The sequence below is a fragment of the Dryobates pubescens genome, chromosome 8, assembly GCF_014839835.1.
Source record: "Dryobates pubescens isolate bDryPub1 chromosome 8, bDryPub1.pri, whole genome shotgun sequence".
NCBI lineage: Eukaryota > Metazoa > Chordata > Aves > Piciformes > Picidae > Dryobates > Dryobates pubescens.
In genome coordinates, this window is record NC_071619.1 from 15586957 (window position 1) to 15659045 (window position 72089).

Below are 72089 nucleotides of genomic sequence, written 5' to 3' on the forward strand. Positions count from 1 at the left end.
TGTTACAAGAAAAGCCACTTACTGATGTCCTGGGTTACCCTTTCTGCATCTTCTTCTATGAAAGCACAGTGGAAAAAAAGCAAAACAGTCCTCCTGCCTGAATAGTAAGCATTTTTGCTGCACAGGGAATAAAATGAGAGCAAATAATTCAATCTGGTTTTGACTCTGTACTAAAATGATATTGTTTTTTTAGGTTGGCTTGTAAGGACCTTCCTTTGTTTAGATTTAACTCCGTACCACAGAATTCTTTAGAAATAATAGATGCATTTTGGAAAAAAAGATAGCAGCTCAGAAGAAAGGCATCCATCCAAACAGCCATGCCTCTGCCTCTTGGTTAGTAGAGGTGGCAAGCTGTCTGCTGAGGTAGGAGCTGCTGCTCAACTACTTTGAAGAAAAGTCTTTATTTCTTGATATATTTATGACATTCATATCCACTACTTCACTACATTTCAGGGGCAGCCACATCTCCCTAATGACGTCAAGAGCAGCAGCTGAAATTTGGCAAATAATTTTTGGATTTTAAAGCAGGATCTGTGGCTGTGTAGGAAGGAGAAAATTTCTTGTTACAAGCACAAATAAGAAAAAACCCCAATCTTTTACAAAGAAGAAAGTACATAAATCATGTCAAAACTATCCATGGTTTGCTGTAGTTATTATATTTTGTTGCCAGAAAATAATCCTTGCAGCAAGATTTCTGTCTGAATTATTAGGAGATTTTCTTGATTAAGGACTGCAAGAGGAGGGTTTTGAGCCAAAACTTCATTTTGGTCTATGGGCATTGTGGGCTTTTCTCATTCACTAAGAAATACCCAATATATTAAAATGCAAATGAATACTCAGCTACATTTACTACATCTTACTGTGGTTTTTTTCTCAATAATATAAACATCTATCCAAAGCACAATGACATAATGTATTTTTGCCTGCAATAACCAAGTACAACTCTACTGGCCTCCTAATTGCCCACCATGTCCTCCATCCAGATTTTTGGAACTGGGTATTAATGGCTTGAAAGAGAACAAGGAATTACGGTGAGGGTAGAACATGCTGTGGTGCTCTCAGGTGAATAAAAAGTGCAGTTGAAAAGAGTTTGTTTAAATGGAGATGTTTATCTCTGAGCAGAAGAAAGCATGAGCTTATTCAAGTCACTTTTTTTTTCCTTTTTTTTTTTTTTTTTTTTTTAAATCAGGTGGTTTGGTTTTGTTTGCTTCCTGAAGTTTGGTTACAATTATTTTTCAGTTTGAAGGGATGCTCATCAACTTTTGAGGAAATGAAGGCAGTCCTGACACTCGCATGCAGAAAGGAGTCTCCACCACAAAGCTGCCGGCTACTGCAAGCAGCTCCTCTAACAAAATACTTCTGTGTTGCTTGAGTTCTTTAAGCATGCTCTGAGTCCTGACTGGCTGGAAGGAAGCTCACTCATCTTTAACATCAATTGTAATGCAGGTTTACTAGGCTGAACTTCACTCTGATTGAGAAATAGTTCTGTCCTATCACTGTGTTCTTTACTCCCTTCTCTCTGCTCTTTCCATGGCACTATGATGAAAGGACGGTGTGGCCAGTCCCAAGCAATCATTCTGAATATGTATTTCAACATTGTTATGGTTAATTAACTTGTCAGATAGCAATCCAGGAGTAGCTGGATGTATAGGTCCCTGAGGCATACTGCATATTTTATCTTTGCCATATTACTAATTATAACAATAGCTGTGACGAGAATGCTGATTCCTTGCCAATCCTAACTTTCATTTCAGCCTCCTCTCTTTGGCTCTGGTGGCAAATAAAATAGACACCGGTGAGGGCGGATGCCTGCCAATGCACCAGGAGCAAGCCAATGCTGATCCCTCTTCCAGTAACACGTTCTGGCTGAGCATGTCCAGACTAAAAAGTCATTACAGCCAAATGTACACATCCTCAAAAGCAGCCAGTATCACTAAGTACTGAAATGAACAACACTGTCATCAGAAGGTTCTTCAACAGACAACCTTTAGATTAATGGAGAAACTGGAAGCAGGTTTAAAACCAACTTTTTCTTATACTTGGGTCATCCCTTGTGCTTAACTGCGCTAATAATACTTACATAGAATTACATAGAATAAACCAGGTTGGAAGAGACCTTCAAGATCATCGCGTCCAACCCATCAACCAATCCAACACCACCCAAACAACTAACCCACGGCACCAAGCACCCCATCAAGTCTTCTCCTGAAAACCTCCAGTGATGGCGACTCCACCACCTCCCCAGGCAGCCCATTCCAATGGGCAATCACTCTTTCTGTATAGAACTTTTTCCTAACATCCAGCCTAAACCTCCCCTGGCACAGCCTGAGACTGTGTCCTCTTGTTCTGGTACTGGCTGCCTGGGAGAAGAGACCAACATCCGTCTGTCTACAACCTCCCTTCAGGTAGTTGTAGAGAGTAATAAGGTCACCCCTGAGTCTCCTCTTCTCCAGGCTAAGCCCCTTGAAATGCTCATTTCAGAGACCTGTTAGGGTCTTTGCAATGAGGGAATTCAGATCAACAGACCTGGGGGAAAAAAAACCTAACTAACCAACCAACCAAGAGATGAAAAAGCATACAAGGCAACACCAAAAAGGACTTAGGCAGGATGCAAATACCTGATCCCAACCACTTCTGTGTAGTTACCTCCTAGCACTGGAGAAAACTCTATTTGGGGGATATCTACTTCATCTACTTTGCAATGCCTTGGTGTTCACTTCATACATCCAGAACTGTCAGCTCAGGCTAACCAGAGGAGCTCAGCACTCAGCTCTGCTTCAGCCTGCTCTGCTCCCAGAGGCAGGGCTTTATCTCAGCCAGATGGCAGGAATCACTCAGTCATGGTGCAGTTGGTTTCCAAGTTTTGGAGATGCAGATAGATACCGTAGTACCTCTTGTCTTCTTGTGGAACAGAGGATGAGGTGAGGTCCGCTAAATTCATCATCAGCCTGAAGCTTAGTTGCTTCTGCCTGTGGCAAGAAAGCTGTTTCTGAGCAGGATGTCTTTAGCACAACATAACAGCCTCATCCCACCAGCTCAAGCTGTGACACTGTTCAGGGAAGCACTCACCATGCTCAGGGCACTCCAATGGAAGCAGGGAGTTCTAGTGACTCTCTTTGCTGCCAGAAATACTTGCATGTATTACTGTTCAAGTGCCAAACACAACTCATCGTGGGGAAAGAATCACAGCTCACAACTGCCCTCTTCCTCATGCACACCCAAAGCATTAGCTTACAGTCCTGCAGCTTTTTTGTTTCTTTGTATTCATGCTTTGCCTCCTTTTAATTATGTTTCATTTGGTGGCACACATTCAAAAGGAGAGGGGAACGGTGTTCTTATTCCAGTAAATGGCTGCCTTGAAAAACAGGACAAGAGGATTTGAATTCTCTCAGGCTGAGAAGGCAACCCCATGTAAACTCCCCACTTCCTCTGCAAGGGCTGTAACCACCTATAGCTATAGGAAAGGTGCACAACTGACACACATGACGTATCTTCATCTTGGAAGGAATGGACCTTGGTACCATCCCCAAGGCAAAGCCAGGACCAGGATGCTGCAGGAAGTCTTCTCCCTGAAGGGTAAATCCTGTCGTAGGACATTTCACTCAGATGACCACTCCAGGAAACTTCTTGCTGAGCATGTAGACTTTGCATGACCCTTTCTTCAGGCTTTCTGGATGCTAATTTAAAACATTAGGGAAGAAAAATCAGTGATTTTGTCTAAAAATTGGTAAGATGCTTTCCAGATTGAGCCAATACATCCAAGCACTACACTGACTTTACAGTTTGGGTGAAATGGTCCTATATCTGAGTTAGGTACATTTTCTTTGGCTAAAAAGTGCCTTCCCCCCATAACTTCTCTTCAGGCAATGTTAGTATTAGGTCTGGACTACTTGGAGCTAGTCAAATTGCAAAAAAGTTGTCTCAGACATGATCTTTCTGAGAAAATTTCAACAGATATTCACAAGCTGGGTTTAGATCGCATGCTGAGTTTTGCAGGCTACTGTGAAAGTGTCAAATGATGACCACTTCAGGCAGCCATAGCAAAGGTCTAGAGCCTGGAGAGTCTGTGACCCTGATTTAGGCCCTTCAGGCTTTAGGCTTTTTAGACCTTTAGGTCCTATTGTCTTGTATCCAAAAGATCAAAGGCAACTGAAATAACAGTTATTACGTTATGTCATGTTGATTCAATACACAAATATACATATTTTCACTTCAGCTTTTCCTGTGCTTTGAGAAAAGTGCCATTTAAAAAAAAAAGAAATCATGAAATTAAACTGCATGTGTCCAAAAGCCAAGCCTGTTATGTTTTTTTTGGTGGTGGTGGTTTTTTCTCCCCCCCCCCACTTTTCAGTTAATTTACACTAGCAGGGTTTTTAGAAGTTCAGCATACCCTGGCTGCCTTGTAATAATACTTTACAATATGCTAAGATACTGTCTTACTTTTCTTCTTGGTCCAGAGTGAATAATTCAGCATTGCATGTTTTATAGTCCGAGTCATAAATGTTGAAACTGATTACACAGAGGCAGAGGAGTAGTCTCTCATTTGACTTGCTCAAAGATTCACTGATATTTGTTGAGACATTTACAATTCCCTTGAAACACAGGCTTCTGACTTGAAGCTTTTAATTTTTTCCCCCACCCACTGTCAGTACAGTGACTCCAAGAACACAATATATGTGAAGAAATCACAAAAATACTGAAAGCCCCAGATACAGTTTAAGCAGGAAATGTGTAATGAATGTTACTTAAGCTGGCTTTCTTCCAGTAGTGAACAGGTATTGCTAGTAAGAAGCATATGCCAATTCCAAGTACTTTCAAACCTCAATGGCTGTCCCTGTTCTTCTGCTTACAAAGAATTTTAGTATTTGGTGAATTTTCTGTTTATAGAAATCACTTCTTTTAAATCTCTAAAATGATTTCTGGTAGCAGTTGGATCCTCCCAACCCTTTCTGCTCCAGGATAAACAAACCCACCTCTACTCTATCTCTCTTCTCCTCAGTTCCACATTTTTACGGCTCACCACTGAATCAATCTATTTGTCAATAACTGCACTTGTTTAAAAAATAATCAGCAAACACTGCTAGTCCTTCTACTGGAAGTAAGGCCAAATACACCAGAGTAAAATATGAAAGATATTAAAGGGATGTTTGTTTGTTTTTAAAAAGGTGGGATTTTGCTTCTTGCCTATAAAAAGCAGTTGTGGTCAACTCAACAAGAGTAACTTGTACCCCGACTGAAGTCCATACAGGAGTCCATGCAGTGAGTCTAGCACTGTCTGGTGGTGCTCTTCATACAGGTGTAACCAACACGATCTTCTACACCAAATCCAACGCCAAAGCGAATTAAGGTTTGCCATTTTGGAACAGAGAACACAACTGACTTCCCCTAAGACACCCCTACTGCAGGAGCTAGCCGATTTAGATAATTGTGTTACATACAAATAATGATGCAGATCTTCATCCATCTGTAAGTACTGTGTGAACTTTTTATGCAATGCTTATTTTTTGTCTCTTCTGCAAGCTGTTAGGTACTGAAATGGAGGGTCTGGGGCAGATCAAAGAAACTGATGGAGCAACCTCAGCAGCTCACTCATTAGACTTCCTGCATGACAAGGAAGGATTTTCTGCACAGCACATTCCTCTTCCCCAACCTTACAAGGTGAATTAGAGTACCTCAAATTAAGACACAGAGGAAGCCTCAGCTAGAAGGAAATAACCTAATTTGTATTTCACTGGGACATGAGTGTGATACATTCATCTTTATTAAAGCAAATAGAACAAGGATAACAATGCTCTGCAGTCCAGGGCCAGAACACAACCTTTACTGTAAACAGAGGGTTTAAATATTGTTCTTAGAAAGATCATCTTTTAAAAAGTTGTCAAAACCCTCAGTGGTCAGAACTACTGCCCTTGCAATTCTCCCTTTGTTGGCTGCATTTGTAGCATTGTACTTCAGTACTGCCTCAGATACATGGTGGGCTTGCTTTGCTTGCTGCATGTTTTTTCAAACGATGAGTAGTATGTGTCAGAGAGGTCTTTAGTGCACATTAAGATGGGGAGGGATTTGCAGTGAAAACAAGTAACACTGCTGTAAACCTTTTACACCTTCCAGCCCAAGGTCTCAAAGCATTTCCCAGCTGTTAGGTGTAACCTCAGGGGCTCTTTGGGACATGGAAGTCCTGAGCACAGTGGTCCCCACAGCACTTCCAGAGTGGCTGCTTGACCCCACAGCATCTTATTGCAAATCTCTCTCTAGTGATGAGCTGTTTTGGTTTTAGCTCTGGCAGGGAACATTTCAGTTGCATCACTGCAGAGCTGCTGTTCTGTTAGAGCATCTCTCTCTAAGGCATGAATTTGAAAAGCTTACTTGGTAAATATCAGGTTTCATATTGTTACATTTACCATTTCCCATCCCAGTCCCAGGACTAAGGACAAAAGCAATGACTCAATCTTATCTCATTCCTGATAAGACTGCTGCTGGTCTCCTCTCCTCTTACATCTCTCCCTTCTCTCAAGGATTTTAAATAACAAGCATTACCACTTCCCTAGCCATCACTCCAAGCCCCTATCAACACAAAGCCAGGCAAGGCTGTGCCATCTCTTCAGGAACACAAGAGAATGTGAGAAGATGGCAGAAACCATGCAGATTTCACTCTGCTTCTAGGTTTAAAGAACCACTGCCAGGACAAAAGACTACAGAAAATGTCCTCTACAAAGACTCACAGTAAATGACAAAGGTCAGTGGTGACATAGCTGCTAATTAGATGGGCTGCTGCCTAGCTGAAACCCAAGGATTTGTCTGGGAGATATTTTATTTTTATTTTTGGGGCCTTGCCAGCCTTATGTATTATGCTGATGTAGTTCATAAAACACAAAGACATTTCTTTTCTGTTTCTTTCATTAGTCACACCATAAATGCATCATTGTGTTCCCCATTAGGTGGTTGTTTTTTTCCTAGAAAAAGTAGGTTAAAGTAGGTAAAGGATAAACCAAGCAAAATCTTATATACTGTGAATAAGTGGACGCTTCTGAACTTAAAAATATTTTGCAGGCAGACAATTATTTCAGTGCAAGTTTTTTTCATTAGGAAAAAGTTATGACATGGCCAGTTCAAACATTTTCTCAATTGATTTTTCAGCTCGCAAGTTAACAAAATTCCTGTTAGGGTCATTTTTGCTTGGCATCTCTGAGTTTGCCTCTCTCCCCCTTTCTCACCATGTCTCTGTTCTTTCCCTGCTGGAGATAAGCTGGGGGATTTGCATGCTATTTTCTGACTGACTCATTTTCCAAATATGGCCATCTAACAAATATTATTTCTGCAGGCAGCCATCCCCTTCGGAGCCTTCATAAAGGAAATTACTCAATCAATAAAGTTAATTTTCACTCCCCCCCGAAGCAGCCACCCACCCCAGCAGATGTTCAGAAACAGACTAAAACAAAGCCAGAAACCTACTCAGATCCAAATATCACTTGCCAGTGTCCTCCTGCAGCTAAGGTTCAAATTAATACTTTAACTACACTAGGAAGCAATGCAGAGAGCAAGACCATGATCTGCTGCTTTAATTACCTAACTGAAAGATTGATAAACAACAGTGATAAGCTCTGGGACATTCTCACTATGTTTACAGTCAATCCACTTCTATCGTAGTATATTGTTTTCATGTTGAAACAAATTCAAAGGTAGATGCCCCTGTGTACAGCACAAATTACCACACTTCTGAAACTGGCCCAGTAAGACAGAAGAACTAGTCTTGCTGCCTTGTTTCATCACAGGAGGAGGTGCCCACTGGAAAAGGATAAGAGACTTACTTGGGGATCCTGAGGAAATCTTGCAGCTTCATTACTTCAGCTTATATATGGATGCCACTGAAGAGACCCTCAAAACTTCTTGAGTCTGCTTTTGCAAACTGCAGCCTGTGGCAAGTAATGTACAAGAGCATTAATCACAAGAGGAAAGCACACAACACTCTTTTTATATCTCTTTTGCTTACAATAAGAAAAATGAGGCTCAATACCACACACTGAAAAAAACATTTTGGGATCTACTCTAATCTGCTTTACATGAACATGGTATTCATGGAGCAAGCCAGACTTAAACCGAGAAAGCTTAAAATTAGGTTCTCCTCCAGAAGGGTCTTACTTTGTCCAAGTTCTTGCCACATGCAATCTCCCTGATCCTAACATGTTGGCAAAGGCAGCACAGCAGTTTACCCCAGTTTGAATGTCCTTGGGAGATACGCTTGGGTATAAGGAGCACTGACACCCTTCAGAAGGGCTGAGTGTGGTAGCTGGCCTTAGATAAAGTTTTGAAAGACACAGAAAAATGAAGGTTTAAATGCAATGTTTAATAAGGAAAATTGCAGTTGTCATCAGGCATAATATCGAGAAAGATTCTTAACAAGTGAAGCAGGTCTCCACAGAGGCAAGAAGCACAGGGGAAAAGTCCATTTTGGAGGAGGGGATTTTACAGACAAAACAAGTATCATGAAATGACTCTGAAGTACAGTACCAATGCAGAATATCCATCCTTGCAGTACATAGAGCATAAGGTGTGAAGGAACTGGGACCATCAATTGTAAGCCTATGACAGGAAACTAAAATCAGGGGAAAACCACTGTGAATGATGACAGCAGGGAAAAGAACGAAAGGAGAAACTGATCTACCTACTGACTGTCTATTCACTGGGATAAAAAGGAAGTAATAGATTCTTAATGGAGTGGCTAACCAGGGCACTTGTAGAATATATCTGTTTACATGCCTAAAATAACTCTCCTGTCTGCAGCATCAGAGGTGTCAGTACCCTAGGGACTACAGGGCACTATTTATGTTATAGGTGTTGCCATTTCAGAGGCAAAATTATCCCTGTCTCTGAGGAGTTTATCTCCTGGGGGTCTTCTGAGATGAAAGGCAGAGGGGGGCAAATCAGCTAACTGGTTCCGTGAGTCAGAGCAGAGGTTGGGTGGGGGATGCTGTAGCTGTTCCAGGAACCCCCATGGGTTTGTGCCACCTCACATGGATGGGATGGGAATTTTCCAGAGTAGGGGCTACCAGGGGAAGAATACCCCATGCTTTGGTGTTGTGCTAATAAGGAAGGAGCAGTTGAAGAAATCTAAGAGAACATTGCATTCAGACCATAGCAACAGCACATACCTGTGACTGCAGCAATTTCCATCCTGCTGACACAGCTGGCATCAGGAGAGCTGGTTGCAAAGAAATTAACCACTGTAATTTCAAGCAAAGCTGTTGCTGTAAAAGGACAAACACTTTTTAATGATGAACAGAGCAAAATCATCTATAAGAGCTGGTAAGTCAGCATCTGATTTGCTAGGTGATGGAAACTAGTAACAACACAACTGTCTTCTCATACGGAACCTCCGGTGACAAGAGTGAACGGAATTACCAGTATTGCTGGTAAAATTAACGGCAAAAGCTCATGACTCCACAAGCCCATTGGCTGCTTGAACTGAGATGAAATAAAACATGGTGAGCAATATCCTTCTGCAATGTAAATAAACAGCTATGGTCTACCATATGCCATAAATCTAAAGCATGGAGGTCCAGCACACTCTGACCAACAGCTCCTGGATACGATCACTGCTTTGCTCTCCTTGTTCTGCTTACTGCAGGGTAGAAGTATCAGATCAATTTATGTTATTTTTTTCTACATAACTGCCTAGCATAAAGAGTTTAGCTCCAGCTGCACAACTTGCTGAAGACAATAGATCCTGGAAATGAAGCACTAAAAAAAACCCAGAGAAATCTTGACCACAGCAGAGCTAGTGCTGCCAAGGGGTACTTGGCGTCTCATGCTACCTGGGCATGGAGTCCTTCTAACCAACACCAAGCTCCTAGAAGTTAGGGCTGATGACAGACTGCACACAGATGAGAGCTTCCCAACAACATAACTCTACACCACCTCCCCAGCTACCACAGCTGATCTACAGCAGGTGTCTCCTGCATTTAAGCTCAGTTTTTTGCCTCACCACTCTAAAAATACTGTTTACAGTTCAAAATCTGGACTTGTAAACAACTAAACCCAGGGAGTGGCTGCTTTGGACTGATCACTAGGAACAGTCAATTCTATGCTAAGAGTCTAGGGCTCAGGTATTGTCTTTAAACAGGAAAAAGGCCAAATATTAATGAATACAAAGATCATCTACAAAGCCATTAACAAGCTCTTTTCTTTTTTTTTAATATATCTTCTGTAATTTTTTTTATATTTAGTAAGATATTTTCCAATCTGCAGAGTTCTCTTGCTGATGTCGTATTTTCAATCTCTTCATAATGCTGAAGGTTTCTTAATGCTAAGGTATGAGCTTTGCCTTCTGGCCTTCCAGCACCAGGTCTTACCATTAAACTTAGGGGAAAAAAATGCCTGGGGCTTGTGGGAAATTGTCAAAAAGTATTGTTTCTTTGAATGCAAAGCACAACCTCTCCATATACGTTTCACCATTGACAAAAGCATTGGGTGTGGGTGAAAGCTAAACAAGCCTCAGTTCATCTGCTTCTGAAGAGCCACAGAGGAACTTCTCCCATTCCTTGGGAGGGATGCCTCTGCTTCAGTTCCCACTTCCAAACCTGAGCCTTGCATATATCCATTCTGCTCTGCTGATAGAGAAAAATCTTGCCACCAATTTGTGAATTTTGTAGAAGCACAACTGGAACATCTGAAGTGCTGCTTGGAAGGGATCTATGACACTTCAAGCATTATTAATGCAACCTTCATGGGTCATCACTACACCAAAGCTTGACTTCTCCTCCTTTTCAAAATATTACTGATAAATGAAGAGGTACAACACCAGTTTAGCTTCAGCTCCTGGAATCAGAAATATCTATGTGCCTTGTGGTCTGTTTCATTAGAGGTGCTTGTACCTGTAGGCTTTTAGAGATGTGTATAATTGATCCTGTAGTGAAGTGGAAGTAAACATGCTTGACTCACAGACTAAATGGAAACAATTGTCAGCCTCTGTGGGGACTACATTTAGCTAAGTTCTCTTAGCAGCAGGCTACAACCCACTATGCTTTACTCTTGGGACCTGGTATCTTTTCTTAGAAGCTATTAATAGTATGAAGCACTATCTAGTGCTTACTTTCTCACAGAAATGTTTTATTTATATTTGCAACTGTGCACTCATTACCACATTATTTTCCACCACTACCACTCCCAAATAAATATTCTTATTCCACTGGTTGCTTGTGGCCAAATAAAAGCAGACCAGACAATACAGCTGCTTCAGCACAGGCAGCTTTCCTTTCCCATGACCTACGCTCCCAAAGTATTTATCACAACAAACTTGTGAATCCACAGACTAAGTCTTGCCCTGGGTTTCAGAGCCTGTTTTAGGCCAATGACCATACCTATCTTCTGTCATAGATGAGACACTTTTACTATCTGTCATTCTATATTAAGATGGCCTAGGATGGCCTTCAACTGTTTGCCAAGGTCAGGTTCTGCAGTAACTCTTAGCATTAGACTGCAAACAGTAGCTAGAACTAAGCTTCCTAGTAAGAAAATATGAGGACATTTAGGAAACATTAATATTTGCTGGTCACTTAATTGAACTTGAGGCATGGCTTGGCAGCAGTTAAGAAATAGACAGTATTAAAGATGTGTTGATTGGTAAAAGGTAATATACTTCAAACCACAATTTTTTCTATGTACCCCATAGGCAAAGATCTTGTATACACTGCCACATGCTGTAAAGGTAGCCTGGTTAGCAACGACTTGAGCTTGTACCTGGGCTGAAAACCGACTGCCATTCTGCTGCCAGTTTCCACACTCATTGCACAGAGCTGCCAATAGCTTGAGTGGTGCTGTACCAATGCACCCACGGGAATTGATTGCCTCATTGCTGCTCTCGTGGGGTGGCTACCTGGTTATTCCCTTGTGCTGGCATGCTGAGGAATTTCCCCTGGATGATGCTATCTGTGATGCTACATCTTTGGAAATTCGTGGCCCCATCTGCTGTTGTGCACCTGAGAAAACTGAGAACTGCAAGAGCTGAAGAATGCATTTTTACAGGCTATTCAACTTTGGTTTTAGCCAGTCTCGTCCTGTGACTAGGAGTAGATGACATCAGAATAAAGAATACTCAGCTCTCTCATTGCAAAAGACAAGCAACTTCTCCTATAACATCCATCTTCTTCTCAAAATCCAGCAGATATTATGAGGAACTAAAAAAAAAAAGTTGCTTCTCTTCAGCTTCTTTAAGCAGTGATTATTGTAGTTTCTCCATGTTGGGAAATGAACCTATAGTAATAGTGTAATAATATACTACTATAATAGTATAATAGAAAATTCTTTCACAGTATATATAGTATAGCAATATAGTAACTCATAGCAATAAATGTTTTAATTCTGTGTTTCCTGATGAAATATTCTTTTTATGCATGAGAACTTGTTTGTCACACCTACAGCAGGTATTGGTCAGGAGTTGCAGGCTAAGAAATAGTGTTTTGAGGCTGAAGGCAGATGGTAAGCAGGTCACCACACGCCATCAATGAAAGGGATTTTCTGTGATCTTTTCTCCAAAGTCAGGAAACAGACATGAATAGATTGAATTGTGAATTCTGATTTCACATTACTGTTACCTTGAAAACTTATTTTGCACTTGTAGCACAAGAATGTAATTTAGCTAAGTTGCTGCATTCTACTTTCACCTATTGCCAACATGCCATTGCAAAGCAGCTCCCGATTTGTGTTTAAAACACATAACCTACAAAGCACTTTGGATTCATTTGACATGTATGCATCTATTTTCCAGGTGATTTTCTTGTTTTGGATTCAATCTGTAAAACACATGGAGAACATGCTACCAGTAGGCCACCTCCTATTTCCATAACAGCATCTATCTGTCTATGTACACATGTTGCATGTTACACTGGTAAATACTATTTAAAGGATCATCCACATAACATGGTTGTTTTCATGAGGCAACATAATGCCTTGTGGTTTTCATAGCAAGTATAAAAAGTAAATTAAAGCAGCATTTGTCTGAAAGCAAGAATAGTGCAGATTTTATCCTTCACTGTACAACTTCTCTAAGTAAGATACAGCATTATTTAGTTATTTAATATGGTATTAATACACATTTCCACTAGCCTGCCCCAATGACCAAACATTTCTAATGTGCCTGTGGATAAATGGGCAAATTAGATGGGCAACACTCTGAACGTGCACATTCACCCTCTCAAAGTATTAGCCAGAGAGCTCTTCAAAGTATCAATTACTGCAAAACAGAAACAGCAGTTACATTTTGCTTACCTGAAGCAGAAGTATTCTTTTACAAGGTACTCTGGAAGCACCTCTTCACACTGCGAAGGATTCTGGCAGTCAGCAGGACATAAAAAGGGTAGGCTGACTGCTTCAAGTCACAGAACTATTAATCAGAACAAATCTATGACTTTTTTTTTTCCCTTGTTCCAGTGATTTTCATTACTAGAGAACAACCACCTGAGCTGAACACTTAAAGAAAAAAAAGGTCTAGAACAAGTCTGTGAAATTGCTGTTTAATACTGGAGATAAATAACATATTTAGAAGTACAGGTGCTATTCTAGAAGCCATTAGCTTCAAAGGGGTGGCCATAGTGAGTACATCTCCTTCCTTTCTAGTGGATTCAATAATGGATTCAATTGTATTCCACAACTTGGAGAAAATGAACATTATCCAGCCGGCCAATTCTGAATGCTGTAGTGTACAAAATCTCTGGAATTAATATGTGCAGTAAAACTTAAGACATAATCAATAAACAATGATACATAGTAGTTGGTTGGGTTTTGTGTTGGTTCCCCTCCTCCACCTCCTATTATTTTCAGCTAATCTAGCTCCTCCTAGATGTACACTTGAACAAGCACCATATTCTGCAATGGTAAAGTTCTTTCACATCAAGGCTGGTGACTGTCAAACTGTTAACATGAACCAGCTTCAAGTTCACTGTGCTGAATTTTGTGTCCTGTGGAATTAGTCAAGTAGCTTCTTGTATCCCAAGTAACGTATTTCTTGACTGTATTAAATAATTGTGCATTATCTTATTATGAGAGAACATTAGATCTACTGTGCAAAGCTATTTTTCTGCTGGGAGCTCTTCATGAGCAATAAGGTGGTTTACAAATTCAATATCATGAACTAGCAGAACACACAGGCAGCAGCAAACTCCTGAGCCTGCTTTTCCAGATCTTCAGAAATCTTCATGTTGGGTACTGCACAGGGACAAAATGAGCACACAAAAAGTCTCTTGATGTCTGCATTACTTCTAGTAGTTTAGAGGGAGAAGCATGGCAATAAAACACCTATTGCAAAGTAGTCAAGACAAAAATGATACCACCTTGAGAAAGACATGGACAGAAAAATTAAAAGAATAACACTGGCAAGTAACAAGTTCTGCCAGTTCTGTGGATGTACTAGGACATTAAAATCTGGAAGAGGCTACTGGCAACAGAACTGGAAGTCTGCAGGGGCACTGACACATAGAAGTTGTATGTCTTCAGTCATCAAAGGATGAAATGAAATCCAAGGAATTTAAAGTGTCTCCAAAGCTGGAATTAAGTACAGCTTTTCTAAAGAATAGGGTAATTGCTGTAATTATTTTCTGTATCTATAAATGCACTTACTGTAATTATTTGCATACTGCAGGAAAGGACAGAACTTCATCTATAAATAGCTTAGAAAAGATGGAGAGAATGTCTTTGCAAGAATGTTTTCTCTTCCTGTGTTAGTTTAATGGGATAGGTGCCAATGCTTTTATGAATTATGAATGCAGCAGTCTTCTTTCCAAATGAAGATGTTGGAAGTCTGCCACTGGAGTGAGGTGTTCATATTACACACTGCCAGCAAATTTCTGTTTCTTTAATGGAAACTAGATTACTAAATCACTTTTCTTCTGAAAAACATTACTCTTGCCTGTAATGGTGTTGCATAGCACAATCTCCTCTAGAATAAAAGAGAAAAGGTAATCAGGATAGAAAGCAATTTGAATGACAGTTCTAACGAGGAAATTCATATGCTGTGCCCTTGATGTAAATAACTGAATACTACCTACCTTTCTCCTTCAATAGCAAATAATCTGGGTTTATGACTGATCAGGCATTTGTTGCTAGTCCCATGCATGGGTTTTTTTTCCAGCATGATTCTGGTTTTAGCTACGTGACACAGTAATTCTTTAAAATAATCACCAACATTTTTAACAGAAATCTTGCTGGAGGAAACCTTGCAGGAGCAGAATTTTGCACTTTGATTCTATTTCTATTTCGTAAAGAATGTAGTAGCATAATGTACAGGCATTATGTAAAGCTTTTTTTTTCCTTCCACTGAGTGACCCTACGTCTCAGGACCACTATTAGAAGAAGGGAAAGCATTAATCTTTGACAAACCTGGATGTTTGGAAAAGGTTCAAAGAAGGCCGGTGAAGCTGCACTGATGCTGCTGCACAGTTTACAAAGCAGCCAGGGGTGCCATAACTGCTCTTTGCCTGTGTATCAGCAAAGTACATTAGTAGTAAATCCCTTAGAGAAAATCTGTTTCATTTACTCTTATGTACAAATTGCAACCCACTATATATACCTTCACAAGCAGCTGCTACCTTTTGCTAGTATCCAGAAGGATTTTACAAGAGAATGAAAACTTTGGTTTGTCTTGGGTAAATTTAATTTAACCGACAACCCTTTCTATCATTTCCAAATCTGAGCCGTATCTCAGAACTCCTGCAGTAGTACTGCAGGGTTTCACAGTAGCATCTCAGAGAAAAGGCATGGGTTATCCTGAATAAGAGCTCTCCCTCTACTGTTTTTCTTTGCAGTAACTCAGTATATAGTAAGAAAATTCTTTAGTTCACACCAAAGGCTGATTTGTACAGATATCCTCTAGCTTCCAATTTGCATGCACATTTTACCTTAACTTAGATTTAAAATACCCCAATGATATAGTAAAGGGTGACCAGAAGGTAAGTGCACAGAACAGTAAATACTACTTGAAACCACACCAACAATAAATACTACCTGAAACCATACCAACTCAGAAAAAGGGACAGGAAAAAAAAATAAATAAAAAATAAAGCTGACAAGGTATCAAGCAAAGAAATGAGGCTTAAAAAACCCAGTGGCAGAAGCTGTATGGGATTGTCAAGCACTGAATTGTACTTTTTAATAAAAGCCTCACAGTCATAATGTGTAACTCACCTGGTTGTGTTTGACAAGCAGGGTGCCAAATCCAGTCAGCTTTAGTGTTAGGCAGGCTTTGAACCCATGAAAACAACTGATAGCACTCATTTTATGACGTTACCAAGAACAAAACTAGGCCATATCCATACCTTGTGATTTTTCTATAAGGCAAAATATTACTGCATTCCACATCTACTTTGCATTCTTGCAAGCTGATAGTATGCTTGCCTGATTAAGAAATAACGCTAGTAAATGTTTTCATTCAGATACTGTTACAAACTGGAGAGAAGTCAGGTAAACCCAGAGTTTTTTTTTTATTGCACAAAATAAATTATATAGAAACAATGCAACAAAACAACTTGTATTGTAGGCTGCACAACAGATGTTACAACATGAATATATTTATTGCTTTGAGAAAGGAGCAATTCAGTGCTAGTAAGCAGATTAGTTATACTTCTTGCTCATCTAGATTCTTTATAAAATTAATCCAACTGGGCTAGAGGCATCTTGCAGCATACAGGTCAAACCAAATTGTCATTTGCTATCAGCTGTTACAAAGGTGCTGTGAACATTCTTGACATTAGCGTGAAGCACTTCAACATCACAGGTACTGAGCCATACAGGTAGTTACATATTGAGAAATATCACTACGTTAGCAGATCGATCAATACACAAGATGCTAAAAAGATCTGTTTACAGAGTTTGCACGAGCTGTTCCAAAAGAATCTTCCTTACAAATGTAGATTCAGCTTTGAACACGCACAATTCACTCTATATCATGAAGCAGGTTTTGCCAAAACCCCCCTAGTACCGTAATTGCTCACGAGTGCTAACTCAGAGGCATCTCATTTTTACCAGGGCCACACTTGGCTTCTAAGGACTTTAGCACATATTTTAAAAAAACAAAACCCAACACAACATTCCTTTGGTAGAACTGGGTAAAATTTACAGTGCTTTTTTGAGTACTTCAAAACACAATGTATTTGGTTCTTTAAAAGATACAAGACTGCAATACTGGTATTGCACTCACAGCACAAATGGATTTAAGTTTTTAAACTGCTACTCTGTGGACCCTGAGATGTTAACCCCCAATGAATTCATACGGAAATTAGCTCAAAAATAAAAAGGACAGCATTCAAATCACAAAACAGATTAAAACCTGATCACTTGCAGATCTTTGTGAAGCATGCATATTAATGAGATAGTGCCATTACAAGGGTGATATGCAAGTATTTACTCAGCTGAGTTTTTAACATAGGATTCTACTGCCAGAGTACACACTTGATGTTGCACAACTTACTTACTTATGGGAATGTAATAAAACAAGATGAAATTTAAACAACATTAGCCAACCATGAAAGGAAATTCATTGAGCAAGTGGGAACTCTGGGTCACTTCAAGTTGTTAGATACATGGATAAATAAGGGTAAGTAGTTCCACTGAGGTCAAGCTGAAGAGCTTAACTCAGCATCAGGTCCATGGAGCAGACCCTTGTAGAATCCCACCAACATAAGTAAAGAGATTTTGGAATGCACACCAATAACTACAAACAAATGTGGTTGCCACTTTTCACTGTGCTTCAATAAAATTTGCTTTACTGTTTTTTTCCCACTGAAACTGTTAATCCACTATGTTAAAATCAATATACAGTCAAGGTTTCAATTAGTTGCAAAATCTTACAGGAGTTATTCCGAATAGAAAAAAAATCACTATTTGTGCAAATGCTCAGAAGCTTCACTGATGCAATCATATTCCATGCATGTACCCAGCAGTAGTTTCCTTTGGAGGTAAGTTAAGTATTAAACTTCTCTAACCTGGAACACTTTTTTTGGTCTGGGAAGATGATTTTTAAATAGCCTATGTATAATTTTGTCACCAATTTGTAAAATACATTTCAAGGTATAATGCAAAAAACCAAGCATACCCTAAAACACCCAGTAAAACACAAACATAATAATAATTAAAAATGCTAAGCATTTTTTTATGAAGTAGAAATGTTACAAGGCAGGATGCAGCTAATATCAAAGATGAAAAACAGCACCACCACTCTATGTTTTGCAATCAGCTTTCTGATCAGACAGAAAATGTATTATCATAGTCAGATACAATTGATTAAGGTAAGAAATGCATTTAGCCCAGCTGTACTAACTATACAGCTTCACACAGAACAAACATTCCATAAATCAATGCAAAATGCATTTGAGAGAAGAAAAAAAGAAAAGGAAAAAAAAAAAAAAAAAGTGATTCTCTAAGCAGCATTTTGTTTTCTTTTTTTTTTTTTTTCCCAAAACATTAACATAGATAGATATTGGACTGATTAAATATCTACAAGTGCTTTTCCTTTACAAAAATACATATATTCTTAATAGTAGGATAGACTGTCATTAACAATGACCTGTGTTTTTTTTCACTTCAATTTGAATGATTTATAAGCTAAATTTTACAACCACAAAAAGGTTTATTTGTAATACGATGTTATCACTTTTGACAAAAAGCTTAAAACATTTCATATTTTAAAACAAATTAGCAACATAATATCACACTATGTTCTATGAGCTCCTAAGTACTGTGAGGGCTGTTACATTAAAAACCGGTAACTACTGATCAAATGCAAGGAAGCATTAGAACATTATTACTGCTCACCGTAGGCTCCTTTCTTATCGTTAACTTGGATCACAGCTTATATAAGGACACTTAGGCCCCCATCCCAAAAAAAATTCCATTGAGAGTAACTATATCTTCTATTCAGTAGCCTGGAACATCCAACAATTCAGGCTTTGCATTGATTAAAAAAAAAACAACCAAAATAAAGCAAAATATTTTCCTTTCAACAGTTAAGTCTGCAATAAGGGGAAAGATGATGCATTGCTTCAGGTTTATTCTAAGAATCCTGTATTTGAGAAAGGAAAATATGATCGGTTTTTAGAATGAAATAAACTTCAGTCAGCTATATAATCAAACTGCCCTATGACTTTCCAGTTTAGTTAACCACTATCCTAGAAAGGTAATTAAGATATTTGGATTTCTTTATTCTTTCTATCTTATACGGCACAAGTAAAATAATTGAATCCTTGCTAATCAATGGTTTCACGTTAAGGATAGCAATGCCATTAGCTAAAAAAATATCTATAAAAATCTGTAAAACATATTTAGTATTTTCTCATTATCCTCGAAGTCTATCCTTTCCACCTTCCAAAATATCACAGGCTACGACTAGAAAACCCAAAAGTAGCTTGGTGAATATTTTGTGCTTTGGAAGGTTTGCAGGATTGACAGCACACTAAGTTTGTTATGAGTTCACAGGCCAGGTATAGCAGACACATCAGTAATGCAAGCCTTTGTGCTTTTCTTCAGGAACATGAGCTGTCACTTGAAGAGCTACTCTAGGTCTGTTAACTCCACCTTCACGCTTCTCCTGTTTGTCTTTTCCTTTTCTATCCTGTCTTGGAAACTCCTAGGTGTGCCTAACCCTTCAGCCTGGTGATACCAGCTACCACCAGTTAGGTTCTGCTTGACTGATTCCAGGTATAACCCTTGACCACTGCACTCCACAAAAGTGTCAATGCCTTATTCCAAGTCAGTTTCTGGGTGGCGTTACCTTTGGTACTAAATAGGTCCCTTAAAACTATCATGCAATCAGATTATCCATAAAAATAGGGGTTTTTAAACACCCCCTCTCCCCCCCTCCCCCCTTTTTTTAAAAATTGTTGTTAATGAACAAACTACGTATCTGACAGAAAAGAGTAATTTTAAATCAATCGGTAAGTGGCATTTTTCACTAAAAAGGGAGCATGGTTTGATTTACTGCATCAAAACTCATGGGACAACAGCAACAATGTCTACTACACCCGGTATAATACAAAACAGAATCTCAGGAGCAGAACACCATCATAAAATATGCCTTGCACTTTGATAGTAAGCATCTCATTACAACTTAATCTGTAATACAAACCTCAGTATCTTAACTAGCAGCACAAACATTTTACTGTTGCAGCAATTTTGTGTATTATTGCAACCTACTCTCAACTCCTAATTCGCTTTATCCTCACTATAATGAGGAAAAAGGAAAACACACAGTAACTACTTCTGTTCACCCCATCCTGTCAACTGTCACACTGTTAACCTTGTTAGAAGCCTTTGCTAAAAATACACATAAAAGTTACTTCAAAGAAAAGTACATCTAATGGTTCAGATAAGCATGCAAAGTCAAACTAACGCCTCTCTTTGGTTCAAATCAATGCAATGACAAAAACTTCCACTCTTTCTTCCTAGAATGTTTCCTCCATTCTGGGCCTACAGAACTGGGTCTCCTTCTTCAAGTACAAAAAAACAGCCTGCACATTTTCACCCATCTATAGAGCTCCTCCTGTTTCACTACCACCCACACTCAGTTTCTTACTGGAAAATAAACCTATGTGCTTACTCAACCTACCTGCAATCAGAATGTTTATGGCACATACCCTGGATGTAAGAATCTGACAGCAATTCATTGATTAATCAATTTCCTGATGTTTTAATCTGATTGACAGACAGGATAGACAGTAGATAAAAAAATCAAACCGTTAGATCTGCTTATGAAGAAGCATGTTTTACTACTCTAAGACCATTTTTTGGAGGACATTCCTACAGAATAACGTTTCAGCTGAGGTCTGAAGGCCAAACTACCAACAAGTGATAAAACCAGTAGCAACTGAGCAGTTGGAACCTTTTCACATTTCATTTAGGGCTAGCCAATCCACTTGTGTCTTAGAATTCATGCTCAAACATGCTCCAGTAGAGTACAATTCTTCCTCAAACAAATGTTTTCAGTTGAACGTTTTGTGGAAGCATTACCTGGTCCAAAGTGGATAAAATTAATTAAAACCAGAATTGTGAAAACTTTGCTGAAATCCTTCAGTTGCCTGACAAACAAAACTTATGAGCTGATCCCTCAAGTGCAATTTCTCTTTATAATTCTTCAATGTTTATGCTTTTTGGGCATGAAATGGATGGGGGTGGAAGAGTATGGGAATGAGCAAAACATGTGTAAGGACCTAGAAATAGTTACAGGACAGAGTGTGCCTGAATAGACATTTTAGCTGAGATAAACAATAAAATAATGTAACATGAAGCAAAATGAGAGAGGAATAGCCTCTGTGATATATATGCATTTTTGATAGAAGCAAAGAGATGCCTTCAATCTCTCTAGGTTAAGTGATGAAACAAGCTCTTGATTTAAGTATCTCTCTTTATGCATTCGCTGTGGATAGTCATCCAAGTCTTAATTGCCTTTGGTCTTTCCCAGGATAAAAATGAGCTTGATCAGTCCATGCAGTTAACCAGTGCTTTATGTAGCTCCCCTACAAACAAAGCCAAATCTGTTTCTTTTGGGACTTAAGACAGGCTTTGACCAACTATTGGTTCTTTAGTATTTCTACCAGACACAGTATCTGGCTGGGCTGCAAGCTATGAATTTTTCTGCACGTTCTCCCAAGAATATTTTTTCTGGAGAGAGGATGCTTCTTGGTGTCTTCAGTGATATTGAAATGTAAAAAAACCCACAAATGGAACAATACAACTCAGTGACCAGTTCAATTAAAAGGCTAAACTCTGGCTTATTTTGCTACCTCAGAAAACAGCAGAGAAGGAGAAGTTGTTTAGTTCTCTCATGAAATCATGTGTAACAATTATACATGGGAAAGATGATGAAACTCTGCACTGGAGTGCAGTGTTTGTCTGCAGTGGAGAAAAAGAGCATAGCTTGTATCTAAAAGGAATAGGATGAATCTTTCTCTCCTGCAGATATCCTGGAACTGTTTTCAACAACTGCAGAAGAGAAAAGTCATGTCAAAGTGTTGGAATTTATGGACAAAAAAAGATCAAGGTCCAGAATTCAAGGCTTTCTAATGCAGAGAATTAAATAACTTAGATATAAAAGTATTTTCATATAGTTTCTACTGGGATAAGGTTTTTCAATATTAAATCACCTAACGGAACACTCTCTTTTTCTGCATGTTTCCTGTGAAGAAAGCTTCTTCTTGCTGAAAATATTAAGACCACAGGTAAAATAGAGAAGTGAATATTACCCTACCTAATGTGAATAATAGGCTTGAAAGGTATTCTGTATTAATAATCAGGCACTTGGCTTTATATTAATGTTTCAGTAAAGTTAAAATAGTACTTTCTATAATTTTTCTTTTGTTTTGCATAATAACTGCAAGTAGCTGAGTATGCACAAGATTCTTAGTGTGCATACTTCTAGGACCCCAAATCCAGAAGCTTTCATATGAACAGTACCTACTATAAGGATGACTCACTTGGATTATTGTAGTAATCTTATTTTGCATTCCTTCCAAATAAAAATATGTTTAAAGGACTAGGCCCTTAGCTATGAGCAGTGTAGTAATGCATGGTGGAAGACACATTTCTTGATTAACCATCTCATTCCACACTGATTATTATAGGCTTCAGTTCGTTAACTTTAGCTTAAAGTTTGTTACTAGACAAATACAGCATACAGCTATTTTCAACCAAAAGCTGCCTGCAATTTTCAATACTGAGCTACCCCAGAGTTAAAAGCAGACACTAGTTTTTCACTTTTAGAAAAAAACCCAAACAAACAAACAAAACACCAAAAAAACCCCCACAAAAAAACACCAAGTGTGCTGAATGAGAGATGTGAAGGCCAGGTAGCAGTATGGAATTTTGTAGGTCTTATTTCTCTGCAACTACAAACTGCTGATCTAGGAAAGCCATAGAAACACGGTGGCAGCAACACTTATCTTCCTATTCTTTACAAACATGCAGTGGTGACACTTTGTCATGAAAATGCTCAGAAAACATGACTATATGTATACAGTCCTCTGCTCTAGGATGGCATATGGTGCTCTTACAATGGAATGCTTAGGTGCTCATTTCACTATATCTCATCTTTGGCACACGGAAACCTGTACATGCATTCTAATATTCCTATGCTGCTCAGATGTTCTTAATTGGCACAAATGAATTAAATACACTGTCTGTAGGCACATAGCACATACATACTACACAGGACAGAAACTTCCTGTAAAGAAGGCAATGCCTTTGATATGTAAGCTGCCCAGTTAAGATACGTATTTCAGTAGCACTTCACTGCTACAAAAACTATTAAACTACAACAGCACTCAGGCACTGTGCCATCAAATTAGAAATGTATAAAGTGTAGGTGGCTAGATCATATGCATTTAATGCCATTATTGTCAGCTGAGAACATTAAATCATGTCTGTCAGTATTTTCCATGCTTCCTTCTCTAATCTAACTTCAAGTTGCATCAAGAAAATACCATGAATCAAACCTATGCCCAAGTATGATCAAGAGAATTCACGGTTCTCTGAATTGTGAATACATAAAATTATTAAGCAGTCAAATCTATTAGTTGCCATTCAGAAGCCTGTACAAAGCAGACCTATTTCAAGGGCTGTATTAGGTGGATGCAAACTTCTGTGTAAAGAGAGCTTAAATGGATAATGTGTTCTCCTGTTTTAAAACCAAGTCTCCTCAATTTTGCCAAAATGGTAAGCACAAATGGTGGGAACAAAACTGTCCCCTGAACCAAGCAGGAATTATACTTAAGCATACTACCATTAGTTTTGTGATAAACTGAACCAGGCATTTTGTGTCAAGGAAATCTACAGTGAAAATTCTGGTATAAAAACATGTGAAATATATAAAAACTGTAAGCTGTCATTTGTATGTGTATGTAAATATTTACAAATAATATTCTATCTCTACCATACAAAACAACTGTATATACTAAAGAGAAGAATGATTTGCAATCAGAGTGCATGCTCCGCTCTTCCAAGCTGCTCCATAAGGAGGACCTCTATATACACAAAGAATCTATTTTCCCCTAGAGATTCTGCAGAGAAGGCCTCTTCCTACATGGAGTATCTCCTTATTTCTGTCAAGTAGCACATTATAGACTGGGTGGGCAAAAAGATGATCACTTTCTGCAGCCAGCATGCATACCCCTTCCCATTTACAGTATGGACAAACCAGTGCCTGTATCAGCACACTATGCCTGAAGAAAGGAGCAGAAGCTTCCTAAACACTTTGCTTCCCCAGGCTGACTGGCATCTGCACAATATGTGCAACCTCGACCTGCAATGGCAGGTTTCCTAAACAGACTGCTACTGACAGCATCTTTATTTCTGCATGTCATATGGGCTTTGGAGTGCAATGTTGGAATTCAACCCAACTCTGTTATACAGATTCCTCAAGTCACCAATATTAGAACTCCTACTAATATTAAAGGGGCCAGATTTAATCCACAACATGCTTATATCTCCTACAGAAACATAGTGATGTACATGAACATAAATTTACAAAGGAGTTACAGGATTGCAGCTATCTTTTATACTTGATCCAAAGATAGACTTTTCACTTTGTCTCATTCAAGCATTACTCTATACTAGCTTCTGAAAAAAAATTATTTGGTTCCTTTTTGCTGTATGCAAAAGGCTTAGACCCATAGTTATCTACAATACCAGCAGGTGTGTATTAAGTAGAAGTAACTTCAAGTTACTGAACTGAAAAAATCTGAAGTGAAAAAACTCAACTGACTTGTAAGCAGAGCAAAGACAATGGAAGACTACAGAAAACATGCATTACTATGCTCCCTGCAACATTACCAGCAACCCCAGTAAACACTCTACACTAGATCCGTTACGTTTGCAATACCTAAGGCAACAATCACTCTTTATCCAGCACTACTATGTCCTAGGGGGGGAAAAAAAATAACAATGACCTGAACAATCATTTTGGTCAGATTGCTTATCTTCAGTATTGCATTACTTCTAATTTTATGGAAATAGTTCTATGATGTGACTTAAACTAATGAAAATTTCTGTAATGAGTTCTAAACTCCAGACAGTCACAAGAGATATACAATGTAATTAAAGCTATATGTTACTTTTGCCTTAGTATGTTTTGTACCTCCAGCCAGTCTTAGAAGGAAATGCTCACTCTGAAAGGTAATGATTATGGAAAATTTTGCCTTGGTCTAAGTTTGTTCCATAGAAATTTAAATTATTTTAAACTTAATTTCTGTGAAGGATTTATTAGAAGAAATGTAATCTGACCAGAAACCTTTTTCTAAAACCAGCTACTATCCCAAATTCCAATCTTTAGGGAAACCATAGAAAAGTGCAATCACAAAGGCTGTGATGCTTTTAAGCAGTATTAGCAGAATTTGCTTAGAAGATTTAAAAATACTGGTTTGAATTGCCATGTTCTATGTCTGCTGTTATGGGGAGTTAATCTTCGTTCACTGCAAAAGGGACTGTTGCACACTCATGAGTGAGCTATACCTGGACCCATGAGAAGCTTATCAAGGAAAAAACAAAGTAGTGGCCCAATCACCACTTTTCTAAATATACTTTCTATACAAAATATTTTCAATGTATAATCCTTAGTTCTTTGTACAGTACTCTATGATTTAAACAACAATATTCAGTAAAATAGTAAGTGTGTGAAACTGCAACACCACATGGAATGCGCACTCTGCCATTTTGCTAGTGTAATCAATAGTAGGACCAGAGAAATTTTCTAACACGCAAGCAGAAATATTCCATAGTTTTGAATCTTGACTGTACACTTCATGATTTTGGCTATGATTTGCAGCACACTCGTAAGATACACAATTATCTTATGCACATTTCAGTAGCAGAATGGCACTTGGCTTGCTCTAATAGAAACAACAGAGATGTAACTGACAGTTTTCAGAAAGACAATGTCCTTATGTGCATGCTGAAAATCTGGTTGTGTCCCCCTAATCCAGGCACATCCATTCATTGTGCAATCTGTCGATGGGTAAACAAATAGTGCAGGATTCATCTCAGTGGGATCTGGCCCTTTGGTCTAACCGAAGTCAATTCTAGGTCGATACTGAAGTACCATAGGGTAAGACTGAAAACAAAAAGCAAGAGAAAAACAACAACAAAAAATAGACAAGAAAATATGAAGACATAATTCATAAAAAATACAAGGAAAATGCAATTAAAGATTTCCTTAAGAGTAACTGGAGTTTGTCCCTAAGACACATGTATATAACAATCAGTTTTATTTATAAGAAATAATTCTATACATTTCAACAGTTAAATCCATACCTATACTCCAAATCTATGTTTAATCTCTAAGTCGGTTACTTGCAATTCTTTATCATTAACATCAAATCCCCGTATCTGCTTTCATATATTTCATGATTTATGTTTTAGGAGACATATATCCTTTTGAGGGCTGAAACAACTCCTCTTACTGCTGCTGCTCTGTCTGAGAAAAAAATATCTTGAAATGTTATACTTTCTAAAGCAAAGTCTATTTACAGATGATGTACTTTGATTGATATATATATATATATATGGAGGTTCCATTGCTATAGTAGCAGCCAGAAATACTCTGGAATTAAAAAGAATTTAAAAAAAAGAACAAAAGGGCAAGTTAACTGCTTGGATACCTGGGTATTGAGACACTGGTTGCTGCAAGTGCTTTTTTTCTAGGTATCTCTCTCTTCCACTCTCTCAGCTTTTTATTTAAGTGTGATGTTTTCCCCTTAACTGCATTAGGATACCTGACACTTTCTGTAGCACACAACTGCTTATTGTATCCGCAGCTCTATGGGCTAAACTACCTCTCTGCCACACAGCAAAGGAACATAGGTAATTTGTGAATCTGGAAATGAATTACACCCAAGAATATTTCACTACGTCCTTCCAACACAATAGAGATGAGCTTCAGTGACAAAAAGCAAAGATATCAGTGCAGATATCTACACAGGTTAACAAACCTTTCATACCATGGTAGTGAAATGACCACCAGAACTAAATGTGCATGTGTGCTGAGGATTTACAAACTGGAGGGCAGAGAAATCACAACATAGACCCAGAAGTATTCTACAGCAGCAGGAACATTTAGGATAGAAGACAGGGAGCACCATGTGCAGTTTGCATGTGCAATTACCATATTTCTGTTATAATAAATTACTCTTCTGGGTTTTCTGCAAAGGATATGACTACCATACCATGCTATTTAAATGCTATTTCACATGTTTTTTACTTTGCTTACATAATTTCTAAAAATACTCAACTTGGAAGAGCATACAGGCAGAGACAGACAGCGGTCACCTCACCTTAACTGCTATGTGAAACAGTGAGGGTCACTGATTTTGCAAATCAAAATTACAAAGCAATTGTACAAAAGACATACACTACACTGGAATAATTCTAATTACTGAAGCAGCCATGGCTGCAGCAGCTCACTCCTATCCATAGTGGAGAGTGACCCTCTATCACTATGATTTAGTCTAGGTGATCCTGCTCTTGCAGAGGGGCTGGAATAGATGATCTTCAAAGGTCCCTTCCAACCCCCCCTCCCCCCATTCTGTGATTCTTCATTAATTTTTTGCTCAAGCAAAAATATTATTTCAAACTTCCAAAGTGACTTTTAGAAATTAATTCAAATCAATGAGGAAACTGTAATATTATTTCATATACATACGATCCAGATTAATCAATGAAATTAAGGAATCAAAGGTTTTGGTTTGTTACATTCTAGAGAGGGCATAATTTCATTTGTAATCTTAAAAGATTTCAAAGTGTACAGCATTAGAAAAAACTAACATTTTCTTTACTCCATAAAGATATGAAAGTGATATAGACTCTTTGGTTTCACACTCTCCAGTTCTGATCCCTCGCCAGTGACTGCCCAATGCTACTCATTAGAAGGATGAGATAGGACCAGGTAGCTAATCCTTCTGGACCAATGCAGCTATCAACCCACAGAAAATTTCTCTTACAAATAAATAAATGGCCTAATGTGAAGTAAAAGAAACTCCCAAACCTTTTGAATGGATTCTATTTATTCATTTGTTAAAGCTTTTTTCTGAAGGAATGAAAATGTTCAGGCCTTACTCACAGTGTTAGCAACTTGTGGTGAGGAATTATGAAAACTCCACAACTTGGATTACGATTGAAGTGCTGACAGGACCCTAGTGACTGTAGTATGTACAGTTGTGAGTGCCTCTTACCTGATAAAAAGTGCCATCCTGTGGGCAGACTTGCGAAGATGAGCAGTTCTGACACCGAAACTGCGAAGGAGATGATGTTCTGATCAGATAAGAGGCATCCACAGCTTGACATACACATCCACCATTTGATGGTTTAATTTTTAATTTGCAAATGTGAAGTTTAAAAATAATGTACTTATTTAAAACAGGAAAGACTCCTCTATGAATAAACAGGTATTTTCCCTTTACTATTCTACCTCTTATAAGGTCCACAGGTGTGTCAATAAAAGCTTCCGGAGGTACTGTATTTACTTGATCTTCATCCAAAAGAAGAGACTAATTGATTACTATCATAGCTTGTTTTTATATTACAAGACTACACATAGTTAAGGGAAAAAAAAAATCATAGAAGGCTAGATGTTACTGGATTTATTACCAGCACAATGCAATTTTTACAGGTTTTAGTTTGTCATCTCTCACTTCAGGAGAGTGATTTAAAACCACATAAAGGAAAAGATGAACACATACCTGATTATACTACGTGTATGTAAACACAACTTACAAATTCAATTAGGACTCATATTCACTGGATGTTAAAAAAAAATACAGTTCTGAGATTTTTGGAAAAAATCTAACCAGCACAAATAACATTTGTTTGGTTTGGGTTTGTTTGCCCCCTTTTTTGGGGGGGTGGGGTGGGTGGGGGTGTCAAGATGATAGTTACTGTTGCTTCCAAAGTCTATTTCTAGGCAGGGACTGAGGGATTAAATTTCATGAAAGTATTCTACTATCACTGAAGTTGTTGCCCCAACACTTCCTAATATACAGACAATGCTAACAAAAATATAAGATGGCAAGCCAAACAGATACTGATTTCAAGACAGTTTTGGAAATACCACTTCACAAAGTTCCCTTATTGGTTAAATATTTAAGTTTAAGCAACCATCACATTTATGAGCACTTGCCTATATACATTAAATCCCCTAACTTTTATCACAATTGCTCTCCCCCTTCAGATTAAGATAAAACTTTAAGAAACTTGTGAACTAACTGCACAGTGTGCTTAATCCTCTGTCTTCTCTATCCATGCTGCAGTGCTTTTTATTTTGAATACTAAGAAGCTTAAAAAGAGAGTACAGAAAGTTTGGAATATCCTACCAAGCAGTTTATACATCCACAAGTAGTCAGAGCCTACAAATCTGCTTAAACTCCAAAGCAATGAAGAGCGAACAATCAACAGCCACACACGAACTAATGTATAAGAGAAGAAATAGGGGATATGACTTCTAACAACAACAATTAAATACACAAGAAAATATAAGGGCTACTAAATCACACTGAGTATCAGACCTGAAAGAAATGCCTTTTAATAATCTGATCTTGTAACTCCAAAATACATACATGCAGCGAGGAAAACCCACTTAGCTGTTAATATGGATGTTAGTGTTCTACAGCATATAGAAAAACAATGGCTGTAATATTAACACAAACAGTAACAATTAGATTCTGCTAATAATTTTCAGTGTTACTTTCAACTGACTAAATAAAATAGATTCTTAAACTGCTGGATGCAGATTTCCCAACCACTCTAACTTATGGTGTCATTAAAAGTGCTTTTGCAGAGAAAAGAGTAAGTGCCTGGCTTTTCAGATACTTGAATTAAAACTCAGAGCAGAATTTGCATGTAAACTTTGTATACCTGCTGCTGTTAAGTACCAGAATCCACACAATATACATGATGCAAGGTTTTACTCATAGGAGCATAAGAAATCCAGAAATTAGGCAAAATGAACTTTTAAATCAGGGTTTTTTGAAAGGTCACAGAATGTATCTTGGTCCAAGTTGTGAAAGCATGGATACTCCCTATAAAAAAATATAGCAAAACATCACTACTTAATAACATAACGGCATTTACATTTTCTCCTCTTAGTCTCCATCTTGTCATATAGATGAATTCCATCGTATGGTCCTTCCCCATGATTTCTCCATTGCATAGTACATCCAGCTTAAAATATAACAGAACAAACAGTTAAGACAAAGGAATTAAAAATTCTAATGTCTGTATGAACTCTGAAGTGAATCTCAGAGTTAATCCCTCAATTCCTAACATTATGCAGTAATTTCATTGGGCATATATGAAGCCTGGATAAATACAACACGCTGTCAATATGCAATTCTGGGCACTAGTATTCTGCTTTATTTTTTTTCACTTTTGTGCTTTTAGTTAAGGTGTGGACAGAAAAAAGTTCACTAAACTAGTCAGAAAATCACTACATATATAGAGATAAACACTCCCTGTATTTATCAACACTACAAGGTATATATTTGAAGAGAAAGCCTTGTGTTTGAAGGCCTCCTTGCTATGTTAATGCTCTTTGAAATCCAAAGACACAAACCAGAATCTCTGTCATTTTTTTTTAAAAAGAAATGATAAAGTAATTTAAGAAAAATTATTTTAAAAAAGTAAACTGTAAGTTACAAGGAAAATGTACTTCTGACTATAAAAACATGATTGTTAACTGAAGGTAAAAGTAATTATTTTACTATGACAAATGACTTATTTAAACTGCATTGCAGCAGTTTAAAGAAGTTACCTCCTACCCTCCACTGAAAATGTTTGACAGCTACTTCAATACTATAGCCATAATGCTTTTCCAGTTTTCAGAGGGAAAAATGTCCAAAAAAAGTGAAGTAAGCAGATGCTATGTAACACAAGCCATTAAGGCACCATGGACAGATTATTAAACTATCGTAATTAGCATAATATAATGAAATCAAAATGCTGGTCAACATGTCATGATACTGTGACAAATGCCTGCATTTAGCTCTGCAATAACTCAGCCAAGTGCCTAACTTCACCTATACCCAGCCTCAGACTAAAGCTGGGATGGTGTTATCTGTGCTAAAGACAGCCTTCAAATCATGGAGTCCTTGACTCATGTAAGAGAACTGGCTAAGGCAACAGTGTGTGCTGAGGTCAAAATTCTTGTGCCCCTGGGAAGAGGGACAGAGAGGCAGAAGTCTCACACTTCCCAGTGCCACCTTGCATCACAATTTAGGAGTGTTAAGAACTTCCCCCAGGGATTTGGAAAAGAATAAGTTTGGCCTTGGAAAAGACCAAATCACTCATGCAGTACAGACCCTCTCTACATCAAATCTCACCTAATTCCAGAGAAGGTGCAAAAACAGTATCAGCATTTTGAAAGATTCAAATAGCATTGCTCCTCATTTCTTCATCCTTACTGGATAGTTTCTTACATTTAAAGAAAATGAAACTGCAGAGTAATCTGGTGTATGCCTAGATGAGCTCTCCTCTTCCCCAGTAGCTACTAGCCCCAAACTCCATTAAGTGACCTTTTATAGCCACAAGGAAAGAGAAAACGTTTATTTTTACATAAAAATATCAAAACCTAATGTATCTCTTTCTTCACAGGTGAGCAACAAACTGAAGTTACTAGAACAGTATGAGTTCCTCAAAGAGCAACTTTAGTCATGGTGACAAAATGACTGCACAAAATACGACTTCAAATACTGAATAGAACTTCGTGATTGGGCTAAAAAAAAAATTATTCCTCAAGTTCAAATATGATTAAATTTCATAAAAAAAATAATACTTTGCAGAGAAATAAAAATCCAAGCATGGTTCTTTCAAACATACCTCGTAAGAACTTGGAAGTTTTAATTTTAAACTGAGAAACTTCTTTATAGTTCCCACAGTCACTCGAGTAGAACAGCGGATAAATTTCTTCATTAAACCCTAAAGCATCAGCAACAAACCAGAAAAAAAACAGGTCAGAAATGCTGAAGCATGCAAGCAACCTTCAGTACAAGAAGAGCTGCAACTGGTGTTTTTTATCAACTGGTAACCAATTTTACTGCACTCTCCTCTAATTCACTGTGGCCCTGTAGGTTTATTTTTGTTCACTTTTTTCTTTCAAAATTGACAAGATGACAAGCAAACTTATTTGACCCATCTTTGATTTTAAAGAAATTTGGAAAAGACACAGCAGGGAGAAAAGAAAAAAAGAATCAAAACCCCAACAAAACCATGAAAAGCCCCAGAAGAACTTAAATAATCTAAGTGTCTGTGTTAGTAACATTGAGGGCCAAAGAGAGTTACATTTCTTAGAATTTTTTCAGTCCTCAAATAATTAAGGTAAAATACAGGTAAAACACTACTAAAATCTAAGAGGATTTCTAAACACCTTCTGGTAAACTCCAAAGGATTACATTACCATTAGGTAATCTTCCCTTCAGAAACAGAAACCAAGTATCTCTAATTCTTAATACAGCAGTTAGCAGGTATTAGTCTACACATTTTAGAGATGAAAGTGACCTGCCCAAGGGCACAGATGACACATCAGTGTCAGAATCAGGTTAACAACTCAAAAGACCTGGACTCCAGTCATTAGGTGCACAACATACTTGAAAAATAGCTTCATGCTGGTATGGTGAAACAGCAATCCTGAAAGTGTGAGGCATCTTGCCTACAGCTAGCTTTTTAAGTACCTTTGTGCTAATCTAATGTGTAAGGCAGTTAGATACTATCAAAGCTGTAAACTACAAAGCTGTAAAAAAACCCTGGATTTCTGTATGGAAATGTAGTTTGGTTTTTTTGTTTTAAACAAAATTCTAGGAAGCAACAGAAATGCCTCAAACAAAAGGAGTAAGGAAGTGTGGAAATGGAGACTACATGTGGACACAAGTACACCAAGTGTGGAAATGGAGCTAACTACATTAAAATTTATTTGTAACTGTCACAAAATGATTTGCTTCCTGTGAGATGCTATTCTGACAACAATAAAACCAGCACAGATTATCCTTACTACTCACTCTGACTACATTATCTCCTGACTGCCCATTGTTGCGTAAACAGTCAAGGCAGATAGCAATCTGTGGGTCACTCCTGTGATAATCTTTATCCTCTTCATTTTCATCACACTCCTCGTCTCCTTTGGGTTTATCAGCTTTAGGGCTTTCATCTATAAAACATGAGGATGGTATTATTGAAGTGTAAAATAATTAAAAGTCACAGTAGCAACAAATACATGGTTAAAGTAGTAATTTTCAAGGGCACATTTTTTTCTTCGTATTAACTTTTACACCATTTTACTTCAGTGCATTCTTAAATTGATCAATTCACAAAACTCTGAAAACAAATTTTTACTACTGAAATGTTAATGTTATATGCAAACAACAGACTTCTGTGTGACAGAAAATAATTAGGCTGATGGATTACTCATAGTTAAGACTGTCCAGTTCTGTTTGTAACCAGTAATCAAAACTTCTCAACTGCACATGCATCAGGATCTCTAAACCTGTAAACCTACTCTATGATTCGGTAGTTCACTGTCAATAAAACATCACTTTTAAATAAACAGTGGAATCACTAATCTCAACACTTGTGTATCAAAGACACAGAGTAATCATCTCATATTAACTGCTGCAATAGCCTAGTAGAGACAAGTTCCTGAAATGTTATGAAATAAACTAAGGGAAAATACAGCTTAACTCTCATCTGCTTTTGAACTGGTCTAAAGTAATGCCATTGTAAAAAAAAATCCATGTGTTTCTCTTCAGGACTCTACAAGTAAATAGCCATATGCTTATTCACCTTTACAAAAAGAAAAATATAAGCAAAGAAGAATGGCTCCTTTGTTTTTTGGCAGAGCACATATATCCTATATAACCACATATCCCACTTTATCTCTCTTCTCTGATGCTGTTAGGTTTCTATTGATTCCCGGTTTAACAATCTAACCAGCTCCTACAGTTTTCAAAGGTTTAGCACAGCTGAACACTAGAATGCTAAGACTACATACATTGCAGCCTTATCTACATCTACATGCTAAATAACCATAAAATGTACCGTAAAATGGAGTAATTGTTTACAGATTTGGAATACACTATACAATAAGCCTATTACATACTACATTTTTTTTTTCTTTTAAACTGAATTCCCAATTAATTTCTTTTGATTTAAAACAAAAACTGCTTTATGTTGAAATAAAACATGAGCCAGCAGCGTGCCCAGGTGGCCAAGAAGGCCAATGGCATCCTGGTCTACATCGGAAATAGTGTGGCCAGCAGGTGCAGGGAAGTCATTCTGCCCCTGTACTCAGCACTGGTTAGGCCACACCTTGAGTACTGTGTCCAGTTCTGGGCCCCTCAGTTTAAGAATTGAGATGCTGGAACGTGTCCAGAGAAGGGCAATGAGACTTGTGAGAGGTCTTGAGCAGAAGCTCTATGAGGAGAGGCTGAGAGAGCTGGGGTCATTTAGTCTGGAGAAGAGGAGGCTCAGAGGAGACCTTATTGCTCGCTACAACTACCTGAAGGGAGGTTGTAGCCAGGAGGGGGCTGGTCTCTTCTCCCAGGCAACCAGCACCAGATCAAGAGGACACAGTCTCAAGCTGCACCAGGGCAAGTTTAGGCTCAAGGTGAAGAGAGAATTTTTCACAGAAAGAGTAATTTGCCATTGGAATGGGCTGTCCAGGGAGGTGGTGGAGTCACCGTCCTTGGAGGTGTTCAAAAAAGGACTGGAGGTGGCACTTGAAGCTATGGTTTATTTAGCCATGGTGTGTTAGGTAATATGTTGGACTTGATGATCTCTGAGGTCTTTTCCAACCTTATTGATTCTGTGTGAAAATATTACCACAAGTAACTGGAATAAGCTACTTCTGCATTTCCTGAAAAATTTTCAGATCAAATTCTGCTGTTTCCTTACACTCACCACAAACTTTTAAAGTAATTTAGAAGAGTTAAGATGAGAAGACAGAATGAAAACTTTAACAAATATCAAGTTATGCCTAAGTTTCTAGACACAGTAATTAGTTAATTTGATTTGGTTTACATACTCAAGATTAATTTTAAGGTATATTAACTACTTTTTTCTTACAATTTTGAAGCATTTTATAATCATAAGAGATTTCCCCACAAGTCCCTATTACATGTTGATACATTTAGTTAAATGTGTATCATACAAACACTTTGTCTCTATCATTTTGCTACGAACAGAACTTACAGTGTCAAACTACAGATATTTGGAGGGGGGGATGAAAGTCCAGGAAACAAACTGCTTTAATCAAGCAGGTGCAGTCTACCTATCACATGCATTTGTCTAAGGAACCTGCCTATGATTCAGAGATTCTTAGACCTAGTTATGCAGTTTGATAAGTCTTGAAAGGCAAATCAACTACACAATTAGGGAAATTAGCAAATTTGCAACCATAAAGTTATTCCAGAAACAGGCACACACGCACAAAAAGGTCACATTTTTCAAGGTGTTCTGACAGACATTCAAATGATTCTCTATGCAAATGGTCCTAGAACATCTACTAAAAAATCCTTGTAGATATTAGAATTAATGATGTTTGTACAGGCAGCCTCCAGAAATCAATGTGATGGTCCATTAGAGGCATCTTATTAAAGTTCAGTATGATAGAAGTTTAAAAAAAAAAGGGGGGGGAGAAAAAAGGATAAACAAAGCAAAGGAATTTGAATCTCATCAAAATGGACCCTGTGTTCACCAAGTAAGAATCAGCAAGCCAAGAAGAGAAGACAGGAAAAACAAACCAACTCCCCATCCACCTCCAGTCCTTTTTCCTTAAGGCATAAACTGGTGTCTCATTTTTCTTCCTCATCGTTTTTTTTTTTTTTCCAAACCTTGTAAATTATCTGATTTTCTCAGATATTTGATATAAAAATTATCACCAGAGAGTGATTCAGTGTAAAGCTGTTTGGCCTCTTACTTATCAAGTTCAGACCAGAAAGGACCAACAAAGATTTATTCTTTTTTCTCTGTACCACAGCATCATCAATTACCTCTAGTAGCCACTCTCCTACTGGAGTTGCCAATGCCAGAGATATGCTTTAATGGTTTGGCCTTTTTTTCCCCCTTCTAATATGTGAAAATTGTAAATTCTGGGATTTTTTACATAATCTTAGATGCTAAAGTGGGAACACTGTTGTGACCTGTGGTACAGGATGTAACTGACATGCTTTAAATTACTCTGTGTGACTGCAAGGCATGGTATCAACAGCCTTTCTTGCCAAAATTATTCTCATCAAGTAATTTATTCTCAGGTGAGATTCTAAATGATTGTTTACAGCAAAAAATAGTTTAAATGCTCATAATTTGTCTCAACAAACTGTCATGACTTTCAAACAGCCAAATTTTCATAGTGCAAGGATGCAGTTATTAGCAGAGTTGGATATATCTGTAGATTATTTTGAGAGTTAGAGTCTTCCTCTGATTCACAGAACAATGCAATCACTCTTTACACTTAGTAACTGATCTCCATTAGATTTACCAGTAAATTCAGGATGAAGGTAAGAACCAGAAGAGTAAACTGGTTAAAAGTAAGTCACATTCTACGTTTTGCAAATTATATGTTATTCTTCTCTACTCTGCAGATAGCAGAAAATGGTTTTCTAAATAGATAGCAAATGTCTGTATTTCATTACAATTAGTTCCTAAGTATTTCCTAAGTTTTGAATAGGTTTTTACTACAACACTATGCAACATATTGTAGTTAACGAGTATAATTCCATTTAAACTATCCTAGCAGTTCTTAATTTAATTATAAAAGAGACAAAAGAAACCTGTCCTTTATAATGGATGCCAAGTACAAATCAACAAAACTAGTGAGAAAGAAAATTAAATAATATGAAGTTGAAAAGGATATATTATGAACAATTGAGTTCAGGAGAGTATTGCCAGAGGATTCCTTAACTGATTCTATTTCTTTAGTTTAGCAGAACCTTAAAAACTTCTTAGAATTGCCCAAATCAGCTAAGTTACAGATACAGAACCTTGATGTCAGATTAAAGGGGCATAAAAACAGCTGGATGTAGTCCTTGCTTAGCACATCAATACTGAGGTCTCAAAGTCCATAGGTCAGCTACAAAAAGAAAAAAACAAAACCCACCACCACCAACCTCCCAAGAAAACACCAAAACAAGAAAAAGAAAAGCGAGAGAGAAAAAAAAAACAACCAAAACCCAACAACCCACAACATTTTGGAATCTATATAAACCAATTCTTTTGCATGTCTGGAACACTGTTTTACTATGTGTCTACCTAATTCTTGACAACCTCCTATTTAATAACTGGTCAAATTCAGCAACAGATAATGATCTGTAAAAGCTCTTGTAGTTCTGCATCTTTGTTGTGTTAAGAAAATTAAGAATTCAAGTGGAAAATTGCATGAGTGTTGCAAATGAGAGCTTAGGGAAGTGAAGACATAAACAATGGTGAAACAGCTAGTGCTTGTAAAACAACTGGTTAATACATAAGCAGCAGTACATGAAGGTCTCCAGATGCATTAGGAGTTACTGTAGTATCTTTAAATTCAGTAAAAACAATGTACATGTTTAAGTCTTTGAAGAAACAGGACTTAATGAGAGAGGAAAAAATATCATCACCTTGTCCATTTTCTTGAGGTTTGTTTTTCTTCCAAAATTCGATCTCTCGCTGCAGTTCCTCTAGTTAACATCAAAAAACAGTAATGTGAATTTTCAAGTCAATACCACAGCTGTAGCATCAGAAAGAGCCACACTCCCTCCATCCACTCAAACAGGTACCCAAAACCAAATGAGAAACTTACGTTCTCGAAGTCCAGGCACCAGCTTAAATATAATTTCCTCTAAGGTGTTATCCAGCCTTTCAAAGGGAAAAAATACATTTCATGTTAAGTAGAAACTAGCATTTCATATATTTTTAGCCTTTCCTTAATAAATACTTTAAAATAACAACATGAATTCCACATTTCTGGTAAAAAAAACCCTATTTTAGCTTGAGAGACAACATGCATTAAAGCTTATCTCAGCCACCTCTTGAATGAATTTCTTTTATACATAATCAAGGAATTTTTTACTGTATAAAGACAAAAAGGAAGCAAAGAAGAAAAACAGCAGTATTCTAAAATGTTCATTGTTTTAATTTGTGTTACGTACAAACAACTGTAGTACTAGAAGGAATGAACTTCAGAAGTGCTATCCATTTTTAAGGTCTATGTCATGAGTACCAAGCATAAAAGTTCTAAATTCCATTATCATATTAAGTGTTTGAGTGCTTTGGTAATATGGTTAAGAAAAACTGAACAGACTATTCTCTACCCATTACAACAGAGACAAACCAGTCTTGGCAGGACAAAGACGACCACAGAGCATCCATGCTGCTCTGGCTAGACAGTTCTCAGCACCCAACATAATTCATTTAAACTATTTAAATCAGCCACGAGTTTGTCTACCAGATGACAGTATGCAGCACTGGCATGCCCTCTGACATTCAGACATTAAAGCCAGAAATGGCTATTACAGTCCTTTCCAGAGGACAGAGTACATTTAGGTTTGTTCCTGAAGCAAAAATTTTTTTCCCCACTTCTCTGAATATTACCTACTCTCCTATTTATCTTCCACTCCCTAGTTCCACTTCCTCTCACTGTTTCATATACCTTTCAGCTTCCTCTCTTTTTCCTTTCTCTTCTCTGCCTTCTATCTTACATCTTTTCACTTCTCTGCCCTCTATCTTATACCCTCAGTATTATCTTTTGTGAACAGCAACTCACACTGTCCACAACCTAAACAAAAAATCATCACATAAAGCAGTAAGTCATAGGGCCAGAGCAATTAAGTAACCTGCAATTCATTCAGAAGCCATAATTGTCTTTGGTGTATTTTTAATTGCTTTAATGGACATCTAAGTAGTGATACATATCTAGCTATGCACACATATTTGCATATACACACGTGTATGTGTACATACTATTAATAATACACTATAGGCCTCATAAAACATGACTGTTCTCTATCTTTTTTTCATTAGCAGTGGCAAAGTAGGAAGAAGACTGAATGATTTATTGTTGAAGAATGTCTAAAAGCCATTTTAATATGTAACAATTATCTTCTTACAACCAATACATGACCATTTCATGTTCTCTTCTTTACAGAATTTGTAATAGAAAGTTTATCATTAGATCTATTACCCAGTCATACTATAAGAATATTCATGTTTAAGCCACAATTACAACCCATTTTTTAATTGCCGCCTCTTATGAGGACTAAAAAACCCCAATTAAATCTTCAAGTGAAACAGATCTCCCCTGAGCCAAAGCAGCATAGAGTACTTTCTCACAGATAAGAAGGAAACCAAGTCTGAGTACTTTGCTTCTGACAGATGACAACATAGGTCTACCTTTCCAAATGGTACGTTATTTCTTTTAGACTCTCTTATAAATATCTAATGCAACTAGATGGTACTGCTTTCTATGAAGTTCCCACAGCTGAGCACTGGAACTTGAGAATCTGCTTTGGAAATGGAATTCATTTCATGTTGTAAGAAAGCTCCAATCTTCATAACTTATTCATTAGCAGATAAGAAATAAAGACTTCAAAAAGGAGTATCACTACCTTAATTCAAAATCCCACTGACCATTCCTTAGGATGGTACAATACATGCTGTTTTTTCTACCTTTGTTCTTGAAAATTCCCACTATTGAATACTGATGATGCAGAATTCTGCTAAATCAAGAAAAGGAATTCTACAACGTAACACTCTTCCTACATTTTCATTTTGGAGCTCAGCGCTGAATTTCAGACTCAGGCTTACAGTTTCCACAGACTCTATGGGCTGCCAAATAAATGATACATCTAAAAAACTTGCATAGCTGGGATGTTATGCAAAACTGAGCTTATACAGTAGTTTATGAAGTATGTATTAAAGACCCCAATTAAAAATGCCATCTAAAGTGTTTGACGTCATTTGTCAGATGAGCAATGACAGAGCTGGTCTCTACAATCAGAGAATTGTAGAGACCATACTCAGGCATTGAGTTATACAGGCAACATCAAAAAAACCCAAACCAGATTCCATTATACTGCTCATGTGTCCTTCTGATGTAGCAGTTTAGCAAATGTTTAAAACCATTTAATGAAATACAAGGAGGAAACTGCTAGTTATGTGAAGTTTGTTGGCAAATAAATCCAAAAAAGGAGTTTCAGGACAATAGCTCTTCACACATCTCTGGTGTGTGGTCTCAACTTTTTTCACTCTTCTACCATTTCCTGCCTAAACCACAGTATTAAATTACTAAACATGTAATAGATGTTTCAAAAAAATGCATTTTTCAGCTCCTCTGGAATGGTCCTGTCAGAATTAAAAGTATTTTTTAAATGCTTTTGTTTTCAGCTTAATAGTAGCCTTATGCATTCTGTATAGCATTGTCTCTTATGATTAACACAGGGCCTCAGACATCAACAGGAGATCAGAAAAATACTTGCAGTAAACATTTACATAAACCCTTTAGCTCTAGTAGTATCAGGGGTGGATGGAGTCTTAGGAGTGAGGGGAGCTGGTGGCTCCATCACTTAGGAAAAGATGAGCTTCTTCCACTTATGATGACATTTCTTGATTTCTCTGTACTATGCTTGTAGGATGGCTCGCACTTGTGTTTCAATGCAAGATCTACACTACAAGAGAATCCAGAATTTCAAGAAAAGTATTTTTTTCTTTTAAAAAAGGATGTCTTATTGTGATATTAAAAAAAAATGCAAACTCACAAGAAAGGGTATTTTTAGTGTCAAAACTTTCTTTCATGAGGGTCTTTTCATGAATCTGACTGCAGATTTCATTTCACATTGGTAGATCTACAGTCTGGAAAACATTCAGTTATTAGCAGGATTCAATTTCTACATTCCTCTAAGAAGAAAAGAACAGTTGCATGCAGTTTGGATTGCCCTAAATCATTAAAAAAAAAAAAAAGTTCCTTTAAGAAAAGGAACTCTAGAATTTTGTTTCATGTAGACAATAACATGCCCTCTGGTTCATTTATTTAATAAATTAAGATATTTGTTTTAATTTGCACATTATACCAGGTCTTTCTGAGTCTTTCCCTTATCTTTCCTCCTTTATTCTATCTGAAGAAACTAAATTTACAATTTATTGGGAGATGGGAAACTGAAAGAATCTCTGGCCTAGAACAGTCAATATAGGTATTATACAAATAAGCCAAGAAGTTAGTTTGCTTTCAAGATAAAATTATTTTTTGTTCTTCCATTTCAACAAATGTTGTGCATCCATCACCTTACCTTAACATTTCTAGTGGATTGGTCTCATGCACTTGGTTGCCACACCTGGGACAGTCATTGCTGTCTTCAAAGTGTTGAACAATACAAGTCTTACAAACTGAGAGACAAGAAAAAACAAAAACAAAAACCCAACTTAGACTAGGATCTAAATAATATTGCCTGAACATGACCTAATGACACCAGCTAACTACTTCATGCATCAAAGAGAAAATAGTAATTTTTTAAAAGCAAATATTTACAATGTATCTTATCCACTTACTGTTCCTCAAAGCTATAGCTAGTTCTGTTCTGCAAAGACACTGAGTTCAGCAGCACAGGTTAGCCAAGCATTGCTTCAAAGTATGCAACATTCCTACTACTTGGAATTCTCTCAGCAACACAAAATGCAAAATTCATACCATGTAGCACATATAAAGAGCAGGTTCAGAGAATGCTGGGCTAGAGCTTTCCAGTATGCACAGAGTCAATCATCACTTTAGATGATCCGAAAATGATTTATACATATTAATTTCTAACAGTGCTGCTGGCAACTGAAAACACTGTCCAAAATACTTACTGCAAGAGCAAAGTTCCCAGAAATTGTACACAGGTTCAAAGAGACTACATTTCCCTTTTGACATAGTGCCTTCAAAAGCAATGACAGAACTTAAGAGAAAACATTGAATACTTGAATCTTAAAATGAAAAATGGGGATCATGACCATGGCAAGCATAAACAAGCACAAAAACAACAACATGAATTTAAAATCCAATAAACTGCAAATTAAACTAAACAAGGTGCTACACTCCTCTTGCTTCCAAGTGATTAATTGCAGACTGTAGATTTTACTGCTATTAATAAGAAAATGGAAGCCATGCTGATGAGAATAAATATCTTTGCTATTATTACCGTGTTGCAACATTCTGCATGGAGATAAACGCCATCCTCTGTTTATTATTACTTCACCTAAACTGAAAGGAGAACTGCAAATCTATCACTAAATGGACTGAAAAAATAATGGACTGTTGCAACTGCAATATGCTTTCTGCTGAAACACTAACTTCTTCCATCAATTACCTAAAGAACTGAGTACCTCTAAACAAGCTGGTAAATCCTAATTATATGACAATGTTTAAGGAATCTTGAAATTCCTTTAACAAATGTCACACACTAACAAATGCCAACAAGAAAAGCCTACATTTATCTTTGCCTTACCATGCATAGAAGAGTTACTACAAACCAGCTTACGCTGGTGATGCACACACATTCAAGCCCTGTGTAGCTGTTTTATCCAGTTGCTTTAAAACACTAACTTAAGGACATTAACTTTGTAACTTAAGTTAAAATTACAATGAACTTTCCCCATTAAGTCTGATGGGCAGACTTCAGAGCTCTGGCTGGCTCTTGACACTCTCCTCAAGCTAACTAGCTACAGCAATGCCAGATGCGGGGTGGGTTTCTGTTGATCTGGTAAAATGAGGCCAGAAAACCTCTGAGTCTTTAACTTCAAGACTGAGAATTCCCTCCACAACTGAAAATAATGGAAGTTATCCTTGAAATTGTAAAGATAGGCACACTCTGAGCTCAAAGTTTTTTTCTTAAGATTTAGTGTCTGTTTGTGTTCAACCCAGGGACAATCAACAGAAGGTAGAATTCTTTAGCTGATCAGTAGTCCTTCAGCCATTCTAGCTCCTGTAATTATCTGAACGGTTTCCTTCTGTCGCTCACCTGAAATATGAAGCAGCACAGGCAGCAACTGAAATCATAGTTCAGTTTCTTTACTAATCAAAAGCCAGCCACAAATACACAACCATGTAACAGGGAAGAGGTACAGACAGTAAAATATATTTTAAAAGCACCTTTCTGAGAATATAAATCTCTGTTGTCTTCTATTAACACACTCGATGGATAAGAGCTAGAGCTTCCTGAATTCATCTAGCTATGCCAAGATTAAATAGATGTGGGATTTGTTAATTTTTTCCCCTACATCTATTACAGACATTCTAAACTGTGTTGTTTGCTTCAGATACCACAATTTATTTCACTTGTTTTCCACTTCAGCTTAAAATGGTTTAATATTTTTAAGCTTTAAGAATAAACAGGGAAGAACATGACATTGCTCACCACAGGTGTAATAAACCTGCGCTGCAGTGTGCCCTTTAAAAAAATATCCTTATTCTAAGCACAACTATCAGCACCTTCAAAGGTAACAGAGTTTACTCTCATTTTAGGCACACAGGCCTGGAGGTGAAGGGTTGTTGTATAGTAACAACAGGGCTTCCACAAACAAAGCAGCAGCATCACTATCCCAGCTTTTTGAAGAGTTGTTGCTAAAAGACATAATCTACAAAAAGCTGTACCAAGGAACAGACAGAAACCTTACAGGTGTCCAGACCTGAATTACTTGCAAGCACCCACCAATGTCATGCAAATACATGGGTAGAATCTGATTAGCTGGCCAAACAGCAGCAGTAATACTGTCCAAATATATTCCTGCTTATCTTCAAACTCTAATTACTGTATCTTTGCTTTTTTTGATACTACTGAACATTGTCCCAAATTGTGACTGGCTAAATCACAAGTATGCCATGATATTTGAATTGAAAAGAACTAACAGCAAATAACAACTAACTAATTTGAAATTTTGACATGAAGTCCATGAGAAAGCCCCAATGAAGCGAGATTTTCTATTTGAAACAGGCCATCCTTACATCACATCATTCATTTATCTTGCTCCTCCTGAGAAGTGAGAAATGAGCCAAACATAAGGTGGTCCTATTCCAAACGCATCACAGGAAAATCAAAACAGGAAACAACGGGACACAAACCCATAGTGTAGAAGGCTCTTTAACTGACAGCAATATGTATTGTAATAACTGTAAAAAACTCAAAATATTTCAAGCAGAAGATAATACAGAGGCATAGTGGCAAAACTGCATTTAACTTTCTTTAAGTAAGCCAGAGATTTTAAAAAAGAATAGCCTAGAGAAGAAAAAACTGCCATAAGTGGAAGTGGTTAACATTTTGGAAAATCTTATCTTCCCCATTTATGATTGGAGGAAATGGCTTCTATTTATTTAAAAATAAAAATTGAAAAAGGACATTTTTGGAGCATGTTTTTTTTGTGTAATTTTCTGAGAGCATCAAAGCAATCAAATGTAGAGATACCAGATCTTCTCAAATGTAGAGATACTAGATCTGCATGAAGTAGACCAAAGGAAGGACTAAGCAGGATTAACCTATTAAATATGTAATATATAGTGAAATTCTAAAATGAGAGTTGTAGCGTAAGCACTTCTTGGATGACTTCAATGAGAATGAAAGTAACCCTATTCTGCCCAAGATTCCAAAGGAATCTGTGAAATATGCTACTGTCAATTGAGCTTTCCAACTGCAGTACTTAGTATTTCATAATCTTGGTATCTATACTGTGCTGAAAGTGGAGATGATACGTTATTTCTGGCCAAAGAAAGTGTGATGATGACGGTACCATTGAGAGTTGCAAAGTTAAGACTCATCTGTTATCTCAGAAACTCCTCAATTTGACAAAATGATGAAATTGAAAAGCCCAACACATTTGTGAATAATGGCCACGTAGAAATTCACCTGAAAGTCACTGAGGTAAGTATTGTAAGGGTTTGGTTTACTCTAGACCTTTCCTAACCTGACTTGACAGAATTCTGAGCTCAGGGAATTCTTTTTCAGTGGAGAACTGCAAGACGGGAGTTGCTCTTCTAGCTGCTATCATAAAGGAAGGGGATGGGTCTTCGATGTTTTTTGTTGCAGGCCTCTTGAACAGTAGAAACAGCAGCATCTCCATGGAATCAATCTTTTTAAAGTGACACCAACTTTAAATGATTGATAAAGAACACAAAAAAATGTACTTGGTATTGATAAATACTAATTTTGGAAATAATAAGCCTAACCTTCCCTTATTTGGAAAAGTTTTATCAGTGGAGACTCTAAGAGTATTAATACAATTCTTCAAAAAGATTGCCAGTGACTTCATGTCAGTACCAGAGTGGTTAGCTGTTGTCGTGTTTTTTCCCTGAAAAAAATAGTGCTATCTTCTCCCAGAAAGCACTTCTTTGTGTTTTAAAAAGATATGTCTGAAATTCTTTGAAGAGAACCGAATTTTCTCCACCTGTTCTTGGGATCAGTTCTTGAAGCCTATGATGAGATTACACTGATCTGACTGCATTGAAAAAATTCCTTGATTTGTCTTGTGAAGATATTTTAAACTTGGCTTTGCGAGGATTTTCATTTGTTTTCCCAACTAAAGACAAATAGAACCTATCTGAGCTATAGCTTTCATTTACACATAGAAGAAATTTGAAATTATTGTTTAAAGAAATCTGTTCCACAGGATAGATAACTAGCACACTTAGAATCATAGAATTGTTTTGGTTGGAAAACACCTGTAAGATTATCAAGTTAAACCATCAGCATAACACCACCGTGCCCACTAAAACATGTCCCAAAGTGCTATCCCTACACATTTTCTGCATACTTCCAGGGATGGTGACTCCACCACCTCCCTGAGCAGCCTGCTCCAAGGCCTAACTGTTCTTACAGTTAAGAAAATTTTCCTAATAGCCAATCTAAACCTCCCCTGGTGCAACTTGAGGCCATTTCCTCTCATCCTATCACCTGCTGCTAGGGAGAAGAGACCAACATCCACCTCACTACAATCTCCTTTTAGGTAATTGTATAGAGCAATAAGGTCTCCCCTCAGCCTCCTCTTCTCCAGACCAAACAATCCCACTTCCCTCAGCTGCTCTTTGTAAGACTTGTTCTCCAGACCTTTCACCAGCTTTGTGGCCCTTCTCTGGAAATGTTCCAGCAATTCAATATCCTTCTTGTAGTGAGCAGCCCAAAATTTATTTAAGGTCAGATGACTAACTCCCCAAAACCTCCCAAATACTCATTAATATAGCTTGAATATATTTCTAATATAAACCAATCTATGGAAAGGAACAGCACTCCTCGGTCTGAATATATTCATGCACTCTCTTGATACATTTTTTGACAGAATATGGCACCCTTGGAAGCCATGAGTGGTCCAAGAGCTTAATCTACAGTGTGAGAGAGGTATACAGACAAACCATCAGGAACCAAGAGTACTAAGCCAGTCCTATATACCCTATATTCTCTTCCCTCAATGAACATACAGATCTGGGTCTGGTATTTGTGCAGCCAGTTCCAGTCACAAGGTCATCTCATACCATTAAAAACCCCTTGAAAATGTAAATCAGTACTGTAGGAATCTAAAACAGCTTTTGCTTTTTCTCCTGCAAGGCTGTGGTGCTATGAGGATTTGCCTATCAGAAGAAAATGTGATTTATTTATAGCAATGTTGAAGTAAAAATTACTCATAAATTCTAGCACTCTAGAATAATGAACTGATACATGTTATTCCTAGTAGAAGCAGGATCATCAACCAGCATTTTCAGGTATGACAGATATAATAATTTTCTGTTACTCTTCACATAAAACACTGAACATTTTTCAAAGCCTATCACTGAATTTCAGAGAATGGGATTAAGTATTGGGTAAAAAGAATAGATAAAAGGGGAATCATTAAAAACAATTATATTACAGATCTATTTAATTCACCACTTCAGGGGAAAAAAACCACCAAAACAAAAATTAAACAACAAACCAGAAACTTTCAATGCTACCAGTGGTATAGATTAACAAAATAACGTGGGTCAGCTTGCTTTACTGTAGGTCATGGTGTGGCAGCAAATGGGGGGAAAAAAATAATCAAAAACCAGCCTAACCAAAATGTACATAGTTCACAAGATTTTGAGGCATGTGCTACACAGACCATTGAAACAAGGACCTGAACTTCATGGTTGCATTATGACTCTGCAGATGAGACATAATAAAAGTTAAACTCATGTAAGATGATTTACTACAGCAAATAAAAGTACTTGTGTGACATATTGGCTGGCAACCATAACATACCACACAATGCCAGTACAAAGATACCTGGTTCACATGCTTTCAGATCTTTGTAATCATCTGGAGTACACAAACACAAGTGTCAGGACTGTGCTGAATGGCACCTTATGCCAACAGCAAAAGTACATGTTTTATGCATATCCATACACAGTGTGCAATGACAAGACTCTTCCTCCATTATTTTTTAACTGCTAACAAGGTACCTAAATAAAACCTCATACTGCATTTTTTAAACAAAATATTCTACATGCAAAAGTTTAATTAATTACTTGTGGGACAAATTCTTTGTTAGAACTCATCCTTTTGATTTTTTCCAAGGATCTCCTCTCAAAGTCAATTGGCACAGGATATGCACAGTTAGAGGAACATCAAGCCCATCTCACTGACAGCACACAGATGCAACAAGTAATTTAGTATTTTTAATGAAGTATTTAATTAGCTGTCTTAAACCTGCTGTAAAACCACTTACTTTCAGGGAATGTGCAAAAAACAGGACAGAAAACTTTAGTATACTTAACCACCCTTCTCAGAAACTATACATGTGAGACTACTCCACTGTTAATTACAATTACCAGGCACAATCAGACTACATTCACTTCGGTTAAAAGGGAGAATTTCACTACTTGATAATCAAGACTTTTTGGGTTGAAATCTCCTATTTCAGAAGAAGTCAGACCTGCTAACCTTTAAGACCTGCTACATGCCATTGACTGAAGGACTGCATCAGGTGTACAAAAGCAGTTCAGCTCATATGTCTAAAGGTGGGCAATTTTGCTGCATTAAAGTTCTTTTGGTATCTCCTGGTGATGGAATAAGTTTTTAGGGAAATCTGAAAAACACTCTGTTTACAAGATTATTGGTTTGATATTGAAAAATGACATCTCTGGTTATTTTTCTGCATGGAAGTACATTTCTGAAAATTCCTAGACTGCACTGCTTGACAATTTCTTAAGGCAAATACTACAGAGGCCAACTGGCAGTAATGACCACTTGATCTACTGTCCATAAAAAAGGAATACAGCCACAGATGGCAGCTTGCACTGCAGTGACCACTGGATGACCAAGTTCCAGATCTTGAGGAAGGATACAAAATTAAATGGCAGACTTAGGATTCTGAATTTCAGCAGATGGGACTTCAGCTTATTTAAGCAATTGCTAGTCCCAAGAAGGCTATCATTAGAAAGAAAGGTACTTAGGAAAGCTGGCTTGTTTTGTTTCATTGCTGTTTTTTGTTATTCCAGGAAAATGCCCTCAAGAGCTACCTAGTCCATTGTAAAGGGAATTTTGTCAGAAGAACTGCTTAGTGCACAAAACCTGCTTGGTGCACAAGCTTCCTAAATAATATCCAAAAATTGAGCATATTAGAAGTGGAAACAAGGATGGGAAATGAAATTAGCAAGACCAAAGCCCAGCCACAGCTAAAACTGCTGAGGAACATAGGGATTCTGCAAATAGGCTAGTAGGCTGAAGGAAGTTCAGATGAAATGTGGGTCTGTAAATGAATGAAGGAAACACCTTATAAATAGATTCTATACCATTTGAATAGCAGTTACAGAGGTGATGGAGTCTAGCTCTTCGCTGTAGTGGTAAATGGTATCACAAGGAGCAATGGTAACAAATTGTTGTTTTGGTAGGACATTCACAAAAACTTCTTCACTAGGTAAGTAGTATAGCATTGGAAATGGCTAATGAGAGAGGCTATGGAGACTTCCATGCTTGGAAATTCACAACTCAAATGTAAGGAGCCATGGCTGGCCTGGTATAATGCTGGCAATTAGCCCACCTGAAGATGATCAAGACAGTTTCAGAGGTCCCTTCCAATTAATTAATTTTTAGGACACTAAAGAATATTCCCAAGGAAAGTTATTTTCCGAGTTTTGTAAGAAATGGATGATGGGATACACCTTTGAGCTCACATTTAGCTTGCTTCGACCAGAAGTTCTTAAACACTCGTGACAGCTGTGTAACAGACCATTAAAAAGGTCTCAAAGCAGAAATTTACTACTTCTTCCCACAACACATGATAACTGGAGAACAACCCTGTCAATCTACGTTTTTCATCTTGTCCAGAGTAATACATGGTGCTCTCAGTATCTAATGAGTTTATGCTGTTTCTTAAGACATTAATATCTGCAGATTTTGATCATTTCTGCAAGACTGTTTTTAATTATGGCAACTAGTACTACAGGACAAATATGAAAGGACACTTGAAATAATTGGTAACTATTGGGATATGACTGAGTAACACCTTTACTTAAAACAAAAAAAATCCACACACCAAAAAAAAACCACATAAAAGTTTAAAAATTTTCTAATAGCCAAAGTGCAAGATTATTTATTACAGTGTCTTCCTGAATTCTGCTACAGATCATCTTTTCCTTACAGACATAAGACTTTGGTATCACCCACTGAAGTTTTCAACTTTTATTCTCAGCACTGTAAGCTTTCTATTCTGGCAACTAAACTTTGCTTTAAAGAAATAACACCTTCTCCCCTGCAGTTTTAGTTCATGACCCAAACACATGGCCGCTTTTTGAGAGGAGACCTGTGTGACTATAGAACTAGTGACTAGGCAGTAATAGCCTCAGTGAAGAACTCACAGTTTACAAGTGAACATAAGAAACAGATGCCGCAGAAAAAGAAAGTGCTCCTTCTGCCATTATTGTTTTGTAACGAGATCAAAAGTAAACAAACAAATAAATTATCTAAACAGAAAGATACCATACCAAGAACAACATTCTTTTTCTGAGCTGATTTCCGATGCCACTTTGTTCCCCTCACCACAACCTTTTAAAAGTAACTAATGTTCACAAAACTTCAATCATTAAAAAAACCCCAAAAAACTAATGCTGGAAACCTTCAATTTTCTTTAAAGGGAAAGACAATTTAATAATGGCTAATATATCTTTTTCTCCCTCCAATTTAATTTCAAATTCTTATAATTGCTTAACTTCTCTCCTCCTGAACTTAAATTCCTTTACCAAGTAACACAAATGAGAAGATTAATATCCCAAAATACATGATTATCTTTAGCATTAGACATTACACTTGGAAGGAGTCAGTTCACCATTGTTTTTTTCTCAAAAACTAAACTAAAAATCACATTATAATAACGGTAAACAATACCTTTGTACTATGAACAACATACGGGAATTATGTCTTAATTCCCTATTCACCTGATATACTAGAGAATGAACACTACAATGTAAAAATTAACAGTGAAGCCATTTAACAGCTACAAGAACAGTGCACAGAAATTACAAGAAATGCTAAGGCTTTTCACTGATACTTATTAAGAGTTTTTAAATGGGAAATCTACTAGAAAACATGTAGGTTCTCTTACTCTTCTTTTAGAATAATTCAGATTTTATTTGGAAAGATCCTGAATTCTCAAAAAGGTCCAAGCAAACTCTTCTATTCAGCCACAAATATAAAGAAATCAAGCATGCAAGTTAGCTTGTGAAAGCAAGATGACCAAGTTTGATACTACCATTCGTATGTTTAATGTAATTCATACACACTAGTGTTTTAGAAGTATTAGGAGCATAAAACCTCATTATTTTTTTCTGAGGCTTACTTTCTAAATAAATATTTTGTCGACTTGCGAGTATTTCTATGCACTGTGCCATGGTATGCATTACAAAGATGTGGGCCAGTACTGACCAAACTGGTGTACCTGTTGTGCATGCTGCCAACAGGTACACTGGCTTAACTGTCAAAAACATAGTTGTATTATAAAAATACCACAGTCAAACTAATGAGCTTACAAGTGATCTGCCAGGCCACAGCAATACATGCTTGGTGCCAGAGCCAGCACGTTAGTCTAGGGGGAAGAAAAGGAGTATCTTCACACTGCAAGGTGTTCAGCAGAGTAGACATGTCATCAAGATCATCCAGGTGGCTGGCCAGAAATCCCCAACACTTCAGAAGTTAACAAAAACTAGCAGAGAGATCATATTAAACATATAACAACGCTTGAAGGAAATATCACTTGAAGAGGAGGGAATATTTTGTGAAGTACTACTTACAGGTATGGAGGCACTCAGTTACTGTAGTTGGCTTGATGAGATAGCCTTTACAGATATAGCAGGTGATATGAGGATTGAAATCTTTCACCAAGTGCTTCCTCTGAGTAGCCATTCGTGGAGTAGGAAATGCTGGCGGAGTGCTTGGGGCCAGGCGAGCAAGTCCAAAAGGTGACGATGCCCACGGTTCACAAGAGCTGCAGCGCTGCTCTGTGCAGCTGGACTTCTCCAGGCATTTGCTCTTAATCCCAGAGGTTTTACAGGGACATCATGGCTCATAACTCCTGCTCCTGTACCAAGTAAGTCATTTTCCTACCTGTAACGCATGTAGAAAGAGAGAGGTATGTAAGGCTGGCAGCACCGTGAAGACGCCCCGGAGGGCAAGTGTCGCCATGAACTTGGCCGGAGCACTCGAGTTCTTATTTACATAACAGCAGCTGTGTGTCCGGCGCTCGGCAGCCGCGGTCCAAGGCCGCGCCCCTGCCCCCACCATGCTGCCGCCGTCAGCGGGACAAGTTGCCGAGCGCCGCGGAGCGGGGGTGACAGGTGCAGGGGCCGCTGTGCCGCTTCTGACAGGGTCCTCGGCCCGCCTGGTACAACCCCCGCCGAGGCGCGCAGCTGTCCGCAGGCCTCGGCGGGCCCCGCGGGGAGGAGCCCTCCCCGCCTGCCCCAGCGCCGCGGAAGCCCGCCGGCAAGAGAGGGCAGCGGGCGAGAGGTTCTCCCTCCCTCCCTCGCACTCGCCCGACTGCAGTCCCTTCCCCCCGCACCTGCGGCGCCTGCCGCCCCCGCCTCGCCCCCCCCCCACCGTACCTGGCGCAGCACAGCGGCCTCGGACGGGCGGGCAACCGCCCAGCGAAAGAGAAAGGGAAACGGCGTGCGCCTCCCACCCCCTCCGAGCCCTCCCTCGTTCCCTCCCCACCAGGCTGCCGCGGCCGGTCCCAGGGCGGGCGGGACGGGCGCGCAGGCGCTGCTCCCCGGTCGAGCCCTGCTGCGCCACGGCCCGCAGCGCCGCTCCGGGGCGGGAGCCACGGGGAGCCCCTGGGCGGCCGCGCCGCCCGGGCACTGGAGTAGGCATAGGGGACTAAGGGCGGGTGGGAATGGGAGGAGAGGAAAGCAGAGCAGAGGTGCTGCTGGCCACAGGTAAGCGCAGGAACGGCCGGTTCGGCCTTTAAAACGATGCTCTGAAAATAACTTCAGCTTCTGCCCGTGGAAGGGTGAGACTTAAACTGATTTATTTATTTTTTCCCATCCTTCCTGAGGAGATACTAAACCATTGGACTAAGTTAGGCCCAAATCCTGTGAACAGTTACACATGTTATACATGTGCTTTCGCAGCACCAGCTAGCCGGAGAAAACTAAGCTCTAGTGAAAGCTGTCTCCGTGGTTCCACGCCTCTGAGTTTGCTCCCCATTCACAGAAATGTACCATACTGCCAGGAAATGATCCACAAACTAAGCTGCTTTAATGGTATTTTTCAATTGCACTATTTCTGGAAAACAACTTCTACACTCTTAGCAGTAACATGACAAATAAAAGGAGGCATTTCCTAGATCAGCTGCAACACCATCTCAGTATCTGTGACTGACTGCTATGTCTTTGCTTTTCCATTCTGCATTTGAAATACATACTCCTTCTGTACCGGCCCTCCAGTGCTGCCTCCCTTTCATCCTTGGCCATAGCTGCAAGAAGCAGCAGAAGGCTTTAATAGCTTAGGCCTACTTCTGCCATCTATTTCTACTTCACCTTACAGTAGATCTCCAGTTACAGCAATTCAATTGCCAGGCTGAGTCCAGTGCATTAAAAACTTTGAATTACAGTGCAGTGGTGAATGCATCATAAACCTATACAGTATATTCAATAGAATATGCATACTTTTTTCCTTTTAAAATGTTCATCTTGTATGAGATTGTTTCTCCATGACATGAACAAAACTTTCTAAAGCTAAAAATCTTTCAAAGCAGTATGTGGTACAATTTAAGAAAAAATTGTGTTCTAATTGTTTTGGCCTTTTGTTGGTAACCATTGTTGCAGAATTATACTACATTATACACACTGTTGAGTTAAAGGTTAAAGAATGCTAAACTCTTAACAGATAAAGTAGACAGAGTATATATATATCTTATGGGAATATTTTAATCAGTAGTCTCATTCTGTCAGTTTAGCAAAATTTGATGTTTTTCAGAATGAGCTTAAGAGTGGTCCTGCTTGAATGTAGATACAGCATTACTGAATGTATATACAAGCATCTAAAGCAACTGCTAATGCTCTCCTGGCTGTTTCAAAACTACTGTGTCTGGTAAAATTTGTCTTTAAAATAAACTGGATTCAAAGTGAGATTTTAAGACATAATTTATCAAGTGTCCCTATTGGAAAACAAAAACCACAACAAAACCTTTTCCAAACAAACTTATCAGTTAGGCTCCTGTTTACACAATAACGGATACACAATGTTCTACTGGAGCACATTAAAACACAGAGTTACATCATTTACTATACTGTGTAGCCCACACAGTAGTGATTGCACAGCAGTTGTGATTCTTTCAAATGTACACTACTGGTATAGATTCCCAAATCCATACTGAAGTCCTTCTTGTAAGAACTACCAGTCCCATGCCAAGTACATGACAAATTCTTGCCTCAACTTGCCACAATTTAGAAACTAAGTCCTGCTGGTAGCCAATTGTATTTAGGAGATGCTGAGTGCCCTTAACTCTCACTGAACATGACAGAAGTTGAGGCATTCTGTACCTTTTAGGACCACAACATAAAGATAACGTAAAAAGGAGAAGCAGCATAGAGGCAGCTCTCATTTGATTATCTGAAGAAAGGAGTACAACAAAAATCCTTAAATACTTACTCCTACTTTCTACAGAAAATAATCTTTGTTTCTGTGAGTTTTATATTGCTTTTCCCCTTCTATACTGCAGTTCACTTTTTTTTTTAAATTTTCTTTGAAAATATCAAAGCCACTTTGTCAATATATACAGCTCAGCTAAATAATGATGTGAAGTGTTCAAACAGTTTTATGAGTTTCATCTTTCAGCCTCTGGGAGATGGAAAACAAAAGTGTAAGAACCCTCCAATGACTCCTGCTAAAATTGTTACTAACAGATTTTGTTTCTTACAGCTGAAAACTGGCAAGATTGAAAATCAAATTGTATCACACATGTCAACAGCTTCACAATTCTGCAATCAACTTGCACTGCAAATTAAAACCAAGATTTGCTACTAGATCTTAAGTGAAAACAAACTTAAAACTCCAATAAACTCAGCAGACGCAGTCCTCAAGAAATCTACTGATACCTGTTATGATTGCAGAACCAACACAAAGAAGCTTGAAAAGAAATAGAAAACTAGCAACTATATTGCCTCATCTTTTCAAAACAAATTAAAGACTTTCACAGTGTCTTAGGGAGTTAACTACCTTCCTTCAAACAATTTTCATCAAGAGTTCTGTTTCCAGCTCTCTCAAGAATAAAATCTTGAACTGAAGCACACAATGTTGGATGGACTTCATTTCATTTGAACCCCATGGGAAAACTCATTCATGGGAACTGCCACTTTGTCTTCCAATTAAAACAGTAGGCTTCATTGATGGAGACCTTATAATACTTGTGAATTTAATTTCAAACTTGTAAATGTTTTGGGTTTTTTCCTGGATAACAAGATACTCCAGTCAGCTTCACATCCTCATATGACATCTTTTGACAGCAATTTGATATAAATAGTCAAACTCTGTGCAGCAGCACGTTCCATGTGATCTTCTTCATCCAGTCATATGACCATAGTCACAGCAGAATTTGGCCTACTGATTTAGATAAGAGATCTCGCCCTTTCCCAAAGAGTAAGCCAAAAAAAAACCAACAAAAAAAAGTTCTTTACATATTTTGGACATTTGTAACAGTTCACATTAAAAAATAAGAGTCACTCCAAACAACATTTTACTGAAAGCATTATCTTGAAATTACTCATATTTTTTATCCAATATACTAATGGAAAAAGATTAAACAAAATTAATACTTTTAATTGGTTCTTCATTTGAATAATACACCAGCTTTAGGGAGAGGCAAGCTCAGGATTCTAGCCAGAAGCTATTCTCAAGTGAACAATCACTCCTCAGCCCATAACTTGGCATCACATGCCAGTTCTGCAGTCACATTTGCTCAGAAAATTGACAGTGGTGGTTTCCTATCTTTAGGCCCATGACTGCACTAAATCAGAAAAGTCTGCTCAAGTGGTGCCTCTGTCTGACATTATCATCAATGAGTTTTCTAAAGATACAGGAAAAAAAAAAACAACAGAAAAAAGGTCAAGTATGCAAAAAAGATTGGTGGTGTTTTGTTTTGGGGCTTTTATTTAGTTGAGCGCTTTGGGGTTTTTTTGATTACAAAGTCATGGCCTTCAGACTCTGTCTGCATGTAAACAGCATATTCTGGGTTGATGGGCATCCAATCAAACTGAGCACTAAACCAACCAAAAGCTGTGAGATTCTTTACCATCCATGCATCCTGACCCTCCTTTTTGTGATGCTTGGATGTCTGGGTTCAGTATGGTGCTAATGAGATCATGTGGCTTTTAGCTGAGTAGGCTATGGCAGTTTTGACTCTCCCTTTTTAGGCTCTGGACAGAGCAGGGCTGAGTTCCTGACAGAATGCAAAGAATATACACAATCCTGCTTTCAAAAAGCTGTACTGCCTGCATAAATTCATTCTCACATTACTAAGTTGTCCAGCCTCATCAACTAGACAATATAATGCACTGCTTTGCTAGAAAATTCTGTAGGAAGAAAATGATGGTTAAAAAAATGTAGGCAATACAGGAAATCAGTTCTTAGCACAATAGTACAAGCAAAGCCCTTCTAGAGACGCAGTTGTTTGAATAAAACAAAATAATGTCTGGTTTTGTCCTTAAACATCTAACAGCTCTTACCAAAAATGTCTGACAAGTACTCAAATTGGATAATTCTTGCTGTGTATTTAGAAAAACTGATCTCTCATTTCCTCTACAAAAAGTTGTCCACTACATTCTCCTGCAAGGGTATCTATTTTGAAATGGCAAGTGAACTTTGTTTCTATTTAATAGTCATGCTTTACTGTGCAGCCCTTGTTCTATGCAAGTCTACAGTCCAGCTTATTACAGTAGGTGACTACTTGCTTGCACAAGCCTCCTTTATAAGTCCATGCAGCAGTGTACATATGTCATCTTTCTGTATTTTATAAAGGTGTATAAAATTAGCAGAAAGCATGCATCCTCCTTTACTATTGTTTTATACCTTGCTGCTATCTCTAATCTGTATCACAGGAGTTCCAAATCCTATCACCACCATCAAAGATTAAGCAATTCTAAGAGATGAGATTTTGCAGATGACACCAAGTTGGGGACAGGTGTGGATGTGTTAGAGGGTAGGAGGGCTCACAGAGCAACCTTGACAGGCTGGATAGATGGGGACAATCCAACATGATGGCATTTAACAAGTCCAAGTGCTGGGTGCTGCACTTTGGCCACAACAACCTTATGCAGTGCTATAGAATGGTGGAGAGCAACCAGGCAGAAAAGGACCTTGGGATAATGGTTGACAGCTGGCTGGCTGAACATGAGCCAGCAGTGTGCCCAGGTGGCCAAGAAGGCCAATGGCATCCTGGCCTGCATTAGGAATAGTGTGGCCAGCAGGTGCAGGGAAGTCATTCTGCCCCTGTACTCAGCACTGTTTAGGCCACACCCTGAGTACTGTGTCCAGTTCTGGGCCCCTCAATTTAAGAAGGACATTGAGATGCTGGAATGTGTCCAGAGAAGGGCAGCAAGGCTGGTGAGAGGTCGTGAACACAAGCCCTGTGAGGAAAGGCTGAGGGAGCTGGGGTTGTTCAGCCTGGAGGAGGCTCAGAGGAGACCTTATTGTTCTCTACAACTACCTGAAAGGAGGTTGTAGCCAAATGAGGGTTGGTCTCTTCTCCCAGACAACCAGCACCAGAATAAGAGGACAGAGTCTCAAGCTGTGCCAGGGAGGTTTAGGCTCAAGGTGAGGAGAAAGTTCTTCACAGAAAGAGTAATTGGCCATTGGAATGTGCTGCCCAGGGAGGTGGTGGAGTCACCATCCCTGAAGGTGTTCAAAAAAGGACATGGCACTTGAAGCCATGATTTAGTTAGTCATGAGGTGTTAGGTATTAGGTGATAGGTTGGACTTGATGATCTCTGAGGTATTTTCCAACCTTACTGATTCTATGAGCTCAGATATAATACCTGAACTTGAGGTTGCCAGCTGCCTTTTTTTCATTACAGGATAAACATATTTAAAAAAGGCAAACAAAGCCCCACAAACAAGAAAACACACACAAAAATCAAACTCAAAACAAACAACAAAAAGCCAACCAATCCAAACTCCAAACCCTTCCAGTTTCAAAACATTTCACAATTGGTAATGAACTGAGCTGCCTGTTAAGTAAATTTCAAAAAGTAAATGATACAACTGTGCTAAAGACACTATACAATATCTGACCTTTCTCTATTACTACAACCTGAATACACTTTGCTGCATTTTTTCAGATGTGTCTAATTCCTTTGGTGCTATGATATGGTTTTAGAGACTTAAAGCTAGAAGGTTTCACCTATCAATGTACATAGCAAATCTCACTCTATTCCCTAACCTAATATCCATGTTAGGCTTTTAAGAATAAATGGCATGATATTCTTAAACTATTTGTCTTCATGACAAATGCATAGATGGGAATATGATTTTTGACAAGGTATTTGGCTTACGAGAACTTGTTGATACATATAACACATAGCCCACTCCTATCATCAGCGTGCTGTCTGTTTAATAATTCACATTTAAATACAAGACCTTAGTTGCCATAGTTCAGTAGGAATAAAATTAAGGAGATTTACATTTCCCTGCTGAGAAATGTGGAATGCTGTCTAGGTTTTTTTATCCCTATGTCTTTAAAACTTGTCAGAAACACTGGCACCATCAAAAACCCCAATCAGTCAGGACCTGAAATATGTATGTCAGGGTGATGTCTTCCACTAAGCAGCAACTTAGCAAAATCATGAAACCATTGTAACAAAATACATCAAAAAGAGCTAGCTACTTTCAAACGTAAGCTGCCAATTTACACTTTCATCTGATATATTTTAAGTCTGTTGTACAGTAAAAAAGGCCAACAGCCACATGGGCTGCATTATAGAGTAGTACCAGCAGATCAAGAGAGGTGGTGAGACACATTTGGAATGTTGTGTCCCTGCATGGACAAGTTGGAGTGAGTTTAGTTAAGGGCCACAGAGATGACTGGGGGATTGACATCTATCACGTAAGGATAGCCTGAGAGTGTGAGTGTTTAGCCTGCAGGAAAGAAGGCTATGGGGAGATTTTGTCCATGTCTATAAATCCTTGGTGGAGGATGGAGGGAGGAGTGAAGAACACTGAGCTAGAGTCTTCTCAGTAGAATCCAGTGAAAGGACAAGAGTCAGGGGACACATATTGAAACATGGGAAATTGCATTTAAGCATCAGAAAAAAAAAATAATTAAGAAATTACTTTTTTACTGTGAGGTTGGTTGAACACTGGAACCATTTAACCGAGAGAGGTAAAGTCTTCATCCTTGGAAACTGGCTAAGGTCCTGAGCAACCTGCTCTAGCTGCCCCCGCTTTGAGCAGGAGTAGTGGAAAAGAGAACTTCCAGAGATCAAACAACCTCAGGGACTGTGATACTGTGAAATACTAACCCAAATTTCTCAATAGGATTCAAATATGCTCACTAGATGTAGTAGTATGCTCTGTAACACCTATAGCTCATTTTTCACAGAGAATGTAATTTCAGAAGTGGGCAATTCATTCAGGAAATGGGGTCTCTCTTACAGGTGGCTCAGGATGAGAGTGAGGGCAACTACATTTAGGGTGTGGTCTATGTATTACAGTATCACAGTATCACACTATCACAGTATCGCCAAGGTTGGAAGAGACCTATTACCACCATCCAGCCCGAGGGAAATCTGTGCAAATCTGTATTGATTCAAGCTTCAATGATGTTTATTTCTGGCCTTTTTTTTTAAGTACCAAGGAAATCATATGTCTTGGGAATGCTGGGGCAACTATTACTAGTTAGGAGCAAAACAGCTTTGCTGAGCAAAGCAGCCACAGAAGCATGCCTCCTGGTGTTTTGTGTGTATTACGGGGCAGGGAGGGCCAAGGGAAGACAGAGAGTAAATCAGAAGAAAATCTAAAGGTTGACTGTAGAATTCAGTAAAGGAGTAAACAAAAAACTTATCAAAGTTCTTTTTTTGAAGGGAAAAGCAGATCTACTCTTTAATCTAGCTAACTCCAGTAATGAGAAAAATGAACACACAGAATATGTATCAGCATAATCTAAGCCACACAAGGGTTCAGGGCAACCTGGATCCCATTCACTGAAATACTTGACACTATTTTAATTGCCATTTAACAAAGCTGGCTAGATTACATTTAACGCAAATATATCCATTCAGCTGATACATCTTCACCTGCAGTGGAAACACACTTTGAGAGTCCCATCTGGTCTAAAGAATCTCCAATCTAAACTGTGTGAAGAAAAGGAGTACCTTTTTTTTTAGCTGGTTTTCTAATACATTTCTGATGTCAGCCACACAGAGAGACATAACTGCCTAGGAATAAAACTTCCAACTCTCAAATTCCAGTATGATGTGTTAATCACAATATTCTTCCTCTGAATGTTCATTTGACATGCATGAAAACCAGACACCTGAGGTGAGACATTTTGTTTTGGAAAAACAAAACCATCTACATATTGCCTCATATTGCTACTGATACTAACTCCTGAAAATAAGATATCTGCAGTTAGTTTTAGAACAGGATTGGTAAGGAATTAAAAGGTCTCACATTTTCAGCATATGGAGGCAAGTATAACATTTTGCAAGCTGCAATATTTGAGGATAAAAAGTTGGATTCTTCAGAAGTTCATACCATATATCGTATGTGTGTATTTATAGATATATAATTTTTTACAATTTCAAAATGAGAGCGAAACAGAACATTGTTGTTTAATTGCATTTTTCCATTCTATTTTAAGCGAGAGTAAATGACCACTTCAGAAGACAAAGAATCAGATCTATCAACTCATTTTTGTTTTTCATATTAAGAAACATTTTGTGAACGTAAATATCACCCTTTACACAGCATAATCCCACACAATACCTCCATGAAACAAGTTATTTTTATGTCTCTATGATGTAATTAAATGTACTTTTACCTCCGCTGTGATGAAGAGGTTGTTGGTTAACACACATCTAATACTGATAGAGAGTTCTACAGCTACACATTCATGATTCAAAATGAAATAAAAATGCAGTTATTCTCATTTCCAAAGCAGCAGTTAATATTAACAATTGTTGAAACAGAAATACTATGTCACTTCACATTTGCAATTAAGTGAACGTATTTTTGGTTGCAAATAAAAGAATGTTATTACAAATTCAAGTGTACACACACATTATAATCCACAGAGAGGATTAAAGATAACATCTCTCTGTAGCATGGTTAGAATGGTACTTGTAAACTTCTCTTGTTCCACACATGTAAAAGTACCATAATCTCCCAAAATCTAGGAGGGAAGATGTCAAATAAAAGATACCACTGCTGTCCATGGTGCATTGATAACTCTAGGAGAAGGAAGTGTCAGTTCTAACTCCTGTAAGCATTCCTGTTTGAGAAAATTCCAGAACTACATCATCTAGTAAAAAAAGTGCTGGAAGCATGTGGACACTCTTAAAGAACTGAAGAGGTCCTCTATTCTATTACACCTCATAGCCTTAAAGCCACAAAGATCGCATTATAATCCCTATCCTTGGTTAGGTTGTGAGGACCACTGCAGAGGCAGAAACTGCTCATATGAAAATGGACGATTTCCAGTCTTTTTTCTAAGTCCCCTCCTCACACTTCCCAAGCCCAGGATGACATTAAGTACCTTCTACTCTGTCCAAAGTACTTCATAAGCTTTGGAGTGAATGCTACTTCAGAGTGGAGTCAGTGACTCATTTCACTAATGATATGTGAGCAGAAATGAAGAAAGAATAAGGTTTTTCAGGCAGTATTTAAACATTTTTATGAAAAGAAAACTGCTCACATGAGGAATGCTAGACTACTTGCATCCCTACAGATTCCATGTCAACAAAAATAACAGCAACCTTTTTGCCCTGTTCCCAAAACAGCACTGCTAGTAAACCTGAAAAACTCTACAGCAAAAATTTCACTTTCACTGGAGACTAATGCCAAGTATGATCTTACAGTTCTCATCTCCCTATAAAAGGAATGCATTATGTTAGACAGGAGTAGGTGGAAACATAAGACATTTAGGCAAAACATCCAAAAGACTCCTGCACAAGAAAATAAATACTCTAGTTTGAGACACTCAAGCATTAAACAACGCACACAACTGCATAGTCTGTTTTATGCATTAAACGGTATGAAACAGAACACTTGCTAATTAAATACAAATTTGTGTCTGAGACAACTCTTAATTGTTGATTTTCAATTCATTCAAGTCTTGCGCAACGCCAGTGGACACACTGCTTAAATATGTACCTTGTATATCTTTGATGTGGGGATTCCATTCTCAGCCTGAGTTAGAAATAGACATCATCTCTCCCACCAGGAGAACTATAAAATGCATTCAAAAGCACTAAGGATGTCTATAAGAGACTGTCATCTTCCTTCCTGACAAGTATTCTGTTATTCAGATGCCAGCTATAGCTTTTCATAGTTCAAGCCTCGAAGGCTTCCCAGGTTGTCCTGCCAAATAACTGTACTGAACCTGGCTAGGATGGAGTTAACTTTTTTCATAGCAGCTCATATGGTGCTGTGATTTAGATTTGTGACCAAAACAATGCTGATAGTACACTAAAGTTCTAGTTATTGCTGAAAAGTCTTTGCAAAACATCAAGCCCTCTCTCCTTCTCACGACCCATTGCAGTAAGATCAGGGAACACACAACAGATTAGGAAAGGACACTATCAGGCGGATGACCTGAACTAACCAGACTCACGTTCTGTGCCGTAACATTATGCTCAATCATAAAAACAGAAAATGGGAGTTTAGGGAAGTTATCTTTTGCTTAGGAACTCACAAGGCATTATTCTGCCTGTGGGAGGTGTAGAGTGATTGCCTTTGCCTCACTTGTTCTGATTTTCTTTCCTTTCTCTCATCTTCCACTTATCCTTCACTTGCTAAGCAATGTTTTATCTTGAGCCTCAAGTTTTCTCACTTTTACTCTTTCTACATCCAACAGAAGGTTGGGGGGTGAGCAAGTGGTATTGCAGATTTATGCACACTTGTGCCATGACACAGCCTGTATTTGTGTTACAACCAGAGGTATACTGTTCGGTTTCTCCATGGCCAGATACAGATGCGTACTGTACGGTATTTCCAATGCCTCTAAGCAGTGGAAAGACTGTGGGAGTAGGCTGGGTGCCAGATAAGCTACTGACCCAGGCAGCATCCAGCGCAGTCTATTATTTTTGTCTGTTCGTCAATTAGCTATGTGAGAATAATTTTGTCTAATATTATACATTGATTATGTATTGTCGACATAAACACTTTCAACACACTTACCCTAAAAACCCCACAAACTCTACCAAACCAACATGGCCATCTACTGCACTTGCTTTTCTTCTTGGGGAGAGGATGTGTTAATAGCATATGACAGATGTTAGCCACGTTGTTTAATACACTGCTGGAAGATGTTTCATCCATATGGCAATAAACACGTTGTAAGAAGCCATAAAGAATAATAACATGATCTCATAAAAGGCAGATATTTATACCAAGATACTGATTTTTTAATCTTTATTATTTTTAGACTGGGAATATACTAGATACAAATTATAATATTTTGTGGTGGCTTGTTACTTCCCCTGCATTGGTAAATGCATGGTAAAGCACCATTTGTGTTTCTAAATATTCTTCCTGTCCTCTGACTGAGGAAGAAAATGCTGTATTACATCAAAAAATATAAAACCTCTCAGCAGTAGATTTTCATACAGAAATTTTATGGGTAAAACAGAAATCAAAATGTACAGGCTGTAAGTTAGAAGTCATTGTAAGCACTTTTCCCTATTGATTTTAGGGGGATTTGAACCTCTGACTTTCGACTCTTCAAATCAACACTCAGTCACCGTCACACATATGAAAAATGCTATGAACACTCAAGTGTACTGCAGTACTAGTGTGGTTTACTTCTTACAGCAAACTGAGCATCTCTCATAGGGGCTTAAGGATTACTGTGCACCTGAGGCAAAGCTCTTTCTTGCACACCACTGGAATATTGTTCAAAGATGAGTTAACAAATGCTGTTATTAACAAGGATGTATGGCAGTTATAATAAAACATTTATTTCCTAACATTTTATGAAAAAAAATCTGCCCAAATGAAGAAAAGAAGCCTGAAAGACAGGAATCTAAACTACTTAGGATTCCTAAGCATCTGTTACTTGTACTTACACAACATATACTGTTGTGTTATCTTAGGGAAGCTAGGGCATATGCTTCCACTCAATAATTATTGTCTCTAACAGTATTTGCAAAATAAAGATGAAACTTTCAGTGAAGTTTGTTTTTCTTCTTCCAGAAAGAACTCTCTGGAACACCGGCCAATGGCATCCTTGGTTGTATTAGAAGGGGTGTAGTTACTAGTTGGAGAGAGGTTCTCCTCCCCTTTGCTCTGGTGATGCCACATCAAGAATATTGTGTCCAGTTCTGGGCCTCTCCATTCAAGGACAGGAAACCGCTTGAAAGAGTCCAGCACAGACTCATAAAAGATGATTAAGGAGGAGGAACAGCTCCCTTCTGAGGAAAGGCTGAGGGAGCTGGGTCTCTTTAGCTTGGAGGAGACTGAAGGGTGACCTCACTCATGTTTATAAAGATGTGAAGGGTGAGTGTCAGGAGGATGGAGACAGGGTTTTCTCAGTAATGTCCAGTGATAGGACAAGGGGCAATGGGTGCAAGCTGGAGCACAGGAAGTTCCATGTGAACATAAGGAAAAACTTTTTTCACTGTGAGTGTGACAGAACACTGCAACAGGATGCCCCAAGAGGTTGCGGAGTATCTTCTGGAGGCATTCAAAACCTGCCTGGATGTGTTCCTGTGTGACCTACTCTAGGTGATCCTGCTCTGTCAGGGGGTTGGACAAGATGATTTTTCGAGATCCCTTCCAAGCCTTAATATTCTGTGGTTCTTGACCATTCTACACCTTAGCTAGTTTGTTTTCATCAATTGTTAAAACATGTCTTTTAGACATTTATTTTAAAAGAACATAAAAATATGAATTGATAAGGGCTTAACAGACAACAGATAGGGAACAGTATTTTTACAGAAAACCAAATGTCCAAGCAGATATCTAACCCACTTTGAGACAACCATATTATGTAAATACAGTACATTGCTCTGTCTTGCATGCAAGGACTACCTTTGCAGAGCTATAGGGCTAGCTCTTGCTTTCTTTTCCATATACTTTTTGCATACTACCCACCACAGAGGAAGATTAAAGGTCATTTAAATAGCCAAGTATTTCACAAGGGACCCTGTCATGCCTTTATAGAGCGATGACAACCTTCACTAGATATGCTATTCTTGAAAATGTCTCATCTGTCTAACAGCATCCTACTGCCTCCTCAATATACATGTCCCCCTGCTCTAACTGAATTAGCAATCTGAATTCTGCAGAACTTCACATAATTGCATGCAGAACATTGTCTGCCAGAGAATGCTGTGTATAGTGAAACATCCAAATGTTACAGTAAAGACTGACTGCACAATCTTTACTGTAAGACATATTTGAGTCAAAAAAGACGACTGTGATGATCTAGTCTGAGCTGCATTAAAAATCCACACAAGCCAAAGGATTTACTTGTATTAATTCCCACCTGAGGTTCAACAGATTACTATGATTGAATCATCCTTTTAAATCTGCAAAACTACCAGCACTGAAGAATCTATGACAATCATTAGTAGTTCCAAAAAACCCTGGTAGTTAAAAAAAAATAAAAATCCTTAATTGTAGTCTGAATTAATCTGGGGTTTATTACCATATTTGCTAAGACACAGTCATTTGATTTTTCTTTTAATCTGCAAGACTGAACAATCTGGTTTTGAATACCAGTTACTTTATCTGAAATGTTTCAATTTAGTTTCCCAAAGACAGTATTAAGGGATGGCTTGATTACTGACTAGAAGTGCCATCTTAATTTTTCCTAAATTGTGCCTCCAGCCTTTCATGATAAACCGTGTGCCCCAAGTTTCATATCATTCTTTTAGGTATTCTGTGTACCCTTTTCATTTTTTATGAATTCTCCTTGAATAGTGGCCAGAACCAAGTCCAGTATTTGAGTAGTGATCACAGCATTAACAACCACAAAAGCCAAGTAATCCAACTACTGCTTGATATTCACCTTGCCCATTCATCCAAGACTACCTTCATTCTTTTGTCTCCCTTTGACACTGCCAGCTGATTATACCATGACACGTCAAAACTCTTTTAGAAGTCTGTGCTTTGCGAGGGAAGACTAAGGTACTCTGTAAATAGAACCTACAAATAGTTTCTACACAGTGATTTCTTTTGCTATTTACCCTATTCCTTTTTATTATCTCACATCTTTGAGAGATCTGGAATATGCCCACAGGAGTACATGTGACTTCTATTTCAACTCACCTGATGTTAGGGACCTTAAACACATGTATATGGAATATATTGATTTTAGAATTGCCCCATGGGTATACAGCCTAAATGTCACCTCCTGAATCTATGGATAATCAAGAAAATAAAAATAAAACAAAATTACAAGCTTCAAAACCAACTATTCCATCATAGAGTTTTTCTATGTATGCAGCACTTGAAAAAGTTCTGGAGCTTCTAGGCTATACTGTTTCTGGGTATGTTCCATTAATTAGTTTTGGTACATGGTGAGACAAGTGCAGCAACTGCACAGTCAGCAGTCAGATTTCTCTGTCCTGTTTAACTATAAAGCCTCTATGGAATCACTGCTTTCCTATAGTTGGTATAGGTCCAGGGACTGATGCACAAAGAGCTGTTGACTTCCAAGCGAGTGTTGCTCATAACAACATGATAAAATGAGCAGTGATGGAGCATCAGACTTTTAAAGCTACTCTTTAAAATCTGTGCAGCCCACAAGATACATAGAAAAGTTACTATAGTTTAGCAGCTAAATTAACATAAGGGATGCAGTGTAACACTTCAGTCAGATATCTGACATGCATGTTACGTGAAGAGTCATGATCATTAATGTCAACATTTTATCGCACAGCTTTAGAGCAATACCACATTAAACTGTCTGATGTACTCAGACCTCCAAAGAGCTCCTGCAACACAAACTCCCAAGACATCTCTCAATACAGGATGCTCAGGAACATTTAAGCTTTTCTTACTGGAGGGAAAGCACAAGAATCAACATTTTAATTGTCAGTTGCTACATCAAGGAAGTTTTAGGACACCTCTATGACTAGTGACTCTCTCTAGACCCAGTTTGCCTATTACATTCCTTTATAAATGCACAACCTTTAGGCAAAGACACTATCTTATGCAACTCCAAGAAACCATACTCAACAGTACTCCTTATTTAGATGGGGCCTTCTGAGATTATTATAAGTTCAGTAAAACTTACAGACTGCAAACGAGCTAAAGAAAAAGATCTGTGCCTTTGCATATGTGAGCTGTTAACACCATTTTAAATACTATGAACGAGTACTTCCTACCAAATAACCAAGTATAAAAGACAGTTACACACTTTTCAAATGTTATGCCCAGGTGTTTGGTATCACACTCATATACTCACTCATTCCACTATATTTCAATACACCCCAAATAGTAAATAAAGAATCTTCTCCCCAAACTATTCAACAAGACAACAGTGTTAGCCATAATTTAGCGAGAAAAAGGTGGCATAGAACTCTAGGTCCAAACTGTTCCAAGTACTCTTTAGTTCCATACACCCAAGGTAAGTTTCAAGGTTCAATTTTTCAGGACACTCTTGACTGTTAACAGCATACAGCTTAGTTTTACATTAAGTTAGCTGTACTGGTGATGTCAGAAGACTAGCAAATTTGGCTACACATTGCACAAATGTTAAAAAACAAATGGCCAACTGTAAACCCCTTACTTGTATTACCTGCCCAGATTAAAATAGTCATTTAGCATCCAAAATGCACAGAAACTAGTCCTCCAATGCAGCATTCAACTTCCCTGAGCTAAGGCCATTCTTTATCTTCCTGCATTTCTCTGTGCCCATTCTAGACTCTACTGCAGACAACTCCTACTGATAAATCCCCTAACACTTTACAACTGTGCAGTGAATAAAAGGGATGCTGGAGGGAAAGCCTTTTAAGAACACAATTGAAGAGCACTACAATGCACAAATTACCATCACACCAACAGCCTAAAATATGAAATATCCTAATATTTTAGCCCTTCAGCCTTAAAATGGCATTATTAGATCAGTCTAAGTTTTATAGTTAACCATGGCCACAATACAACAATTGTACTGCAGCATCAGTATGACTGCCATGCACTGTGAGTTATATTGAGGTGCTGGAGCGGGTCCAGAGGAGAGTGACGAGACTGGTGAGGGGGCTGGAGGAAAAGTGTATGAGGAAAGGCTGAGGGAGCTGGGGTTATTCAGCCTGGAGAAGAGGACACTTAGAGGGGACCTTATCACTCTCTACAGCTACCTAAAAGGAAGCAGTAGTCAGGTGGGGGTCAGGCTCTTCTCCCAGGCAACTAGTGACAGGACGAGAGGGCATGATATGAAGCTGCACCAGGGGAGGTTTAGGTTAGATATTAGGAAGCACTTCCTCACAGAAAGGGTGATTAGGCACTGGAATGGTCTGTCCAGGGAGGTGGTGGAGCCACCATCACTGGAGGTCACTAAGAAAAGATTGGATGTGGCACTTGATAGCATGGTTTAGCTGATGTCATTATGTTAGGTCATAGGCTGGACTTGATGATTTCAAGAGGTCTTTTCCAGCCTCAATAATTCTGTGTGATTCTGTAAGCAGCTTGACTTCTGCACCTGCTAAACAGACCTCACATGTATGAATAAACTAAATCAATACCAAATCAGAAAGCACTGAAGGGCAGTTCTTCACTGGTTGCTCTCTCTACTGTTTGCTGATAGCAGAGAAAAGAGGTGGCTTAGGAAGTATGGTCTGTATTGGTTCTGGACACCCTACCATCCTCTGAGCAGGGATCCCTTCCAGATCACTCAACTTCCATCTCCACACATCCTAATGCTTTCCTAACTTCCTTTACCCCTTGATACTTGCAAAATAGAAGCCATTTGCAATTCTCACTCCTCTGCAGAGCAGTCACTTCTTTCTCCTTCATGATGTCCATGCCTCTAAAAGCAGAGCTAATGTCCTCCTTCGTAAGGCTTGCATCACAATCCACATTGGGATTCAAAGAGGAACAATGACAGGGAAAGTTCTACTCAACTACTTGGCAGCAGATGCTGTCTTTAGAAAATGTCACTGGCAAGCCCTCATCAGCCTCTTCTAAGAAGATATATATATTTAAGGTTTTTTCCCAAAGGCTTATAGTTAGATTGAACACTGTTCTATTTTCACAAGAACAGGAAAAAATATGTTCACAATACAAGGGCAATAATTAAGGCAAATCTTAAGTCCTAACTTAACAAAAAGGGTATAGAAACTTGTTTAACTGGGCAAAATAACAACTGTTCCTTAATCTTGTTCTTGGAATTATTTAATAACTGACAACTTAAAAAGCAATTCAAGACAAGGTCTGTGGTAACTCAGCTATGGTAAGTACGAACAGTACTTGCGGTTAGGCTTTCATCTATCTACAAGCATATTCAGTACCAGCAAAGACTGAAAAGGATCATCTGAAGCTTCAGTTACAGCAGTTTTCATCAGCTGAGGCTAAAGTTCTAAATTACTTGTGGTAGAATGGATGTTACCTTGGATTCATGAGACCCAAGAAACTTCATCTGAAAACATACAGTAAAAATGACATGGTAAACAACTATCACTGGTAGGAAATACTAGAAGTTTCATTTCAGTCAGCACATTACTTGTCAATGTTATCACATCTTACAGACCCGAAAAAAGATGGAAATCCAAATGCCCAATGTTGTAAATATTCCTTATATAACAAAGGTATTTGAGAAATCTAGGAATAGGACAGCTAGAAGTGGGAAGTAGTGAGGGCTCTTCACTGGCATGAAGGAAGTCAGATGTAGATTTTGCACCTAGTAGTTCAGAACCAGAGAATATAAAACTTGCTCCAGCAACTCATGTCCACGTGACCCAAACACACTTCTAGTGCAGCAGCCTACAATAACTAAAGACCAGTGAATACTTAAAAAAATAAAGAGCTACTTTTTAGTTCTTTATGCTGTTCTGTCAATGTATTACACACACACCAGCAAGATCTCTCAGTGCCAGAATGAATTCCATGAGAATCTTTTTCATCAAAAAATTCCACTTTTCACTTCTCAGTACTGATTACCAAGTCAAACCTGGAAAAGAGGATTTGTAGCTCTTCTAGATATCAAAAATGATAGGCTTTGTGGAGATACAGCCTCTATCACATGATGACACTCCAGATAAAGTCTTCAGTGTTCTGGTGGCAATGACCCATTTTCTTTCTGCCCACGATGGAGCAGTCACACAATTTCTCCCTGTTCTACTATCCCTTTTGTTTTACAGGTGATAATCACACTTTTCCCTCCAATTAGCTATCCCATTACCACAACTGCAATAAACTCAAAGCGACTGTTCTTAATGTGTCAAAAATCTGCAGTTAACTGAACAGCAGGGCTGATCTAATTGACCAGTTATACTAAAAAAGGGAAGCACCACTCTGGAGCTCGTTGATCCATCTGCAAGGCCATTTAACACACTAGTTCAGCAGAAAACTCATTATTAGTTTCTTGATGGGTTAGTTAATCTCTTTGGGGGTTCAATGACTATCAGGCAATGTAAGAGACAGTGGCAGCATTTCCTTCATTCAAGAGCAGAGCCTGTAAATGTCTTCTGAAACCACACCTTTGGTTCAAGTTTTCCTGCTATTGTTCGAGACACAAATGTCCAATATTTTGAGTTATTTCCCTATTGTATTAGTTGATGTAATAAGAGCTAACATACATTGAGAAGCCAGATGTTATAGAGGAGCTCCTCTGTCACAAGTTTGTCACTGGTTTCATGCAACTCCACATTGAATTCACTGGAAAAGCGACTCTGCCATTAATAGACATTTGGGATTGCAGACTAGCCCCATGTAAATTCGCATTCTAGATTTTCAGCAATGAATACACAAAAGTTACAAACCAAGATTACATTTTAAACACTTCCCTGTGTAAGGCTCCAGCTGTCACCGAGTACATTATTTCCATCTGTGTTTTGTGATCACTGTCCACAGGAAACACTTAGCAAATTTTTTGTAAATATGTATCTAGGATGAAAGCATGAAAATGTACTTTATCTACAATATGACCAAAGAGTTAAGATGGAAAGCTGAAAAGTATTGGTTTGATTAAGCAGCTCTTCATAATCACTTTGTATGCAGAGAAATTCTACAGCTAGAATCAACCAAGAGTGCTTAAGTCAAAATATCATTTATGTGATATAAAGGATCTTTTGTCTCTGCAGCTAGTACTGATGATTCTTCAAAAAAGTAAATAATAATTTTATAAAATCATGTAAGAAAGAAACATCTTTAACTTCATTCAGTGCACACATTGGCTATTTAAGCTCTGATCTTCCATCTGAAAAGAGAACTTTTTCATCAGGAAAATAATCAAAAGCCTGGTTTCTTGCATATTCCATTCTTCTCATTGAGGGAGAAAATAAACTTAATTACACTTGCTTTAGTTAGTGGTGAAGTGGTGATACTTCTCTAAGAATCACTCAAGACTTATCTCAAGACCAACTACTTTTTTTTTTTTGTGGTGGAGAGAATTTATGTGTGTGTCAGATCTGATCAGTAGTGACTAGCACTAAAATCTACCTTCAAAATATTTAAATTGTGAGTTCTACTACAGAGCTTTGTTAGATTGTAAAAGATGTAACACGATGCAAAATGTTATCTGGAAAATTGTATCTAAGAAACTAATGTAAAGAGATAATCATGGCCCACTTTATATCTCAAAGAAAAGTCATAATTTCTCTTTCAGGGACTTGGAACACACACACACACACACAGAAATAATCCAAGGAACCAACTTTCCAATCCAAATTAAATTATTAAGGCAATATTCTACCATTATCACCAAAAAGAACTAAGATGATGAAGCAAGTTACAGCATCTTCTGATACTGAACAGAAATACAGCGCTTTTTGTTTCTTCTGCATAAAATTTTAGGTTAAGGAAATTAGTATCTTGTTAGAGTTCATGTCATCAGGTTCACATTGTATTATAATGTCAGCAATTGCTAAGGAGACATAGTGTTAAGTCTTGAACAGCTGCTTTTATGAATCAAGTCCTGCAACTGATCAAGACCAGAAAGTGCTATCACTGTTCTGATAAAGTCAAAACAGGATTTACGATCATAAAAGTAAATTCAACCTGCAGGTGGTACTTCTCTGCATCACAAATTTACAGACTACGAAAAATTCAGTGATTAGGAGAATGCTAAGACTGGAAATTGAGACTGTGCCGTAAGAGGAACTCTTTCATAGGTTAGTATGCTCAGTGAAAGCTGCAAAACAACTGGGGCAGAATACATGTTACAGTCTGTTCTTGTCTTACATTAGGGTGTGTTTTTTAAAAAGCTCTCCTTTACATAAATGATCCCCATTCAAAGATTACTAAACCAAAAAATTAAACATCTATAGGTAGATAAAA

The 72089-nt window shown here is 38.1% G+C and overlaps 1 protein-coding gene across 3 annotated transcripts; it reads right to left on the reverse strand.

Annotated features, from left to right (window-relative positions):
* Positions 1–22990: 22990 nt before the first annotated feature.
* Positions 22991–52148, reverse strand: PCGF5 (polycomb group ring finger 5). 3 transcript variants are annotated; one of them, XM_054163691.1, is made up of 10 exons: positions 52043–52148; positions 51236–51548; positions 41262–41358; positions 37781–37836; positions 37599–37658; positions 33009–33157; positions 31834–31932; positions 30091–30180; positions 28197–28256; positions 22991–26080 (listed from the first exon to the last, which is right to left on the reverse strand). In XM_054163691.1, the coding sequence occupies exons 2-10, from the start codon at positions 51345–51347 to the stop codon at positions 26033–26035; spliced, it is 771 nt and encodes a 256-aa protein (XP_054019666.1). In that variant the 5' UTR covers positions 51348–51548; positions 52043–52148; the 3' UTR covers positions 22991–26032. The 3 variants fall into 3 exon arrangements, with proteins under 3 accessions (XP_054019666.1, XP_054019667.1, XP_054019665.1); XM_054163692.1 differs by lacking the exon at positions 28197–28256; XM_054163690.1 differs by lacking the exons at positions 22991–26080; positions 28197–28256 and having other exon boundaries at positions 29814–30180.
* Between the last annotated feature and the right edge of the window lie 19941 nt (positions 52149–72089).

Bases quoted from the DNA above. Each gene is read 5' to 3' on its own strand.
- PCGF5 (XM_054163690.1), bottom strand. From the start codon at position 51,347: ATGGCTACTCAGAGGAAGCACTTGGTGAAAGATTTCAATCCTCATATC. The intron at 41,359-51,235 runs GTAAGTAGTACT...CTTGTCTCTCAG, and splicing joins AACTGAGTGCCTCCATACCT to TTTGTAAGACTTGTATTGTT. The intron at 31,933-33,008 runs GTGAGTAGTAAG...CTGATGCTTTAG, and splicing joins CAGGAGATAATGTAGTCAGA to GGTTTAATGAAGAAATTTAT.